Source organism: Panthera pardus, unplaced genomic scaffold (genome assembly GCF_024362965.1).
Source record: "Panthera pardus isolate Hobbes unplaced genomic scaffold, ASM2436296v1 HiC_scaffold_3, whole genome shotgun sequence".
In the NCBI taxonomy this organism is placed as follows: Eukaryota; Metazoa; Chordata; class Mammalia; order Carnivora; family Felidae; genus Panthera; species Panthera pardus.
The window spans coordinates 50,535,687-50,607,553 of NW_026526876.1; the positions used below are offsets into that span (position 1 = coordinate 50,535,687).

Here is a 71,867-nt window from a genome sequence, read left to right on the forward strand (position 1 = left end):
TCAGAGCCAGACTTTCTATTGTTTCTGCATCAGAATCAGTTCTAACCCTTTACTGTTTGTGAGGCTTCCTTTCACGATGGCAGCTTTCCTGAGGCACCAGCGCAGGGCATGTGGGAGCCCCTGCCCTTGGGGTATACCCACAGTGCTACGGCAAGGAGAGAACCAGCATCCCATCCAGACAGAAGCTGTACCCCGGGCTCCTGGAGTTTCTAGAAGTGCTTACCCTTCGGCTTTCCCTGCATATGAGCACACTGACATCTGTTTTCAGAGACAAGGAAACCTGTACAGAAGTGAAAGTTTCTTCAAAAAATGAAGTTTTATTCAAGATAAACAAAGGATAAGAGCAAATCATCAAATCAGACCACTCAAAGTCATTTCACAAATATTTTTATCAAGAAGGTCACCAGTGAAAGCCCCCCAAACAGTGGGTATCTATGCCACATTTTTACTTTTAGGACAGGGACAAGTAAACAAGCTGCTGCTCAGAACATATTCCTTAAAGAGATGGAAGTTCCAAGATTCATCATTAGGATCAGTACAGGTTCAACTCAGTCCCTAGGCCTCTGTAATAATTCATGTCCAGAGTCATCTCCAAAGAAAAGCAACTTTAAAGAATGTTCTACATGGGTGTTTTTACTGTACCATAGTCTAATTGTTTGGAAACTGGTTGGCATTCTACCAATGGAAAAGTGGGCCTTCAGTTACCGGACTAATCTGTTCCCCGGTCTGCTTGGATAGTATTTCCTGAACAATCAACAACATAGTAGAGGGAAAAGAGCAACTCAGGGGCAAATGAGAAATGCTGAGGACATATGTATGCCCTAAAATATGAATTTTAAGCTAAATAACAACAGTTAAATAATGTATTGCCAAAATCCATTCTATGTATCTTGATTTTTATTTATCCCAGATCAAATATAAGTATGGAGTAATTTTAGTTGGTTCTTTTGTGGATTGAAGTTCCTACCTGAAATCAATTCTCCTTAAACTGTTGGTGGTTAATAGAGGAATGCAAAATTTAAATGTAAATAATTCTTCAGGGAGAAATCACTTTTATAACGGCTTAAACATTATCAAAATATAGTTTAAAAAGCTTTATAACCATCTAAATTAAATTAGAGAATTCTTTTTCTAAGGCACAGATGCAAAGGTGGTGAAACAACCATACCTTTAGTGTACGGACCACACTCTCCTCGGGGACTTTAGAAGCTGAGACGGAAGTGGGTGGTGCGGTTACGGCGAACTGGACGCGGGCCCAGGGTGGCAGCCAGGTGCCAGGAGGCAGCTCTTTAGCTAGCGGCTCGTGGGGAGGCACACGGAGGGCTTCCAGGGTGCGTACCTGGGAAGCTCAGTGCAGTAGCTGTTTAGCAGCCTGTGAGGAACTTCTCAGTATTTTAGCAACTGAAGCAGCTACACCAGTGCAGACTGGCCAAACATCAGCTCTGCCTGAGGCTTTCTATAAACACAACTTGATCTAAAAACAGAGAAGGTTATGGGCACGCTAGTTTTCATTAGTTTATTACAAAAAGAAAAACAATTCCAAGACACAATATATAACATAACGGTTCCTAAATTCATTCGTTTTTTTGTCTTTATCTTCGTGTCTGAGGCCAAACACCCTTCGCAACCGTCCAGTCTGCTCAGCCCGCCCTACGACCGTATTTCCCGGCTCCCGGCTGCACAGGTCAGAGGTTCCAACAACCTGGACCGTGGCCAACGCAGCGGAACCACTCCCTAAAGTGGTTGAGCCCTTTGGGAAAAATTTAAATAGATGTGAGCCCGTTCCGAATAAAATTGAATGGGTTGTTTCTGCCCCTAAAATTGAATCCTGCATATCTGATTCTCAAGCTTGGGTCTTTCCATTACCACGACACCTGGAAGGTATGGCAGACCATTCACCGATCTGTCAGTCCCAGGAGTGCTACCTGTGATCCAGAGGAGTCAAAATAAATGGTGAGGGTATCTTCTAGAAAGTCCATGATGGCCCTTTTGGCTGAGTCGCCAGCCAGTGCCTGGATGCTGCTTATGTGCTCCAGGGCCGTTCTGACCATCTGGTCTCTTTCGTGCAAGCTGTGGGGTGCTCCGGTATCATCTCCCTCTGCTCCTGATTTTAAAAACTGTAGGATAAAGGACTGCACCATGTCCCCATTCGATTCGAGGGTTTCTCTGATGCAGGGCAGGTCTGAGGCACTGGCCAAACTCAAGAGGTGGATCAGTGCCTGGCAGATTTGGGTCCGTAGGCTGGCACAGTACTTGAATTCCAAAAAGTCTGTGGTGTCTTCGCTCTTTTGTAAGGCAGTGACCAATGCGTTCCAGATCTGAACGTACTGCTCAGCTGACCCATACTGCTCTCTCTTGCTCGGGATGGAAAGGGCAGTGGCAGATCTGATGCGCACTTTGAAGTTCTTGCATGATGTCACAACTGACGTCAGGGCGTTGTAGGCCTGGGAGGTCCACGGGGCTGTTCCTAGAAAGAACCCACCGGCATTACAACAGATGAAGGCTTAGAAACAAGCAGGGGAGTGGAGAGGGTGGAAGAAATACACACTTATGCTCCAGCTGACACTAGGTTTTCATTCAATTCTCACGCTAACCCTATAGGATCAGGGTGACCGGTACTCACTGTGGGATTCTAGGGAAGGGGCTGAGTACGGATTCCCAAACTTCCCATTTCCTTAAACAGTCTGCCGCACACATGGGGGCCTCTGCTACTCTAAATGGGGACTTTGGCGACAGTGAAAGAGGCGGCTTCTCTGGGAAGAGGCTGTCCTACGGGGGTAAGGCTTGAGGAGCTCGGACTAAACTGTAGTGCCACTTGTGCTCAGTTGCCTGCTTCTGAGCAGTGCACACACTGCACAACCGTATGCCCAGCCTTGTTCATGATGACAAAAAAATATCTCATCACCCAGATTAGCATCCAGACACTGCTCTGGACATAGCAAGTCATGTGTTTTATTGCAAAGAAAAAGAAGGTGCTATCTAGGCAGTGACTAAGGAACAGAGGACTCAGATTAACCAAAGGTGCAATTCTCTAATTTTGAGAAGATGATGTCCCAGTTTCTGTCTTCTTTCCCTTCCTGTTGGTCAGTCCCAGGAAATCAGCCTGCTTTCTTCCTCATCAGAACTACCACTCCCCACTCAATTTTGGGGTGGCTCTTATTCCTCAAGATGGACAGTAGAATAGAATTCAGCTTCCCTGGGGTGCCTGGGTGGCTCAGTCTGTTTAAACATCTGACTTCAGCTCGCTCATGATCTCACAATTCATGAGTTTGAACCCCGCTTCGGGCTCTGTGCTGACAATGCAGAGCCTGTGTGGGATTCTCTCTCTTTCTCTCTCTGTGCCCCTCACTCACTCATGCCCTCTCTCAAAAGCAAATTAATTAAAAAAAAATTTTTTTAGGAGCGCCTTGATGGCTCAGTCGGTTAGGTGTCTGACTTCAGCTCAGGTCTTATCATGGTTTGTGGGTTTGAGCCCCGCATCAGGCTCTGTGCTAACAACTCAGAGCCTGGAGCCTGCTTTAGATTGTGTCCTGCTCTCTCTCTGTCCCACCCTGACTCCTGCTCTGTGTCTCTTTCTTTTTCTCTCTCAAAAATGAATAAACATTAAAAAAAATTTTTTTTTTTTTAAAGAATTCAGCTTCCCGCTTTCAGCCCTTCCGAACTTCTTTGCTGTCTTTGAAGGCAGGCAGGCAGACATCCACCTTAATGAGCTCCAACTCCAAAGGTCACTTTGGGTTATTTCCTCTGTAGAAAACGCCATGAAGCTACTTCTCCATTAGCCCTCGGTTGGGAGCATTTTTTTTTTTAAATTGAATTTATTTATTTATTTAAGCAATCTCTACCCCCAGCGTGGGACTCAAACTCATGACCCTGAGATTAAGAGTCACGTGCTCTTCCAACTGAGCCAGCCAGGCACCCCCTGGCTGGAAGATTGTGGCAATAAAGGGGAGCAGAGCCAGATCTCCCTAACCTGATGCATGCTCTGCTGGCCCAGAATGGTTTTACCTCTCCAGGAACATAACTTGTTTCAAATCTTGTCACAGAGACAAATGTATAAGGCAAATGCTGGTAAGGAGAGGGAATGGGGATTTGGAGGCTTTGACCTGTATGCCTAAGCAGCTATAAGCCACTGATGCTCTATCAAGGTGCATGGCACGTCATTACTGAGATGCCCTCCTACACAGCAGCCCACTTCAGTACCAAGGGCTCATTTGGGATTTCCAATCTGTACCTCTTCTTCCATGCCAGCTTTTCTCCTTCATTGCCCTCCCCCCCCCCCCCCCCCCCCCGGTTGTTAGAACAACATTTTCTTATAGAAAATGAAAGCAGACAAAAGTCCTACTCATCATCCCCTCCAGAGGCAACCACCGTTAATGATTAGGCTAATTTCCTTTCACTCTTTTTTCCACCCATTTATTGAGATCATGTCGTAGAAACAACTGCATATCCTGTTTTAATTTGATTAACATCAGAAGTACTTTCCCAGATTATCAAAAACTTTTTGTACACATAATTCTAAAGGATCCCTTTGAATATATATACTATGATATATACTATGATTCCCCTAAAGTTGGGCATTCGAAACATTTCCATTTTTTCTAATATGTGATAAGTAAAACTATGAGGAACATCTTGAATACTACTGTAGGCTGGAGTGTGCTGTCCTGAGGCCCTGCACCAGAGAGACACCTTCTTACCTAATGGAAGAGCAGGATTTTTAAATACATTCCCCACTGCGTAGCAAGCATTCCATCGGACTTTCATGGCAGCCTCATTCAGCACAGTAGAGATGAGGGCCTGGATAGACTCCTCAATGATTTCAGCAAACCTGGGCTTTTCTATATGAGACGGTTGCAAAAAATGAAGCAAATTTCCAAGGGCCCGCACTGCGTTGCTTTTTACCTATAATAAAATGTAAAAAAAAGCATTCGAAATCTGCTTTGCCAAAGATATGTTACAGAAAGTATCATTTCAGCTTTAAAAAACCCAGGAGGTCTTGGACAGCTTAAAGTCAGAAAGCCAATGAAAACAGCAGCCTGTAAAAGTGTGGCTTCTTGAAACTCTGCAAGGTCTTATGTGCTGAACAGCCTATGCCATCAGAGAGGTGAGGTCTTCCACAGCTCCTCACTGGTATTTTTGGATTAGACTCCAGAGAGGTCTGTCTTCCTCGTTTTACAGAGACCGTGTGGAAGACCCAGAGGCTACAGGGCAAAGCTGGCTTGCAGCAAGGTGACGAGGAGAGGCGAGGTTTCAAAATTCCAGTCCAGTACTTTTCCGTTAGAAAGTCTCTCTCAACCTTCGCAGCACAGTAGAATCATCCGAGGAGCTTTCTTTCTCCAAAACCAATTCCCATGCCCTAGTCCCAGAAATTCTGAACAGATTAGTCCACATAGGGCTTCCCAGGTTTTCAGAGTCACTGTACTAAATTAAGCACTCGGTATGGGTCAGGTATCATGCTAGGTACTTTAACACAAGGCATCTCCGAGGCCACTGAGGTAGATGTAATGACTTCCAGGTTCCAGATGAGGAAACAGACTTTCAGAGAAGTTAATGATATACCAAACGTCACCCGGCTACTAAAGGGTAAGCCAGGATTTGAACCATGTCTACCTGACCCTAAAACCCATTTCTATGCTTTTAACTTATTAGTCTAATGGGAGCTATACAAAGCCAAGGGCTGTTGATTTTTCTGACTTGTCACTTCTACTTAAAGATTTTTTAGAAAAAACCAAAAAAACCAAAAGCAGACTAATATTAAAACAAACACGGACAGATCATGGAGCAGTATGACAAAGAGCATTGATATTTTTCATGACACAGGAGACAGGAAGGAAACTGTACAAGTGTGGAGTAGGCCACATTATACCTGAGTACTCTCTTGATCTCCTTTCAACAGGGATACATTTGGGGGATACAACTATAATACACTAAGTATCTAATGGAGAAATACCAGGCTTTGCTGTGGGTCTACCTTGTCTTTATCCCTGGACGCTTCTATAGCTGATCGCAACATCTTCAAGAGCAGGAGACCAGAGAACTCTTCCTGGAAACTTGGGTCTGGGGTTTCCCTGTTCCATCCAAAGCAGACAAAACACGTTAAAAGTTAAAACTCAGTTAAATATATACATATACACAGGCATTCACTTAGTAGAACTATAAAAATGTGGGAAAACAGCTCAACAAATCTGTTCCGATTATATCAAGAACTTAAAAGTTTATACCTTTTGACCCAGTAGGCCCACATCTAGGAATGTGACCAAAAGGTGTATCTTGAAATAAAGATTTTATGTACAAAAATGTTCATTGGTTAGAAAAGCCTAAGATAATGCACGTGTTTGGTAACGGAGTGGTTAAATAATCACTTCACAGTGGTGATTATGTAATAGTAATGAACAATTTATAAAAAGCCAGCAGAAGTTGGGAGGATGCTTAGACATGCTGTATGGGAGAACTAAGCAATGATAAGCAGGGCACTAGTACATGAGGGACAATAGCTGCCTCTAGGGAGGGAGGTTTTATACTGATGACCCCTTTTGTATTGTTTCAATTTTTTTTTTATTACTCTGAAAAATTACAAATTTGATATTTAAAGAATAGTGCGACCTGTATTATGGTTTTGAATTTCTACTTTAGTATTTTCCACATTTTCTATAATGTGGATACGTTACTTATATCAGCATACAGTATTAAATACACACACACAAACACATACATGTATATATAAAGAACAACTTACTAATCTCATTACTTGAAGGAGAATAAAACACAACAAAGCATGAAGACTGACTACACGATATGGGAGAATTACTGTTCTTTTATAGTAGAGATCAAAGATACCCTCCTGGGACCTCAACCTCAGAAGTCACCCAGGGGAAATGAGCTGGGTCACCTACATGTTGACAATCAGAGTGTCTGTCAAGTTGCCCAGGGACCAGGCTGCTTTGGCCCGGACATTCAGAGATTTGTCTTGAAGTGACATCAATATTGCATTCGCTGTGTCTGCAACAAATATGACATCCTGTAAGAGAAAATAAAACACTGTAGTTACTTTGGGAGCTCACACAGCTGCCTTAGAAATTCTGAAATTTATTTTCAGACAATGATATAAGCCTTTACCACAATTTCTATTTGAAAATCAAAATTTATTTACTCAATTTACTATTCTACTTATTATAATGTGGACACTCATTAAAACCCCACGGGAAGGTCTTCTGGGATTCTGGTATGTGCCACGCACACCTGTGGGGCCTATGGATTTTGCTCTTGTTGAACATCTTATAACCTGGTCTGCGACAGTGATCTATGAAATCTGTGCTTAGACCGATTTCCACCTTGGGAAATGACACTGCCAATGAAATGCATTTCTAAAACACATCCTATTCATTACACACTTCACAGTGAGATGTCACAACTAAGAGTGAAAAAGAAATTTATTCGCTTCTTAGCAAAAATTCTACATCAGCTTTCTAAATTATTATTATCCCATGGCAATATCCCACTTCCTTTTTTTTCAATTATTCATTAATGTAAATCTAGGGTCCTGGGCAGTGTGCTAAATAATTAGAAATAAATGAACTTACAGGCATTACCGTATTTTAGTAGCAATTAAAGAAACTAAGAGCAATTTGGTGTCCCTTACTGTCCAACTCAGAAGCTCTGTATGCACCCAAATCAACACTGCCCTGGCCTATCACAGAGGCAGAGAAGGGCTGTGCAGGCTCGCTCTGACCTGTCTGAGACAGGGGAAAAGCACATAGACTCCAAGGGCCCGTGAGGTCGCCGCTTTCACTAGACGGTTCTTGCTGTCGTTCAGCCCAAGCAGCATGGTGATGCACAGGATCTGCCTGTCGCTCTGTAGTGAGAAAGGTGGGTGGAGGGAAAGTGAGAAAGAAAGAACCATGAGCCACTGTCCTCAACACACGACTGGGACGTGTCTGCATCTGAACACAAGGGAGACCTTGAGGCTACCTTAGCAGAGAGCAGAGGGGCAACACGGATCCAGGTATTGGGTGAGTGCCTGCTTGGTGCTGGGCACACACAGCACCTGTGACCATTAACCTTTCCCACTGTGTGAGTTAGGTGAGTTATGCTTCCTGAAAGCAGCCTCTTTATAAAAGCTAATTCATGCAAATGCCACTGAGGACTAAAGAAGGGGAGCAGCCTGAATATACATGTGGTGGGCACTGGCCAAGTACTGCTCACACTTCGTATTATTCCTCACATCGTGCCCCTTTTATAGATGAGAACACTCAGGTTAGAGATGTTAAGAAAATCAGGGAGTGGAGTGGAAGAGATAAACCCAGGTCCTCCTAACTCTTGGTTTTGAAGTCTTTCTGAAACGTCTCTTCCAAGCCTCCTCCCTCACCTGCCCTCCGAGGACAGGGAGGAAAGGCTCCCCTGAGACATTAAGACTTGAAGTGTTTCCACCGCCCTCACCCCACACTCAAGCCAGGGATGACGCTGAATACTGGCTCAAGATGACAACGAATCTGAATCAAACTCAAGCTCTGCTGCTCGGGGGCACCATGTAAGGTGAGAAAACACTCCTGGAGTTACCGGCAGGCTGCTGAAGGCTTCGGGCAGGATGGAAGACAGGGCGTCACAGGTGCTCGCCTGCAGGGTCGGGTGCTCTGAGTTCTGCAGGGCTCTGGGCAGAGGGCCGTTTAGCATCATCGTCCAGAACATCACCACCTGGATCAGGGGCACAGTTACAGCTGTGGCCCCAGACACTACAGCAGAACCAACTTGCCGCTAAGACTACCTCAGGTGGCCCTAGTAATGCAACGTTCTTTAAAGCAGTAGCCTTCGGGGTGCCTGGGTGGCTCAGTTGGTTAAGCGTCCGACTTCAACTCAGGTCACGATCTCGTGGTCTGTGAGTTCAAGCCCCGCATCGGGCTCTGGGCTGATGGCTCAGAGCCTGGAGCCGGCTTCGGATTCTGTGTCTCCCTCTCTCTCTCTCTGCCCCTCCCCCGTTCATGCTCTGTCTCTGTCTCAAAAATAAATAAATGTTAAAAAAAAAATTTAAAGCAGTAGCCTTTTGTCAATGCTTCCGCTAGTCCTTGCACAGCAGGGGAAGGAGCTTTAGAAAACAATTGCAGGGGCGCCTGGGTGGCTCAGTCGGTTAAGCCTCCAACTTTGCCTCAGGTCACGATCTTGTCTTTCCCGAGTTCAAGCCCCACATCGGGCTCTGGGCTGACAGCTCAGAGCCTGGAGACTGCTTTGGATTTTGTGTCTCCCTCTCTCTCTGCCCTCCCCTGCTTGTGCTCTGTCTCTCTCCTTCTCTCAAAAATAAGTAAACATTAAAAAAATTAAAAGAAAAAAAAGAAAACAATGACTGCATCCTTCCACTTTATGAACTAGGAAACAGCTAGCTACAGCTAGGTGGCCGGAGTGATGGGAGTGATGATGATCATGAGGAAGGGCAGGGGGTGATGGTGGTAACGGCGGCCATGGCTCGTGTTTTCCAGAAAGCCTCTCACACGCCAGGCACTGCTCTAAGCTTTACACATATCTACCCATTTCAATCCTCAGTACAACTAAATGAAGTACGTGTCATTATCTCCATTTTCACACAAGGAAACTGAGGCACAAACATATGGTGTAACTTGCTAGTGGGCATTAGGGCCCTGCACAGCCCAGAGGCCATGTGCCAGAGTCTAAAGAGCACCGGATCCAGAGGCAGAGCTGGGGCTGAATCCTTCAGTGGCTGTTTCCCATCTCTGCAACCTTGGGCAAGTCCCTGAACCTAAGTATTGATTCCTCTTCAGTAACACAGGGTGAAGATGTCTACTTGGCAGAGTCTTGGTGACAGTAAAATGTAACACTGTGTGTCAAGTTCCTTGCACAGTGTCAGGTGCACAGTGGAGACTCTTAAATTGAGCACTGGGCTCTCTTGTGGGTACTATGAAGATTTACCTTTTTTTTTTTTAATCTTTATTTATTTTTGAGAGAGAGACAGAGTGTGAGCAGGGGAGGAGCAGAGAGAGAGGGAGACACAGAATCCGAGGCAGGCTCCAGGCTCTGAGCTGTCAGCACAGAACCCGATGTGGGGCTCGAACTCACAAACTGTGAGATCATGACCTGAGCTGAAGTCGGACGCTCAACCGACTGGGCCAGCCAGGCGCCCCTACCTCACTTTTATTAAAGCTCTCAAGGCAGGCATCTGAAGAGTACCTTGAACCGTTTCTTTCCCATGCTTTCTAAAAATCTTAGGATTTCAGGTGCATTTGCAACTGTCTGTGGTTTTGGAGTCTCTACTTTCTGCCCCACGGATTTAGTCCCAAGTTTTGCCATGTGTCCCACACATCAATTCTGTCCTCCCCTAAATCCTAGTTTCTAGAAACCCAATCTGGGCCTTCCCCACCCCAAACCAGAAGACTTTAGACAGGTATGCTTGCCAGCCTCCAACATGGCCCATACGGATTCTTGTCTCCTAATGTTAAGGAGGTGGCCCCCCACCTAGCCCCTGTCCAGGCTGACCTGTGTAACCAGTAGGGTGCTATGGAAATAACAGTGTGAAACTTCCAAAGCAAGGGTGGGATGCCTGGGTGGCTCAGTTGGTTAAGTGTTCAATTCTTGATTTCAGTTCAGGTCATGATCTCACAATTCATGAGTTCGCGCCCCAAGTCAGGCTCCGCGTTGATAATGAGGAGCTTGCCTAAGATTCTCTCTCCCCCTCTCTCTGCCCCTCCCCTGCTTATGTGTTCTCTCTCTCAAAATAAATAAATAAACTTAAAAAAAAAAACAAACCCAAAACAAGGTTATAAGAACACAGGGGTGGGGCGCCTGGGTGGCTCAGTCGGTTGGGCGACCGACTTTGGCTCAGGTCATGATCTCGCGGTCCGTGAGTTCGAGCCCCACGTCGGGCTCTGTGCTGACAGCTCAGAGCCTGGAGCCTGTTTCGGATTCTGTGTCTCCCTCTCTCTCTGACCTTCCCCCATTCATGCTCTGTCTCTCTCTGTCTCTAAAATGAATAAACGTTAAAAAAAAAAAAATTAAAAAACAAACAAACAAAAAAAACCACAGGGGTGCCTTGGGTGGCTCAGTCGGTTAAGCGTCTGATTTCAGCTTAGGTCATGATCTCACAGTTTGTGGGTTTGAGCCCCGCATCAGGTTCTGTGCTGACAGCTCAGAGCCAGGAGCCTGCTTTGGATTCTGTGTCTCCCTCTCTCTCGGCCCCTCCCCTCCCTCACACTGTGTCTCTCTCTCTCTCTCAAAAATAAATAAACATTTAAAAACAAAAAAAAAGAACACCACAGCTTCTGTCTTGCTCTGTCTTGATTCTCTTGCTATGGGGGAAGCCAGCTGCCATATCCACAGGACACTCAAGCAGCCCTCTGGAGAGTTCCTTGTGGGAAGGAAGTAAGAGAGGCCTGCTGCCAAAAGCCAGCACTAACTTGCTAGGTATGTGAGTGAGCTGTGTTGGAAGAAGATCCTCAAACCCCTGTCAAGTTCAGTTGACTGCAGCCCCTGCCAGCATCTTGACTGCAAGCTCAGAAGGACAAAGCTAAGCTACTCCCAATTCCTGAGCCACAGAAACTATGTGAGAGAATATATATTGTTGTAAGATGCTAAGTGTTTTGGCTAATTTACTGCTCAGCAACTGACAAGTAATATAGAAAGTATATCTCTTTTTTACAAATGAAAAAACCTGAACGTGATGCCTACAGTCATTTGACCAGCAGGGGGAGAAGTCCAGGTGCAAACCCAGGTCTGTCTGAGCAAAGTTCAACTCCTCTCCCTGTGAACGGTGACGTTTCAGCTTGAGTGGCAGTCTCAGGAAAGGACTAGGGCTAGATATTCTTAATTGCTTGCAGGGATGATGGAAATTGCAAAGGGAAAAGAATGGGCAGGATGAGGAGGGCAGAAGGTAAAAAACACCACTAATGTTGAGTTGACTTTGCTTTTGGCACCAAGTAGAAGCCCTTTTTGGTAGGGTCACGTGTTCCTCCTCCAAAGAACTGGCGCAGTATGGAGACAACAGAAACAACCTAAGGTCACAGGAATTTTCTAGGAATCCTGGAGCGGGGTGGTGAGGGAGTTAAGGGAATCAACATCTATCAAGCACCTACTATTTGCCAGCAGCTTTACATTTTATTTAATCTAGTTACAGATTATTATTCCTCTTTATGAGGAAACTGTGCTCACACATCCATTAATGTGCTCCCTACATTTGCTCTCATGTCTTCGGATCCCAAATCCTTGGCTCTTCCCACCATTCTAGTCTACCTCTTGGGCAGGATGAGGAACCACACGAGGTTTTATGCGAAAGAAATACTGGTTTTTCAATTGCTGGCTGTACGTTGCACATAATCCGACCACATACTGAACTGCAAATAAACAGAAATGCAAATAAATCTTATTCATGCTAGTCTCCTGTCATCACATATCATTAGCTGTAGTTTTTGACACTGGAAGAAACTACACAGTTTATTTCACTTCATCACTGAGCCTCACAACTGACTGCAGCACTAGGAGAGCACTGAACAACGTGTACTTACCACAGTGACTGGCACTCTCTGGTCAGGAGCTATGGTAGAATCTGGTTTATACTGCTGTATTAAGCCTGTCCCCAGTTCTTCCAGAAGCTGCCAAGGCAAAAGAAATATAGATTATCAAAGCAGATTTGATAATCCGAATTACGGAGGCAGAAGACCTCACTTGTTTGGAGACGACCTCAAATCAAAGGGAAAAATAGTTTCCAACCGAATTTTCTTTCTTCTTTCAGTAATTCTGACATCAGAGGCATTCTTTCAGGAGCAAAACCACCAGAAACATATTGTTTATTTATTATCAAATGAATTCTTTGGGTTTCTCTGGCGAGCTGAAAATGAAGGAATGTATGACTTTCCCTACCTGATACCCCTTTAAGAAACCTCAGAACTGGGGCGCCTGGGTGGCGCAGTCGGTTGGGCGTCCGACTTCAGCCAGGTCACGATCTCGCGGTCCGTGAGTTCGAGCCCCGCGTCAGGCTCTGGGCTGATGGCTCAGAGCCTGGAGCCTGTTTCCGATTCTGTGTCTCCCTCTCTCTCTGCCCCTCCCCCGTTCATGCTCTGTCTCTCTCTGTCCCAAAAATAAATAAAAAACGTTGAAAAAAAAAAAAAAAAAAAGAAAAAAGAAACCTCAGAACTGACAGACATAGAACAGAGGGAAGAACATAAAGGAAGAGAAGAAAATAGCAGGTGGCTTTTCATCAAAGTTACCTTTGCTCCATGAAGCTGAATAGACGGATCTGCTTCCCCCATGCACTTGCAAATCACCTCTCCAAGCTCCATTAAGTACACTTGAGCCATTGAAAAGTAGCCCTTGGCCAGATGAGCTAACACCTGCAAAGAGAACAGAGGAATAACCTCAAGACCTAAATGCAGGGCTGCAATATCCAGAAAAGTGTTTTAATATTTCAGAAATCACTCACATTTAACAAGGGGTAGGCAGGAATCTGATGTTGAATGAAATGAACAACCATAATCTTTATTTTATGACTGAAATCAGTTAACTCTATCATGTAACTTCATGGTGCTTTATAATTTTTGAAATGTGTTTCATTAAGGTTGTCAATACTATTCAAGCCTGGGAACAATTTTCTGAGGCTGACTGAATATTTCAGCTAAAGAAGCTAAGACTAAAAAAGTTAAAGGTTCAAGGACATGTTTAATATCAATCGCACAATCAGCAGCAGAGCCCAGAACCAAACCCATGTCTCAGATCACAGCTGAGTACCAAAGAAGCAAATAAATTAATCTAGGGTTGTTTTCTTCCTGTTGTCTCTAAGCAGACAGAAGATGGAAGAGAAGTTATGGAGAATTAAATATTGAAAGTCTCAGAAATCAAAGCTTAACTGTACAACGTCTTTCAGAATTACTATATAATCCAGCATACCCAACCTGTCACATAAAAACTATGGTCACTAAAGTGACTTGCAACAAAAAGGAATAAATGTGACATTTACAACCAAGTCTTCTCCTAACCGCTGCCAAAACCAAAACAACAAAGCACTCACACCTAAAGCACAGCTCTCTAACACCACTGACCTGCGGCTCAGTTATATGTTATTTTCATAGACTCACTCCTCACAATCAATCAATACTTTGAAAGAAGAGTGATTACTTCCATTCTAAAAATGAGGAAACCTCCTACCTGTAAGGCCTCCAATCGCATGGGGGATGGTTCATAGATGCTCCCCGTTGCACAGCCAGCATCGCTACTGGAACAGGACTCCTCCTTGGGCAGTACAACAGTGGAAATGCAAAGTCGGATGAGCCAGCAAGGCTCTGAAGACCCCTTAGGGGAGCTAACTGAAGCCTCTTCCAAAAAGGGTCCCGAGGGGGCTTTCTTCCACCAATCAGGAGCGCTGAGGTGAGGAGTTGCCGAATTGCTATTGCTGAGTCCAGAAGAGCAGGGCTGTTGTAAAAGGAGCTGGACTTCAGGTAGAGGCGCGTGAGTGGACACTATGGCTCCCAAGAGAGTGAGGCTTGACACTCGAACATTCACATCTGTCAAAGTTGATGGGAATCACTATCACTGTGGGAACAGCTATCGCAAGGATCACAATTATTCCCGCAGACAATGAAGAATGATGGCGTCCTTGTGTAACCTGAATCCAATGAAACCTCCAGACCCAACTTCCAGTTTATAGAAATACATGGGACAGAAACAGAATTTAAACAACACTGTAGGGGTGCCTGGGTGGCTCAGTCGGTTAAGCGGCTGACTTCGGCTCAGGTCATGATCTCGCGGTCCGTGAGTTCGAGCCCCGCGTCGGGCTCTGTGCTGACAGCTCAGAGCCTGGAGCCTGTTTCAGATTCTGTGTCTCCCTCTCTCTGACCCTCCCCCGTTCATGCTTTGTCTCTCTCTGTCTCAAAAATAAACGTTAAAAAAAAATTAAAAAAAAAAATAAACAACACTGTAAAGAACCTATCTGGCAAACTGAGAAGGTAAAACAGGCTTTAAGACAACGGTCTTGGACTTTTCCCCAAATCAGCGTGGTGAAAGAACAAAAGGGTGATGGGACTACTCTAGATTAGAAGAGACTAAACTGACATAATGACATGAAATGCATGAACCAGGAATGAACCCAAGTCCTCACAAAAAGGGAGGGAAGACTTTTTGAGACATATGGTGGAATGTGAATGTGGAGTAGATATGAAACAATATTATGGAATTGATGTGGATTTCTTAGGTGTGAGAATGGGGATGTGTTTTTTAGGAAATTGTCTTTGTTCTTGTAAGATGCATGCTGAGGTATTCATGATGAAATATCATGTCTGGAGTTTACTTTCTTTTTTAAAATTTTTTTATTAAAATAAAAAAAATTTCTTTAACATTTATTTATTTTTGAGAGACAGAGACAGAGCACAAGCAGGAGAGGGGCAGAGAGAGAGGGAGACAGAGAATCCGAAGCAGGCTCCAGGCTCTGAGCTGTCAGCCCGGAGCCCGACGTGGGGCTCGAATTCACAAACAGCGAGATCGTGACCTGAGCCGAAGTCTGACACTTAACCGACTGAGCCACCCAGGCGCCCCAGAAGTTTACTTTCAAATGGTTCAAAAATATACCTATTTATACACACATATGTATACACACGTACACAGATACATACATGCAGAGACAAAGCAAATATGACAAATGTTAATAACTGTTAAGTCTAGGTAGAGATATGCACATGTTCACTGTACTATTCTTTCAAGTTTCTGAGGTTTGACCATTTTATTCATGAAAATGCTGAAAGACAAAGCCAGACACTTGGGAGGGACGTGAGACATGGTCCGCTCCTCTCAGTTTATAGATGAAGAAAAGCTGGTGCAGCGGAATGAGCAGGGGACTGAGCCCAAAGACTTGAGTTGTTTCAATCTTACTTCTGCCACTGACATGAGAGATGTCAAAGGCAAGATTTATCTTTCTGGGTCCCTTTTACACATTGGTGAAACAAGTGAACTGGACCGTGATGTCCAGTGATACATGTGTATACATCATCATCTCCTTTAAGCCTTATAAAAATCTTCCGAGGTAGGTCAACGTCTTCCTGTTAGGAGGAAATGACGGTTCTGACAGAGCCACAGTTATGAGATGGAGGAAATGGGAATGGGCTGCAGACCCTCAGCCTGACTCCAGGTCTAGTACCCCTCCCATGACGTCACAGAAACATCACTGCCTCCTTCAAGAACTCTGACTGAAAAACTTATTAGAATGTGGTCTGGTAACAGACCACATAGTACTTTCACTGCCTGCTTGCTAGCAAAAGAAAAACAAATGTTCTCTAGGCAAATGTTTATAGCACAGATATATCACGTGTGGGAGTAAGTCAGGAAATAACAAGAAATAAGACTCTGCAGTAAGTGGGGGAGTTGAGGTTCTGGAATTTTATCTAAACTGCAGAGGAGATAATCTTACAGCAGTTATGTTTTACATTCGTTTTTCTTTCCAAAAAGAGGATGATGTCTATGTGATTGTCCACCCATCCTTACTTCTGCCTTAAGGATAGAAACTACGTATTGTGTACCAGAGCACTGCCCCCCCATCCACCCCCCCGCCCCCCCAGCGCCGGCCCCCTGCACTTGGCTCAACCAGAACTCTAAAGTCACTACACTGCAGCAGCAAAGAACCACTAATCTTTACAATTAATTCTCCAGCTCACTTCTTCCAGGTGTCCACTGGGGCTTCTGGGGTCAAAAGCAGGCTTCTAGCAATAGCTGCTTTCCCCGAAAACTTGAGAATGAGTAGAGATATCTTAGAGCTGTAAAAATGCTCTCAATATTTTTAAAACTAATAATCTAGATTTGATTGATACAAAAAAGCAATCGATTTTAAACTACCACCAACCTTTGTGGCGGATATAAGGCTTTATCTGGTTCCAGACTTTGGTCAACAGGCTGAGTTTCAGACGGTTGTAAGGTGAATTTGATACTAAATTTGCAAGGCACTGCAAAAGACAAGAATAGCCCATCAATAGGCCTGATTAAGCCACAGCACAGACACAAAATGTTATAGCATTTAATTAAAAAAGAAAAGTCTATGAAGACTCATTTGAAAATCAGTTTTTTTCTTTTTTGTCCTTTTTTTAGGGGACTTGCACTTGTGTTCTCATTGGTACAACTTAATACTAAAAATATGGGAGAATTTTTAGTAAATCATTTATTTGGATATACAAAGAGTGTAGGTAAGATCAAGCGAGGAGGCACAATAGGCTAGCTTTTTTTTTTTTAATAGAATAGCTTTAAATAAAACAAATAGGATAACTTTAAATAAAATTGTTACTTCTATTCTTAAGTCAAATTACTTTTGGACAATGTAAAACATTATACAAGATCGAAACAGAGAAAACCCATCCAGAACCCGTTGATAACTTGACATGCTTACCTTAATTATCTGAGTGAGGGTCTGTGAGGATGACTCCGCCACCAAAGCTAACAAAAGACATCTGTGTAACTCTCTAATGCTGGATGCGATCATCACGGAGAAGGGAGTAAAAGCCCTTCTGTGGTCACTGGTGTCTTCAGCAACAGAAAGAAACTGCTTTGAGCCTTCCAAGATGGCGGATAAAACTTGCAGAGCACATGCACGTGTCTGAAATTTCAGAATGATTCACCTTGATTAGTTAATAATCAGGAGCCAAATCCTCTTCTTCCTATTTTTGTTTTTAATTTTTGAAGTATTTAGGATCATTTTAATTAGAAAATTAGAGGCATTAAGATTATCTATCAGGTCCTAAAAGTAGCCATGAACTAGGCCACTTAGTGCACCCTCACTTTAAAAAAACTTCTAACACATTGCTGTTAGGTTTTCTTACAGGAAGGAGTAAGTCTAAGCTACATGATAATATAAAACCCTGAAATCATGAACATGAGAATAACTTAAAAGATTAGAAGTCTAGTTTATTCAAGCATAAGGCCAAGTAAAAAGAGAGAACTAAATAGCTCGTGGGGTAGGAAAAAAAATACCCAAGTCTAGAGTCTGTTTCATACTAAACATGCGACACTGAAGCATCCATGAGTGCTTGAAGTTAATTAAACAGTATATTAGGAACTTTGTACACATTCAAGTTGGCAGGCATCATTAGTGATCCAACTTTTCAGAAATAGTCTTAGGTACAGAAAATAATACTGCCTGTAGTGAGAGTCTTTGATAATCAAAGAAAGGAAAACTATTAACTATAACCTTATGGAAGGAAAGGAAAATATGTGCACCTTTGTCAATGGTCTGCTGTACTTGTCAGGAAAAGTGTCAATGAAGCAAAATTTTGTTTATAAGATTAAAGGATTACTTTCAATTGGTACTCTGATGATTCCGTGGTATTAAAAATCAGGAAAGAGGGGAGCCTGGGTGGCTCAGTCAGTTAAGCATCCGAATCTTGGTTTCGGCTCAGGTCATGATTTTGCAGTTGTGGGACTGAGTCCCACATCTCTCTCCCTCTCTCTCTGCCCCTGTCCTGCTTGTACACACTCTCTCTCAAAATGATTAAATAAACATTAAAAGCAAGCAAACAAAAAATCAGGTAAGAAAAAAATAAAAAGAAAGCCAATTTAACCATAATGGAATGCAGGTGATAAATGTAGGACCAGTTATATAATACTGTACCCTCTTTGGCCAGCCCCCCAAAATACCAACTAAATACTTCCAGATATTTTAAAAGTGGGGAATCAACATTATAATTCTAATCTAAATATTTGCTCACCATGAAGCATATCTGAGTTTGGTGTGAAAAAGGTTCTCCAGAAAATCTTCAACTATATCATCTCCAAGTAACTAAGGAATAAATCATTTCTGCGCATCTTTTGTAGAGTGGGCTCACAAACAAAAAACTAAAGATTTACCGCTCTGAGAATAAATTTGTAGTATGACAATATAAGTCTTCAGAATCAAGCATAATCATTTAAGTTAGGAAGCTGACAATGTATTAGGAAATTCTGTGTATGTGTGTGTGTGTGTGTATAGGTGAGAGAGAGAGAGAGAGAGAGAGAGAGAGAGAGAGAGAGAGAGAGAGAAACAGCAAGCGAGAAAGAACTCAAGTCACAAGTCAGCTGACCCAACAAAAACTTAGATAAGGGGCTGCCAAACTTTTTCTGCAAAGGACCAGTAGCACCTACTTTGTATTTTAGACTTTGTAGGCCACAGTCTCTGTTGCAACCACTCAGCCATGACAAGACAGATGCTAAATAAAGAATAAATATGATTATGTTCCAATAAAATTTTACTTATGGACAATGAAATCTGAATTTCATATAATTTTCACACAGCATGAAATACCATTTTAAAAAGTTTTTTTTAACAACAATTTAAAAGTATAAAAGTATTCTTAGCTCATGGGTCATACAGAAACATAGTTTGCCAACCCCTGATTAGATGGCGGGTCTGAAAAAAGGTATGCTATGCTGAACCTCCATTTCTTTACAAGGCAGTTAAAAAATCATGATTCCCACAGGTGACAAAGCAATTACAATTTAAAACCAACTTGTGGAAAGAAATGAACTGATACTCAAAAGCCAAAAGTTTTTAGCCTCATTAACTTTGGTACCCTAAGAGGTAAAAGTATCCATGACTATCACAAATGAAAACAAAAGGAAAGGTCACTGAAATATATCACCGAGGTAGGAAATCTATGAAAAATATAATACTATATCACATGATATTTCTCAAAGGTCTGATTTAATTTCCTTTAAACCTTGTTTAATAGATCTCTGTTGCTAAAAAAAAAAAAAAAAAAAGCTACTTATGACACTGAATTGTTCAAGTTCTGCTTCACTGATTCTTACATCAATATTTAATATACTGTTTACCAGTTCTGATCAGCACTTTCAGCAGAAATTACTGATGTGCAAGCAAATCTTAAGAGGGGCAGCTCTCCAGAGAACTCATTTTGTTAAGTTTTTATTGTCTGAATATTTACAATGATGGATGAAGACTTTTCAATCTGATAAACATCAGTGTGCTCTGTTTCACCAGGGGGTAGTTTCACTTCCTTGCACATGAAGACTTGTTCAAAGGTAATGAAATAGGAAAACACTTTCCCCTTTTTTCTACTTATGGATGTGGCAGAAATGTTTGCAGAGGTAGCTCAGTTAGTCCTTAGTTTTTCCTTTTTTATGTTTGGTCTCAATCTTTCTGGGAGGATGATAAAGAAGTCATGGCTGGGAGTGGGTAGCAGTGAGGTTTCAATGTACTTGGTTGTTCCCTTCTTTAGCTTTGTCCCAGGACTGATTATTCTGCACACATGTTCAAGGTTAACTTTATTTGATCACACTCCTAAAGTTGGTTGCCTTTAGGGTGGGGGCATTTGAACACTGTGTCGGGGTCTCTGGATTTGGAGATATCCAAGCTAAGGCCATCTGTTCTTGGTCAGCCATATAAGGGAAAACCCGATTACCTACCAGTCCATGATAGTTACAAACCTGCTTTATTCTCTTTCCTTATAGGGCATTACTCTAGATTTTGATTTGTTTCCACATTTCATAGCTCTCCAAAAGAGAAATAAAAAATCATGAAATTTGAAAATCGGGATAGTTCTCAAGGTACCAAGAAAGTTTGTCCCATAGTTTGTTCCCTAGATCAAGTCTTGCTATAGCCACATAATCTACCTTTTTAACACCCAAAGAAATCCTATAGAAGAAATTCATAAATTAGTCATGGTATTTTTATTGATAATTTGCTCTGTGCCATCAGGAAACATACAGGATGTGCTTTCTGAAGCACATTTCCAACATGTAAAAATATGACCATTTCCCAAGTACTGCCCACTGCCAAATCCTAAAGGAAATTTCTAAGTTTTCTCCTTTGGAATTAATCATTCTAGCATTTCATACTGCAATTTCCTGAAAGTAATCTATTGCCAGTGTTCTGAATGAAGAGTCCAGTCCCCTTCCTTCTGTCCGTTTTTCTTTGGAAAGTTTCTCAGCATATCAGTAAAAACTGTGCTTCCAGTTGAATCTACCCTAGGTCATACCAGAGCTGCCATGAACTTGAAACTGTCATCACTGTGCACTTCAGCAAGATGCACTACTGTCATGTTTCATCCTAAGAGAAACTTCAGGCATCCAACTCTATACTTACAACGAGACTTTGAGCAGATGACCACTCAGCTTTTACACATGACTGTACCTTTTAATCTAGCTCTGATCAACGACTGCTGCTCCATTGCATTTATGTGAACTTTTAAGTTTTGCACACAACTTTCTAGGAGTCTTTGTAAAAAGTCTCTCTCATTGACATCACCGACCACAACACTTGCTTCTAGCACGTGTCTTGGTGCACAGGGACAGTTTGCAGAGGTGTGTACTAAGGCTCACTGTGGACCATGATCACACTTCTTTACACCTTTCTAACCTAAAACCTGTGACAAAGCTTCTGGCTACAATCATTTCACTTGCCATTACATGGAACTGACAAGTTCTACTCATTACTTTGATCTTTCTAAATCCTACAAATGATGACTGCTTTTCCATTTCTCCAGGACCTTCATGTCCTGGAGCTAGGACATCTCCAGAAGGAAGTTCTATACGTTTCCTTTTCATCACATTTCTTGCATTGCATTCATCAAAGTTAAAGAGCAAGACCATATCTAAAAGGTACCCAAGGCTCCATAGCTCAGGGGTTAGAGCACTGGTCTTGTAAAAGGTACCCAAATCAAGGAGGACCACTTTGCAGCATGTAAAATTTCTCATGGCACTCTAAGGCAAATGTAAACATTAAAAACTATAAAGACATAAACACCATGACACAGATTTCAATCCACTTTCATGAAATCCAACTCCATAACCTCTCTGTACTCATATCCCAAACTCATACGTTCGCTGTCCCCTTGGCTGGGCAGCTGCAGTGCGGGTGGTTTACCTAGCCTGCCACCTGCTCCATAGGACGATCTCCTCAGCTCCTGCCGGCAGCTCCCCGCAGCAGAAAAGCAGAGGCTTTTCTTTTCTTTTTTTAATTTTTTATTATTTATTTATTTATTTATTTATTTATTTATTTATTTATTTATTTTTTTTGGGGGGGGAGGCTTTTCAAATGTATGTATTTTTTAACCTTTATAGTATTTTTCCTTTCACTTACAAGAATGGCTTCAGTACTGACTTATTTGTTACCCCTTATTTTCCATTTTTCTTGCAGGTTCTCATTTGCTACTGATTCAGTTAATCTGAAAATTTCCTGCTGGTATAACTACTCAGGATATTGGATGTTTGAAATTTTTGTGCTTAACTGAGGCCTGTTTATTTTTTTCACCCTGTAAGAACTTTTGAAGGGTCACCCACAAGTTTTCTTATGTGTTCTTATCATAGACATTTTTCTAAGCTTTATGTATTCTTCGTAACCATTATGGACCAAGATATTCCGCTGAGTGTTTAAACTGCTTTTGATTTTTTCCTATTATAAATCCCATGGCAATCAACATTCCCATAAAAGGGAAAGAACCACAGCTGTCTCAGTGCAGCTCCAAAGGGATACAGAGGCTACAAGTCAGTGCACTCAGGCTCCAAGCAAGCCCTAGGCAGCAGGGCCCCTAGTGTGAGCGTTCTCAGCCTGCTACTCACATACGCCCGTGTTCTGTCCTCCTGCCTGTCCTGTGGTTCTCGAGTCAGGAGTTGGATTGTTAGTAATGAGAGCTGTGTTCAGATGAGAACAGATAAGGCAGGGAAAACAACAAAGACTTTCCTGGTATTATGCTCAGAATTTAAGTGCTCTTACCTTTGGAGAAGGGTCTTTTAACGTAAGAGTCATCAGGGACACTGACTGAGGGCTTCCAAGCTCGGGTGTATCAGGAACAAAGGCTGACCAGTAGCCATAAAGAACTTTTTTTTCTATTGATTTTATAGTAGAAAGAAAACAAGCTAATGCTCCTTGGCGAACTTTGGCTTGGTAAGACCTATCCAAGAGAAGGAAGAAAAAAAGTCTTTAAAAAATACAAACATGAAATTCTATTTATTCCAGCCAACTCACATGATGCACTGAGAAACTCAACATTCTGAATAAACCCAAAAGTAAATATGCCAACGTGATAGTTGAAAAAATAGTTTTCAAAATGCAATCAAAACATGCTAAAGCAATTTGTTTACATAACAAGTTAATACAGTAAACAATATAAAACACAACTAGACAGAAAATAAGAGGGCAACAGCTTGGCATCAGGAATAGTGAGTATGTGCCAGGCACTGTGCTGAGGCTGGCAGACATAAAGCCCGCCCTGCCCCCAAGGAGCCTGCGAGGGGCAGAGACAGACGGACAGTTAAAGAGATAACTGCAGGGCATTTTGATCGATGCTAAGATGGAGATACATCAAAGGGTCACAAAGAAGGCACCAAAGCCAGAATTGGGGAGCAGGGGTGCTAGTAAGAAAAGGCTTCTCAGAGGACATGATTGCTGAGCTCGTACCAAAGTGGAGTAGTGGTTAATAAGAAGGCACACAAAGTGGAAGAAAATTCCAGGCAGAGGAACAACATGTACAAAGGCAGATGAAGGGGACAAGGCAGATGTAGAGTGACACAAAGCCCAGCATAAATGAATCTTCAAATTAAATCTTGTGTAGCAGTCAGGTTTTTAAGCAAAGTTATTAACTTATGTACACCTGAGATTATAAGGCGTAACAACATAACAAAATACTACTACCTCATTTTACTCTGCATGCCTCCTTCAGCATCCGAATAGTCAGACTCACTACTGCTGACCTTTTTCCAACTGGCAGAACGGAAGGGGGTGGAGACTCGGTCTCTTCCTGCCATGCTGCTTCCCTCTACAGGCAAACTTCGGACTCCCAGGGAGGAGGAGCAGGGAGTGCTCCCCTCACACAGGTTCTCTTTGCCTGAGCCAGTGATGGGGGCTGCTTCTCTTTCACCACTGGATTCTTCCTCTTCCTCTTCTTGATGGATTTTCCTTGATTTTACTTTTGATTTCTTCTTTTTATTCTGATTTTAGGAGCAAATGAAAACATACATATGAGAGCTATTGGTACTTTCTCATTTGATAATTACTAAATATGTCCCCAACATGTAGTCTGAAGAAAGAAGAAAAGAGGAGAGGAGAAAAAAATGGCACTTACTTAATACTCTGTGTGTCAGGTGCTGTGCTAAGTGCTTACACACACCCTACTGGACTACAGGAAACAAGGCATTACGTATGTACAACAGAGCCATACTGGTAGCCTGGGTTTAAATTCTACCTCTGTGACTGTGGGCAAATCATTTCACCTTCCACTTAGCTTGAAGTTCCTGATCTGTGAGTATAAGGCTAATGCCACTTTCCTTGCACAGTTGTGAAAGCATTCAGCAGCAACAGATTTCAAGTCTATAGAAAATGACTAGAGTGACAATTTTCTCAGTTCTTCCAGATAAGACCCATAGCTAGCACCACTCTAGATGTAGAAGAGAGATGTTAATCCACTATATACAATGCACGGTTTAGGTCACTGAGGCTTTGTAGATAGTAAGTAAGAGCCAGTTTCTTTCTTTTCTCCTGCTTCCTTTCTGACATCCAAATATCTTTGGAATCTAGGCCTCCCTCTGCATTCTCAAGGTCCCCTGAATTTAAGAAAGGAAGGTCCTCATCACTTCTATTTTGTATTATTAACATGGCCCCAGACTCACACCTTTTACTTGCTACCACAGTGATGTTTCCTAGATGTGTATCTGATCATATCACTCCCCTATATAAGAGTCTTCATCTCTGCCACCTGTAAGATAAAAACTAACTCCTTAGCATACTATAAAAGACCCTTATGATTTGGCCTCTGCTACCTACTTGTCCCAGCCTTCTCCTGCACGCACCTGACACTCTAGACTACTGGTTAACAAATAGGCTGCACACATGCTCATCCTCTATGCCTAGGCACCTTCTGTTTCCTCTGGCGGAAAAAAATAACCAATACTTTCCTTCCTTTTTGTACTCTACTCATTCTTTTAAAAAAAAAAAAAAGTTTATTTATTTATTTTGAGACAGAGAGACAGAGAGAGCAAGCGGGGGAGGGACAAAGACAGAGGGAGAGAGAAAATCCCAAGTAGGCTCTGAGTTTCTCCCCTAAACTCCTAAAAACAGAATCTATATCCTTAATGTTTAGCATAATGTCTGGGATGTAGCAAGTATTCAGTAAATGTTGAGTAACTCAATGAGTAGAAGAATTTCAAACTATAAACATTTTATAAGTAATACCGGATACACGTCCAGATATAATACAGTGGCCCATATATCTGTATGCTCTAGGTTCTCCAATGGAAACATGAGGGAGATGGCAACTATATGGACAGGCTGGGAAACCTGGCAGTTGTAACAGAGACCTACAATATTTACCAATTAGCCTTTTGTAGAAAAAGTGGGTTGACCTGTGGTCTCGAGCATTTGGGGAACGAGGATGTGCGGCTTCAGGCGTAAAGTGAATGTCCGCTGCTATAGCTCTTACACTGCCTAGACCTCTTAGAAATATAAGATGCTCTAACCAGTGTTTTCAGCAGTCTGATGAATTTACATTTACTATGCTAAAAACCCAAAACTGAAATCAAATTTAAGGTCAGCCTTTGGCGTAAGTAGGGATGCAAATCACAGAAAATATATATAACAGGCAATTAAAAACAATCCACAACTTCGTGCTAAGTAAACACAAGCATACCACAGTTGGTCGAGAAGTGTTGGATTCGGATTGCTGCGGTTTGACAGGTGGCCGCCCGTCATACTGAGGAAGCGGAGTGGGGTATAACACCGTGGGCAACTCTATGTTTAGTCCCGGGAGTCCATGAAACATAGATTTCTGATGATGATGATGATGATGAAGGAAGCGCACACACAAAAACAAATCATAAAACAGAATCATTTGCCATGTTCTGAATCACATCGATGAACCAATTAATGTCTAGAATCTTATTGAAGAAATTCAAAGGGACAGAAAATTGGTATCTTGAAGGTTTAGGGCTTACAGAAGAGTTTAATCCCATTTGGGTGGATCTGGTCTGGTCAGATGAGTTTAAGTTTGATTTTACTTTATTTACTTACCATTTTTATTAAGTTTAAAAATTTATCCAACCTGTTTTATCCGATTATTTTATCTATGATTTTTTTAAACAATCTATCATTTTTATTTCACTTATCCATGTCCACATCTAGCTGTCTATATGGGAGATGGGACAGGGAAAGATTTAAAGTTTTAGTCACGATCAAGGTAAGTTAAAAATGGCTTTGACCCGAGGCCACTTCCTGGCTGACCTGAAAGGTGGGTCCCCAGAGAGGAACCTTCCCACCGACCAGCAGGCTCAGAAACGAAAGGAGGCAGCCTACTAATTGCCATCTGACTGGCCTGTCTACTTATGTGGGCCAAGAGCCAAAGAGAAGCCCTGGTTCCTCTTTCAAGTACAAACAGGTTTAAGAGAATCTACAATTAAATTGTCTACAGATCATAAGCTATTCCCTTCCTAAGTGAAGATTCATACGTCAAGTTTTAGAATTTTGATGAATTTACTTAAAGCACAGCTTACTGTTTTCAGTTCTTAATTTGACATATCCGTACATATGAACATTTGAACGATCTCCTAATATATACTGCCCAAAAGCTAGCTTTAGAGAAATGACATAAAGTGGTCCCTATGCCTGGGGTCTGAGCAGGAAAGACACTCATCGCGATGAGCACTTACCTTTAGCACAGCCAGAAGAGCTCCAAGTTCCTCGGTCTGTGTCAGTTTCATCTTACCCCCATTGAGAAGAGACTGTATACCTTTCAATGCATTTTGTAACAACTGGGGGTGAAAAGAGGCCAAGTTAAAAGGTACAGAAAATTTGGTTATCCAGGGGTCGGCCTCCTAGCACCACCTAGGATGAAGAAGTCTTTCAATGATGAAAAAAATCATGCAACAGGGGAAAAGAAAGAAGATCTAGAGGAGAGATGTGATGAACTACTAATTATTTTCCAGAAGAACAGAGTGTTCTCACTGAAAAGAGTGGTCTTACTGTACATGTTTATAAGCTAGCATGTACAAATGGTGAGCAAGGAGGAAAAAAAAAACAGGAGGTGTGTAGTGGGAAGGAGGTGACAGGGATGGAAAAGTGGCAGCAGAGATTGGAAGCGGGGAATCTCTATGATACAGCAGCCTCACTAGTTATTAAAGTCAAAGGAATGTATGTGGGAACAGGTTTCTAGAGGGCAATTCTGATCAAGATCGATCTTTTGACTCAGCATTCTCATTAAGAAATAGTCCTTGGGTGCCTGGCTGGCTTAGTTGGTAGAGCATCCAACTCTTGATCTCAGGATTGTGAGTTCAAGCCTCATGTTGGCTGTAGAGATCACGTAAATAAATAAAACTTTAAAAAAAAAGATACTGTCCTTAAAAAACACTCCCCACACAGAGAGGATGTGGAACATAGCCTTTTTCTGAAATAGTGGAAACACTGAAGAAACTTCAATGTCCATCTGTTATGACAATCATTATGTAAGAAGCTAGCCCTCTGCTACATGGCAAACTCAATCATAATAACAGGAAGCATCTGCCAAGCACTTTAAATGATATATTTCATATACCGCTCATGTAACTGTATCATTCGTCCCATTTGAGAGAAAAAGTACATGGAGACTCAAGAAGTTAAGTAACTTGCCCAATGTCTCCCAGCTACAGCAGTTAGAAATGCATGAGGTACATTAATAGGTACTGAAAAGATGCCCAAGAAATATTAACTTTAAAAAGGAGATACAGTGGTAAAAAACAGTATATTTAATATGATCCCACTGAAAAATTATAAAATATAGTCATTTATATACAGAAAAAAATGTCTAGGGGCATGTAGAACAAATTGTTCCAGGTGGTTATATCTGAGCAGGGAACTATAGGGAACTTTCACTACCTCAGATCTGTAAGTTTTGAAATGTGTCACTCTGAATTTAAAGCATGTTAACAAATTGCCATATCTGCATCAGAGTTTTTAAAAAGAAGTAATACTGCAGATATTGTTGAAATCTACTCCTTTCCCTTCCATCTAAAAGACTGTTACTAGTCTGAAACTGTATTGCTTTTATAGTCAGGAGAGGAAAAAATACTTTTCTTCAAAAATCTAGAACCACAAAACAAACAGAAACTGTTTTGTAATTTAAACCTGAAAGATATGATTTCCATCTTTGCAGGTTATAAATATCTCACTTATGCCTTTATCTCCAGACAAAACTGATTCAGCAACCAAATTATATTCTTTAGTCACAACTTCTGTTCGACTACTGCTTCTAGACACATCTGTAACATTCACAAGATTAGTGGTAGCCCCACCTACCATGCAAAACGTGATATCATCCATATCAGATGATTTTGGAGACTGTAAAGTGGTCAAGAAAGCCTGGAAGCAGATATTTGGGTAGGGTTCCTCCAAGTATGGCTGTCCTGGTACACTAAAACACATACAGAGAAAGTAACTCAAACTCAGTCTCCTTTGAAATGGGGCTTGCAAAAGAATAAGAATTAAAAATAGCAGTAATACAGACTAGTGGAGTTGGAATGTACCTTCAGATGAAACTGTATTAAGGAAGACTGTGCACTTCGGTAAGTAACTACGGCTGTGGAACAGCACATGGCTGGAATGAATACCAAGAAGGAAGAGGGGTTTCCACAGGGAAAAGTTACAGAAGTTTGTAGTGGAAGAAGTATGGAGAAAGAAATCTTTTTTTAGCTCTACTTTTCAATGTGTAGAGGGAAACAATGCACACAGGTCTTGTCTGGCTAGAATCACACAGCTGAGCCCGACTCCTCCCCACTGGACAACACCACAATGGGGAGATAAGATACATCGGTTCAAGTCTGTGCTCCTCAGTTTCCATTGCACAAATCTACAATTTGGTGGATGGGATTGGTTCCATTTTATTAGAAGAAATTGGCTTCGATAGAGGCCTCAACAAAGCTTAAATTCATGACTATATCCTTCTAGAAGACTTAATATGGTTAGAATTTGTATCAACAGAAAACAAAACCTTGACATATTGCGTATGTACTGCTCTTTCCCTATTTTAGGGAGAAGATCCTAGTCTATTTTTTCCTTTACTTTACCTTTTTAAACAAATACCACTAAAATAAACAATATACGATGATCTTATTAGCAAGGAACATGGGAAACACAAAGTAGGTTATTTTTCTAAGTTGGCTCTGGCTTCAGACACGAAAGGCCCTGTCTCATCACAGCCAGGAGATGTGGCCGGACTCACATACCTGAGACACAAGTTTGCCATGCAGTGCACTGCAGCTCTCCTAGCTTCAGGGTCAGGCTGAGCCGAGTCACTCAACTTCATCAAAATCCCGTTCTTGCCGAGCAAGTCTGGGAGGTACTAGAACAAAATAACAGCTAACATGCATCAGAAAAGGCTTCTTGGAAAATTATTACTCTTTAGGTGGGTGTCATTTTTTTTAACTAATGGGCGGTTAAGTCCCAAAAGACTAGCTGCTAGCTAAATCTTTTAGCAGCTAAATCTTTCAGATGGGCATGCAAAGATGTGCCCTGAAACACCAGTAGCGATCATCACTCTCAGCCCAGGTAGCTGCTGAAGCTCTTCAGTCTTGGGTGCACACTGAAGGATGACGATAACAATAGCGGTTCATGTTTAGCGAGTGCCAAGCACTTTACAAGGACTGTCTCACCTCATCCTCAAAGGATCTACCGTATACATGAAGAAATGAGATTCAGGGTGGTTGAGTAAGGGTCGACCAAGGTCACACATCTCATTAATGACAGGATGGAAACCTGAGCACGAGTCTATTGGTTCAGAGCCTGTGTTCCTAACCTTTGGAAGGAAAGGCAGAACACAGTTTAAACTACCTTTTGACATTTTGAGCCATTGCAGTAAACCAGAGCTGCCAGGGCTTGGAGAATCTCCATGTGTGTCCAGGAACTACACTGCTGAATAGCAGAAATAGTATATGCCAACAGGAAATCCAGGTTTTGTTCATCAACAATCACCTATGAATACAGGAAAAAATATGCATCATCTAACTTGTAAGAAAAAATACTTTTATCTTTTTCAGACATGTATGCTCATCTGAACCAGGCTATGAAAGAAAGGGCACATGTGTCCATCTTTTTGGTGTCAGAAAGATCAGCTTTAAAGGCCTTGAACGTCTGATCAAGACAGGGCCTTCTCCTTGTCCCAGGGCCTTGCTCACTTCCTCCCCTTTACTCCCTCCACTCAAAATAGAGCCTGGCAAAGTCCCTGCAGCTTTTCCTGGAGCCAACCAGATACTGGTAGCTGTAAATACACAGATACGTAAGACTCAAGCCACTGAAATGGCCTTCTCTACATCATAAATGCTCAACAAACACACTATGAATATAAATGCCTGCTAAATAGCTACTATGTCTCACTATGATGTGGAGCATACAATGGGAAGAGACTGCATATACTTGTCATCAAGTTTATAATCGTGTTGGGACAAAGGAGGCTAATCGAAGTATCAATTAATGAATAACTGAGATAAACTGTCATCAAAAGCTAGAAAGTTGATTAAGGGCTGTAGGTACCATCTGTGATCAGGAACTTTTCCAATTGCCAGTGCTACAAAGGTAATACATCTGAGAACAGTAAACCTTCAGAAGCTATGGTACCAGTGTGAAAAATTCTGAACTTGAAAACAGCCTCATTTCATTTAGGACGTCACAGGTAGCAGACACTGCTTACCTATCAGCACTCATCTCCTCTCTCCTGCTGGCAGAGTATTGATTTTATTTGGGTACTCACCTCTTGCACATGGGACCTGAGGGTAAATCCTAATTAGCTAAGATACTGGTTCTTTACCAGGGGAAATCTTATTTCCCAAGGAAATGGGAATGTCTGTAGACAGTTTTGACTGTCACAATCAGAGGGATGCTATTGCCTTCTAAGGTAGAAGCCAAGGATGCTGCTAAAATCCTACAATGCACAGGAGAGCCGCCCTACAACTAAGAATCATCCAATCCAAAATGTCAGTAAGTGTCGAGATTGGGAAACCCTGATATAAAAGTTGAGCTGCACAGTGTAATCATCTAGGGACCTTAAGCCCTGCAGTTGATTCTAATGTGCAGTCAAGGTTAACCCCTGGTTTCAGTCACCCATGGTAATACTATTCCCTTGATCAGACCTAGGTCTCCCCAGCCAGATATGAGGGGAGGTCTGATGGAGAGTGAGGGGACAACATGCTTCATTCTTTTTTTTTTAATTTTTTTTAATGTTTATTTATTTTTGACAGAGATAGAGACAGAGCATGAAGGCAGAGGGGCAGAGAGAGAGGGAGACACAGAATCTGAAGCAGGCTCCAGGCTCCGAGCTGTCAGCACAAAGCCTGACGCGGGGCTCGAACTCACGGACCGTGAGATCATGACCTGAGCTGAAGTCGGACACTCAACCGACTGAGCCACCCAGGCGCCCCAACATGCCTCATTCTTTTTTATTTTTTTATTTTTTTTTAACATTTATTTTTGAGATAGAGAGAGACAGAGCATGAATCGGGGAGGGTCAGAGAGAGAGGGAGGCACAGAATCTGAAGCAGGCCCTGGGCTCTGAGCTGTCAGCACAGAGCCCGACGCGGGGCCTGAACTCACAGACTGTGAGATCATGACCCGAGCTGAAATCGGACGCTCAACCGACTGAGCCACCCAGGCGCCCCGACAACATGCCTCATTCTTACAGAGACACAAAATAAATCATTTTTTTGCTTCTGCTGGGGGTTATTTATTTATTTCACATGGAATGCCTGGAATTGAGGCAGCCATCTTGACTAGGAGAGATGCTAGCTGAGGACAGCCCATACACCGATAGCAGAATGGAAAAATGTCAGGAAGTTTCTCATAAAGTGCCCCTGGAGTGCCTCTCTTGGGGGTTGTGGTATGATATAATTTAAAAAAAAATTTGTTTTTAAGCTGTTCTAGGTTGACTTTTCTGTTTCTTGCAGCCAAAAGCAGCCAAAAGGTTACATAGTGCTAATTGTAAATTTTGTGCTAACTACATTCACATCCTCATGTGGCATCTTATGGTAACAGCCTCAATGTCTGAACTGTTCCTAAAAAGATATGAGATTTATTTAGCAAACTGAAAACATTCTGGAGAAAGGAGAGCTACAGCACGGACCTTGTTATAAATAACAAGGGTCTTTCTATCTTTTTTAAAAAAAAAATTTTTTTTTTAATGTTTATTTATTTTTGAGACAGGGAGAGACAGAGCATGAACAGGGGAGGGTCAGAGAGAGAGGGAGACACAGAATCTGAAACAGGCTCCAGGCTCTGAGCTGTCAGCACAGAGCCCGACGCGGGGCTTGAACTCATGGACCGTGAGATTATGACCTGAGCCGAAGCCGGATGCCTAACCGACTGAGCCACCCAGGCGCCCCAAGGGTCTTTCTATCTAGTGTCCTCTTGCTCCCAAGCTACTTATGTTTATAAAGATCAAAAGCGGACCACAAAAATGGGAAAGGGGAAAACATATTGGTAGGAAAGGAGTAGTAGATTGTTTCAACTTATTCTTAAATATATCTTGGTCAAATACATCTTCCATGAAAAATTCTAAGACTCAATGATATTGCTTTCTTGAACCAAACAGAAAGGGGTAACTCTAATGGACAAATTTCTAGAATTGCGCAGAATAATTTTTTTGGTCAGAATTATATTTAATATCATCCCTAGTAAGGAAGTGCTTCTTCTAATTTCTCAAAAGATCAGCCCATCACACCTAGCACAGATGTAGCATTTCAAAGGTACTTATTTAGTTCATGATAAATTCTAAAGTTATGCACATGATTACCTGTAATCTGTTAAGTAAATGGTGGATAAGTTGAGACACTTTGCTGACAAGATGATTCTGATTAAGAGGAACCAGTCGGCAAGCCTGGACAAGAAGAGCACTGACATCCTACCAAAAAAAACAAAAAAACAAAAAACAATGAAAGGTGATATGCCTATTTATTAGTCAAGTAAAGAAGCAACCCCTGCCCCCCAAACACAGCCAAACAGAAAAATGAAAGGCAATGTTCACACTCAAAATGAGGAAAGATGAAATGTGAGGCAGGAAGTAGGAAGAAAATTAAATGATAGCACAGAAGTGGGATGTGCTAAAAAGAAGGAAAAGACACAATATGGTTTTTGTCAGTCTAAAAACTCCAGAGTCTCTACATATGTAGAGAGTGCAATGAAATAGCCAAAGAGAGGCTTCCAGAATATAAAAACACACACCGAAGTTAAAAATACCAAAAAGTAAGCAAACAGACACATGAAAAGATGCTCAACAACACTTACCATCAGGGAAATGCAAACCAAAACTACAATGAGATATCACGTCACACCTGTCAGAATGGTTAAAATAAAAAACACCAGAAACAACAGGTGTTGGCAAGGATATGAAGGAAAAGGAACCCTCGTGCACTGTTGGTGGGAATGCAAACTGGTGCAGCCACTGTGGAAAACAGTATGGAGGCTCTTCAGAAAGTTAAAAATAGAACTACCCTAAGATCCAGCAACTGCACTACTGGGTATTTACCCAAAGGATACAAAAACACTAATTCAAAGGGATACATGCACCCCTATGTTTACAGCAGCGTTATTTACAATAGCCAAAGTATGAAAGCAGTCCATGTCCATCAACAGATGAATGGATGAAGAAGATGTGGTGTATACACACACACACACACACACACACACACACACAGTGGAATATTACTCAGCCATAAAAAAGAATGAAATCTTGCCATTTGCAATGACCTGGATGGATGGAGCTACAGAGTATAATGCTAAGCAAAATAATAGAAAGACAAATATCATATGATTTCACTCATCTGTGGAATTGAAGAAACAAAACAAACAAGCAAAGGGGGAAAAAAAGAGAGAGACAAACCAAGAAACAGATTCTTAACTATAGAGAACAGACTAATGGTTACCAGAAGGGAGGTGGGTAGGGAGGGATGGGTGAAACAGGTGATGGGGATTAAGGAGGGTACTTGTTATGATGAGCACTGGGTGATGTACGGAATTGTTGAATCACTATATTGTACACCTGAAACTAATACAACACTGTATATTAACATACTGGAATTAATTTTTTTAATTAAAAAATAAAACTCATTCATTCCCATCTTGAAAAAGAAAACAGAAAGCAAGCAAACCATATTTTCAAGGCCACTGGGAAAATCAGCAGTGACACGTGTATAAGTTTAATGTAAAATTAGGTAATTCTAAAAAAAAAAAAGCGGGTAATTCTAAAAAAAAAAAAAAGTCATACCCAGTGGTATGACTGGGTCAAGAGTTCTAGGAGTTCATTAAGTAGTCTCCAAGGCCCGATGTGTGTGAATATTATTATTATTCAGAGTCAAAGTACTTCTAAAGAGGAGGCAAAGAGGGAAAAGCTAGCACGGAGGAACAGAAAATGGCAGGGACCATGTGACAGACTTAGGCTCCAATTCTAGCGCTGCCGTTCGCCAGCAATATGACACTGGACCTTTATGTGCCTCCGATTTTTTGTAATCTATTTGCAAATCACACCATTCATTCCTCTATAGACATTTACTGAATTAAAAGTCTGGAGCACCTATTATGTGTTAGATCTTTGGAATCCAAAGGTGAACAAACATATTCCTGAACTTCAAAGAGCTCATTATCTAGAAATACTCACAAAACATTAAAGTGAATTAAATGTTGAAAGAATTAAGTACAAACTCTATGGGGAAATGGTAATTAAGGAGGTCTTACAGAGGTGATTTTTAAGCATAACCTGGAATGATCTGAAGGATGACTTAAAAATCTGCCAGACATACAAAGCAACGAAAGACGCCGCAAGCAAAGGGAATGGAGTGTGCAAAACCTGGAACATCAGTAGGTGTGAAACACTAGTAGAAGCTTGTGGAAGAGCAGGTTTTAAATGACTGCACACAGGGCACAAAAGAAGGGATGGGAGACTGGAAAAGCACATATTTTTGACGTAAAAATATCAAATTATACCAATAGAGCAAAAGTTCCCGAGTCCTCCCCGAATTCCACTCCACTCCCTAGTGATACACACTATTCTGTTGTTGTCAACTCTTCCATTTGTTGTTGTGAACGCTTTACATCTATAAATATACACAGCCTGTTAAACAGGCTCCTCACCCTATACTGGTGTCACACTGCATGCATGAACTGTTCTGTAACTTGCTCTGATCACTTACAGTATGTAGTGAAGATCATCCCAAATCAGAGCTTTGCTTTCTAGTCAGATTTTTTTCCCACAAAAGAAAAGAGCACTCTAGCAGCAAAGCAAAGAATGGTATGGAGAAGGGCTGGACTGGAGGCAGAAGTTTAAGGAGAGTTCAGGAAAAAGTCATCTTGCCTGAAGGCTTAAGGCACTGGCAATGGAACACAGAAAAGGAGATGAGAAACATTTATGAAATAGAGTCTGAAGAATCCAGAGTGGATAGATCCGGGAGAAGGGAAAGGGAAAGCACCAGTGTTTGTGCCAGTGCGATTTGGCAGACTGTTCATGTTTCCCTGAGTGGGGGGAGGGGACGGGTTGGGGATACAGTGGTCTCTGCCGAGATAATGTAACTCATTTTTAGGAACTGTCAGGTTTGAGGTGCCTCTGAACACCGTAGGCAGTGGTATGACTGGGTCAAGAGTTCTAGGAGTTCATTAAGTAGTCTCCAAGGCCCGATGTGTGTGAATATTATTATTATTATTCAGAGTCAAAGTACTTCTAAAGAGGAGGCAAAGAGGGAAAAGCTAGCACGGAGGAACAGAAAATGGCAGGGACCATGTGAGACTTAGGCTCCAATTCTAGCGCTGCCGTTCGCCAGCAATATGACACTGGACCTTTATGTGCCTCCGTATTTTTAACAGTAAAACAGACCTAATATTACCGACGTTGTAAGATTCCTAGAACCGTGCGCGGTATATAGTACGTGACGGTCCGAGTTCCATTACTTAGTAAATGGTAACAGTGAATTTTATATACAAAGTGTTTTTGTATGCAGAGAGTGGAGCGGAGGCGAGGGGCGGACCAAATGACACCTGCGGTGTTACCAGAGCAGAAGTCATCAGTGGCGTTTTGAAAGATGCCGAGTTTGCCAAGCACTGCGGGGTCTTCCAGACAGAGGAGGGCAGAGACTGCCACAGTCGGAGGGAGCAAGCATGCCTGGAACTAAGTAATGCGAAGCGGTGCCGAGAGAAGCCAGGAGAGGCCAGGAGAGGCCGGCGGGAGCTGCCAGCCCGGGTCTCTGAGGGTGGGGCCGGGGCGAGCAGGCGTGGCCCGAGTCCTCCCGACCCAGCAGGCCGCCTACCTCCGGGGCCACGCCGCCGACCTCGCCGTAGTTCTCAGAGATGAGCTGGTCGAAGAGCAAGTGGATCTCGGTGCGGGCGGAGCTGCTGTCGTCAGGACGGAGGGCGCAGAGCCTGGCCGATAAGCAGCGGAACCCACTGCCCTGCTCGGGCGGTGGCTCTCGTGGAACGTCTCGCGCCTGCCCGCCCGGCAGCGACTCGGCCACTTGCATCGCCGCCATCTTTCCCACGTAGGACCACAGGGAAATACTTCCGGGGCATTCCCGGCTCCGGGCGCCAGCTCCGGAAATAACTTCTTTAGACCAGAGCTGGCGTTCCTAGACGTTGGGATCTGCTTGCACTGCTGTGCGAATGGGTTTCAGAAACGGCTTGGAGGCTTTACTTGCCGCCTACTTCGCTTAGAGCCCTGACTGAAGTTGAGACTTTATTTGTCCTCCTAGAAAGTTTGTTCCTGGGCATGGCTGACATGCCTATTTAGTACTAGCGTTTCAAATTCGGACTGGAGTTGGGGAGGGGCCGTTGTAGATGGCAATGGCAGAAACTGCTAGGTCTGCGACATCTTGGACTCTTCCCTTTTTTCCCAGGCACAAAACCACCCTGCATAAAGGATATAGTAACCAGTATTCCTTGCAGCTAGCTGTGCATCCTTTTGTGAATCTTGAGGCACTTCACCACACGAGAAAAGTAATTTGGAAGTTCAAACTCAAGCCATGTGAAATATAACCTGCCCGAGGGTGACCTAGTTGAGATTGGACACCCCAAGATTTCCTGTAACCTTAAAAGCAAGAAACTGGAAAAGAAAATAGCGATTTTAAATGCTATAAACAGTTTTTAGCCACCCAAGAAGTGAAGGCATGAAATTTACATTTGGTCATCTCAAGCCTTTTGAGTTATGCAAATGTAAAACAAATTATCATCAATGGTTCTTAGGGAAAACCTTGAAGGCACCTGAATATACATGTTTTATCTTGAGACAAACACTTCTGTTTAGCAATGGCAGTTGGGGGCATGCTTTAGAAGAGCTAGTTTTCTAAAGACTTTGGGCTTTTGGGGGAGGAATATTTTTTGTTTGACTTTAGATTTCATTATGCTTGTATATTATTGTTTATTCTTGAGATGTGTGTATGTGTATGTTATGTATGTGTATTTGTGATGTTCAAGCACTTGCTCAGAGAAGATCAGGAGCTGAGGCCGAGTCACAGATGTCTTAGTCTGAGTTCTTCCAAAACAGAGCCTTAGATGAGGTTGTTATATGAGTGATTTATTCAGGAATGAACAGGGAAGAAAGGGGAATCAATATGCATATGGGCTATTGAATTAACCATTGCAAGGGGTGGTATTTGCTCAATCCTCAAGATTTTCTGAGAAGCTTTATGGAATGCTGTCAGAACCCCCTTCCTGAGGAATGGAAGATGGAAGCATATATCTGCCAGCCTTTGAATTCTGTTGTCAAGCATTGCCCCACCAAGCATCAGTTCTCCAGTGCTTTTCATTTGAGCATGCATCAGTGGGTGGTGGCTCTTGTGGGAGTTTCTAGATGCACAGAGAAGCCCTGAGGCAAAAGTGAGAGGTGGAGGGTACTGGGGTACAGTCCAAGACAAGGCTCTGACAAGAGCCTTAACTTGTGCTAAGCTAGTAGATGCTTGATAGAAGCTGGTTGCTATAGCAATGATTAGACTAAGAATAAGAGTGTAAGGCCAAGAGTATTCAAAGCAGTGCACAAGAGATATCCAATATACTGGGCTAGAAGGATGTGAGACCTGATCATCATCACAGTGGAAGTGGTGTGATAGAGACTGTGGAAAGGATCAGGGTTTGGTGTGGCTCATCTTAGGTTGCAACCTGAGTGGCCCACGCATACTGTTATTCAAGACTGAATGACCCAGATATTGTAAAGTATACTGATACCAGTCTGTTGAGTTCTGATGGAATGTACCCTAGCAGATGGCAATGTGGTTTCTCCAAAGAAATGAACATTCCTACCTTTTGCTGATCACCAACTGAAGAAACATATATCAAGCTTTCAGGAAGGACTTGAAAGCCCACTTCATTGGCTTGTGTTTAGATGATAACCCCCAAACTGTGGAATTCATAGCTTGGCAAAAATCTCTCCCAAGAAAACCTCCTCACATATCCTTATTCCTCCTCACTCTCAATCTTTTTTAATCCTACAGTGGCACTGGGACTTTAAGGGATGCCTAGCATATTCATAGCTATTTCCTTTTGTAAGTTCTGCATAAAGTGGTCTGGAGCCTTACTCTGGAATATCACCTCTTTCATATTTTGGAACTCTGTCAAGACTTCATTTTTATTACTTCATTAGAGTGTGGATCATCCTAACTAAAGTAGGCTTTACCTTGCCCTCTTCTCCTTGTAATTCACATCCTTGTTTATTTCCTTCAAACCCTTTACCATAATGTGTAGTTATTTGTTTACTTGGTTTTATCTGTTTCCTCTTCTAGAATGTGAGCTTTGTGAAAGCACACATCCCATCTGTCTGGTTCACTATTGTTCACTGTCTGCATCATCTATCGCTGTTCATCAATGCTAGCACAGCAACTGCATCAGGGAAGACACTCACCAATACTTGCTGACAGAATTAGTGGATTCACTATTTATTCGGAGCCCCCAATTTGCCATTTGTTACTTGTTGTGAAAATCAAATGGGATCTTTGTGAAAATACTTTGTAAACTATAAAGTTCTATAAATCTTAGCATCCAAATGAGGGAGACACTGTTACTTCCCCCTTTTTACAGATAAGAAAAGTTTAAATGGCTTAAAAAAAGAAAGTATAAAGAGTTTAAATGATTTGTCAAGGGCCACACAGGCAGTAAGTTGTCCAAAATCAGACTACAACCCAGGCCAGTTGTGATTGTGAAGACCAGAGACAAGAAACTATAAGTCTGTTTTTACCCATGTTTTGTAATGGGGAAAACCAGAAGAGAGAGGCTGGTCCTAAGAATTGAGATCAACTAGGATAGGCTAGGAAGGAGGATTGGCCTTGGCTTCTCTTCTAGAATCTTAGAAAATTAGGACTAAGGGCCATCATCCCATCTATTTGGTAATAATCATAACAATCATAGTCAACATTTATTGAATGTTTTCTGTGTCAGGCACTATGCCAAGCATGCCAAGCACTTTACATGAACTAACTTCTTTTATCCTTGTAGCTCTAGGAAGTATATATTGATAATCAGATCAGAAAACTAAAGCACAGAAAGGTTAGGACACTTGCTGAAGGTCACACAGTTGTGTGGTGGAACTGGGTTTGGAATTCAGAATCAGAGCTCCTAACTACAATGCTATAATGCATAGGCCCTGGAGCTTGAAATGAGATTAGCGATAAGGTCCTGACACTTATCTGCTATATGAGTTTGAGTAAATTACTTAATCTCTCCAAACCTCAGCCCCCTTATATGTAAAATGGTAGTGGTAATAAGCAGTCACAAGGTGGTTGTAAGGATAAATTAGATGATTCTTGTGGAGACTATAACACAGTGGCATATCAAGTCCTGAGCAAATGTTTCCCCCACCTAATCATCACCCCTAACCAAATAACTCAAGCAGTGTGGGTACTTTTAACAATGATGATTTATTGAAAGAAGTGACTCTTTTTCCTTCCCCACCACATGTAATCTCCATCCACAGGTCCCCATTTTCATCTGTCTTCCAGGGCAAGGAGTTCCAGTCACATCTTTGAAGATAGGAAGTGATGAGAAATTATTAGAGAAGGATGACCCTTAAGATAAATCTTCATCTGAAAAATGGACAAAAAAAATTATGCATGAGACCTGCTGTTTTTGTGACCTAGGGTCGCAGACTGCAATTGAGAGGTGACAGTTCCCAGTTCTGGGAATCAACAAGCACCTGAAAAGAGCGAGCAAGGCTAAAAGCATCCCAAGGATTGTGGGTGGATTGGACAAATAGTAACTTCTGAACACAAATGGCTTACTTCTGAAGTTTATGTTGATTCTGTTGTGTTAGTTATTACGTTAGTTAATAAATACAACCTAATTTATAATCAAGACTGAATCATGATAGCTTTCCATTATGCATTTTTTTTTCATTTGATGGCTACTAAAAATATCACATGAGGACCCTGAAATTTTTCCACAGGAAAGGGGTTCTCATGGGCTAATCTGGCAATGTGCATCAGAGGTTTAAAATGAACATACTCTCAGTCAGCGTGGCCAAAATGAACAAATCAGGAGACTATAGATGCTGGTGAGGATGTGGAGAAACGGGAAGCCTCTTGCACTGTTGGTGGGAATGCAAATTGGTGCAGCCACTCTGGAAAACAGTGTGGAGGTTCCTCAAAAAATTAAAAATCGACCTACCCTATGACCCAGCAATAGCACTGCTAGGAATTTACCCAAGGGATACAGGAGTACTGATGCATAGGGGCACTTGTATCCCAATGTTTATAGCAGCACTCTCAACAATAGCCAAATTATGGAAAGAGCCTAAATGTCCTTCAACTGATGAATGGATAAAGAAATTGTGGTTTATATACACAATGGAGTACTATGTGGCAATGAGAAAGAATGAAATATGGCCCTCTGTAGCAACATGGATGGAACTGGAGAGTGTGATGCTAAGTGAAATAAGCCATACAGAGAAAGACAGATATTATATGGTTTCACTCTTATGTGGATCCCAAGAAACTTAACAGAAACCCATGGGGGAGGGGAAGGAAAAAAAAAAAGAGGTTAGAGTGGAAGAGAGCCAAAGCATAAGAGACTGTTAAAAACTGAGAACAAACTGAGGGTTGATGGGGGGTGGGAGGGAGGGGAGGGTGGGTGATGGGTATTGAGGAGGGCACCTTTTGGGATGAGCACTGGGTGTTGTATGGAAACCAATTTGACAATAAACTTCATATATTGAAAAATAAATAAATAAAATGAACATACTCTTGGGCCATAAATTATAATTCTTAGAATTTATCCCAAGGAAGTTAATAAGGGCATGTATACCAATTTAGTATTCATTACAACTGTATTAATAAATAATAAACATATCAAGTGTGTATTAATGAACTTTTTTATAAGGCTGTTAAAGGTATAACAGCCTTATGCCTGTTGATGATGGTATAGAAACATTGGTATTATTAAAAGTTGTATTAGAAAATAGCTATTTTCTAAGTGAAATAATTAAGAAATCAAAATAGACACAAATTATCTCATTTCTATATATATATAATATATACATATATTAATATATATAACATGCACATATATATATAATATATATGTATGTATATTATGTATTTGCATGTGTGTGTTTAAAATATGCACCAAAGTATTAAGCAGATATCATTTGGGGATGGGGCATAATGTGACTGATTTTAATGTTCTTTTTGTTCAAATAAATAGTTTGATTTCTCTTCTGGATATATTGGGTAATGAAATTATTTTAAAGGTTTGGAAGCTACCATCCTGTGATGGATGCTTCTTTTTCTTGAGAAGGGTGTAAAGAGGGAGAGGCCACAGAATGATAGTCTTCTGTTCCACCCAGCTCTGGAAAGTCCCACCAGAGCCAGCCTCCTTAGGTTGGGCAAGGTTTGAGGAAGCAGGGAAGGGCCTGATGTTTTCACCTGTCCTTAGGCTGGAACACAGACGTGGCCACATCCATTGCTGGCACAGCGTTCATCTGGATCACAATCCCAGTCACCACTGCATTCCTCAATGCAGCTACCTATGTTAGAACAGACCACCTTGTTTTAAGCCCAGGTATCAGAGAGGACAGCCCTTGACTGAAGCGGCTAGTTCCACTTTCTTCTTTCAATTCAATAAATATGGAATTTTTAAATAATTACAGAATAATACTCTTTAACATCTTATATATTTCAGTTAAAGACAATACATTCACATAATCACAATAAAGTAAGGCCTACTTTAAAGAAGAGAATCATTGTATTTGCAGAAGGGAAGTGCAAAGAAGCCCACTCAAATGTCCTCACTTCCCTACTTTGCAGGGAAAAGGGCAGAAAAGAGGAGACTCACATTAAGCAAATGCCATCCAGGGTGCCTTGCTGTCACCCTGCGCAGTGAATCTGATTAACCTCATTTAATAAGTGTGGTGACTGGTGTGCACAGAGGTGAATTGCCCACCTCTGTAGGTACAGAAATGGAATTGAACCTAGACCAGCCTGGCCCCTAGGCAAAGCTCCCTCGTCCGTCCCACATGGTGAAACAGACTCTGAGATGAAGTGCACATTGCCAAATGTCAAGGAGTCACTCCTGACCTGAGTGGAGGCCCCCTAGGTTCCCAGAGCCTCACAGTCAGTCTTTGAGAACCAATGAAATAGGTCCAAGAAGCCAGTTAAGACCCCACAGGAACTTCTAGCTAAATGTACGCAGAGCTCTGGACGAATGTGTGCTGTGCTTTTGCTTCTACTCAGGGGTTTCTCTACCTGATTCTGTGTCTGGACTTCTCTGGGCTCTTGTTTCCTCATATGTAAAATGGAGCTCTTAGATCTAGCAGGGGAAATGAAGTTCATTCTCCAGTGTCAAGTCTGATCAACAGAGATGACTACCTAATGCTGCGTTGAGAAGGCTGGGGCATCTTGTCCAGGCTCAACAGGAAAAGAATCCTGTGATGACTAGCAATGTTTAAGAGTATAAGAAGGGAGCCTGGTGGGATGTCTATAATATACTTGCAGACCTCAGAGAAAGTCAGTACGATCCCTCCCTGCTTCTGTTTGCTGTTGTTGATATATGGTGAGATGGTTGAAGACTTTGCCCCACTCCTTAAATCTGTTGATCTTTGCTATGTATGAAGCATAGAGCTAAGTTATTCAGAAAATATAAAGATTTAAGGGGTGCCTGGGTGGCTCAGTGGGTTGGTTGAGCATCCAACTCTGGCTCAGGTCATGATCTCGTGGTTTGAGTTTGGGCCCTGCGTTGGGCTCTGTGCTGACAGCTCAGAGCCTGGAACCTGTTTCAGATTCTGTGTCTCCCTCTTTCTCTGCTTCTCCCCACCTCATGCTCCCTCTCTTTCTCTCTCTCTCTCTCTCTCTCTCTCTCTCTCTCTGTCTCTCTCTCAAAAATAAACATTAAAAAAAAACAGTTAAAAGAAAAGATGTCAGGTAGAGTCACTATCTTAAAGCAGCTTAGAATCTAACAACAGAGATAAGACTTGTGTTTAAAGTACTAACAACAGGGTGCCTGGGTGGCTCAGTCAGTTAAGTGTCCAACTTTGGTTCATGGGTTCGAGCCCCACATTGGGCTGTGCTGTCAGCACAGAGCCTACTTTGGATCCCCTGTCCCTCTCTCTCTCTGCCCCTCCCCACTCTCTTTCTCTCAAAAATAAGCAAACATTAAAATATTTTTAAAAAACGAAGTACTAAAAACAAAGCAGTATGTGACAGGTGTCCTGGGAGAGGTATATCCAAAGGAAAAGGGGCTCAGAGGAGGGAGAACATTATTTCCAGTTAGATTAGCCACAAAAGGTGAGTCTTGAAGTACAGGAATCTTTTTAAGGCAGACTTGATGGGGCGGGGGTGGGGGGGGCGGTGGTGGTGTTAGAGTCTTGTGAGAAGAGAAAAGAATTACTAGCAAAAGTTCACAAGGGGAAATGCAGGCATGTGAGGCATCCAGGGCACAAAGTTTAAGGAACCACTTGCACAACCTGAGAGTGAACGTCTCCTTCAATATTGCACTCTAGGCGTCTCCTCTCCTCACTGCTCGGCCTGGAATGCAAGGAATACAGGAGGACTGGCAAATGTGAGGCTGGAGAAGTACACGGGAGCAGCTGGGAGTCAAGCAGGACAAACAGCCAGGGGATAAAGTTGCTGGGGTCAGATCTTGAGGACCTGATGAGTTTGGATTCCATTTGGTAGGCCAAGGGAGGGATATGACTGCAGTTTGCTTACAAAGATTATTCTGGTGTGAGGGCATAGAATGGACCAGGATTCAGTGAGCAAACAAACCTCAGAGGGGAAAGAGGGTCAGGGGGTGCGGTCAGGAAACTTGGGCACTGGCCCAAGCATGGGGTAGTCAGGGCTGGAAGTGCTGTGTGGCAATGGGGAGGGGAAAGGAAGGAACACATGCAAGAAACAATTTCAAAGAATGGACAGTATTTGGCAACTGGTTTAATGGAGCAGGGAGGAGGACAGCAAAGAAGAGAGGGGAGTAAGCGAGAACCCAGGAATATTTAGGGAGAAGCAGGAGCTACAGTGAAGAGAATCCAAGAGAGAAGAAAGTTTGTGGATTGGCAGGGCAGCAAACCATGTCAGATGCAGAGGTTACAGGCTTTTACTGCCGAGGAGCGTCAAGAGATTTGCCAGCAGATCCTGGGAGCAAAGTTTCTGGAGACTGATGAGGACAGAAAGGGTGACAGTCAGTCTTCAGGGTGTGAAGGAATGAGTTGTGGGGAAGTAGGGGCAGAGAGTTAAGATGGCTCCTTTGAGAATGTTGGTGGTAAAGGGAAAAGTAGAGATCGAGATGATTTGTATGTAATGTGACTAAGACAATGTGTTCTCTAGTGATCTGATTTATTTGTTGCAAAAGGCCAAGAAACCCATGGGGAGAGAGATGCTAGGGGAGATGGAAGAGATGATGGGGCAGCAAAAAGGGAAGAGTGGAGAGTCCGGATGAAGGGATGACCTGAGGAAAGGAGGGGGAAGGGTGGAAGCAGAGGGAGAGAGGTTTATGTGGTCAAGATGGCTCCTTGACTAGAACATCTTTCCTTTTCTCCTTTCTTCCCTCCTCCCCCTGCACACACTGGTCCCTGCTGGCCCACTTTCCAGCTCCCTCATTCAGAGAACAGGGCTGTCTTCTGCCTGGACTCACCCAACAATTTCAGTGGCCTCACCGCAGCCTGGAGCTCCTGCACCTCCAAGCTGAGGGTGATGAGCATCACCAGGAGGAGGAAGCCCCCCACCTTCATGTTGCTGTAGAAAGTCTTTGGCAGAAAGGCAGCGAGGCAGAGAATGGCTGAAATTTATACTCTTCCACCCCCACCCCCGAATTAGAATGCAAGGTCAGGGGTGGGACTAGGGAGGTGAGAGCCTTAAGCCCTGCCCAGAAACTACTTCTGAAGAACTCACACCAGTAGGTATCCTGGGTAACTCCTCCTTGTTGCCTAGGCAAGTCTCTGACCCAAAGGAACACCCTCCTCTGGCAGACAAGAGTCTCCTGAAGCAGGTAAGCTATGAGTGACAGAGAAAGGGGTGAGGTGGGATGGGGGGTGGGCCCTGGCCTCTATTATGTACTTTATCACTCATTCCTTTTTTTTTTTTAAACACAAAGAAACATCTCCTCTGGGCCAGACACATGCCAGGCATGGAATACATCCCTGTAGAAATCACAATCTAGGAACTGGGTGTTAGCAAGGGAGCAACCCCTTCTTTGACATCTCCCCTGTCTGCTCTGGGCCTAGGGCCTTTGGTATTGAGGACAGGGAGAGTCAGAAGAACCAGCAGGGGTGCTCCTAGGTCACCTGCCAGTGGGAAGGAGGCCACCTTAGTCTCTTGGCTTGGTCTGATTTAGGCACTTGTGGTGGTCTTTGCTGACACGATATATGTCGTTCTCTTGGTGTAGAGTTTCACTTCATCTTGTCCACTTTCTTTTCCGAGAACCCTAGCTCTCAATATATGTGTTAGGCTCTTCCAGGATGTCTCTCATCAGACAGCACTGCGGTGGGATTGGGGGATGCCAGGTAGCTGCAGTAACCAACCAGGTGGGGAGTGAGAGTTCATTTTCCCCTTCTTGTAAGCACTCCTCAACTAGATAAGTGATTTTCTGAAATCTGTACTCCCCTCGGCTTTTTGGAGGAATATGTCCTCCTTCCCTCCCCAGTGGCAGTAGGCGAAGGCAGAGGTGTGTGTAACTTCTGGCCATGAACATCGTGTCCCATAAGATGTCTTACTTAACATGGGATAAGGATGACTCAGCTGCTTGGGTATGGCAGGACCAGTTTGCAGATTCTTATGACTTTAGCAATATGGGTGACTTCTCTTTAGAGAGTAGTAGAGTCCTTGTCATTTCACCAGGGGCCTGGGTTCTAATTCTAGGGCTACAGGAAGAGACCCTCCCTACCTTGCTTTCATTTCTCACAGTTTCTGAAATGCCACCAGGGAGAGGTCCTTTGGACAAACAACTGACCTCATAAATTGCTAGTACTCCTGGGTAGGTTAGGGGGTGCATGAATAACTATAGGTTATTCATGAAACAATTCTGCAAAACTGCCTCAACACAACCCTGCCTATCCCAAAGCTGAGGCTGGTTGGTGTCCAATTTCTGAAACAGAGTCAGAGCCAGAAAGAAACCTTAAAGAGGCCCTAAACACTGAACAAATGATAGAGATGTTCTCTATATGTAACCGCAAATTTTAAGAAAGTGCTTAACCATGAAATAAAAACATATTTTGAAATAATTTTGAAATTTCAATAAACCTCAAAGGTGTGTTGAAATTAAACTTGTTTCTTTTTAGATGTCCTCTTTTCTGATTTTATTTTGGGTGCCCTGTTTTGCTGGTGCTCCAAGAACCTGCTTTGTTTGTCCTTTGGGCTACTCCAAACTGAGTGGGGCCTTCAGAGCCTTGGCAGTGGGGCCCTAGCCTGCCTCCCTGCCTCCTGTCTTCCTCCTCACCCTCAGGCACTATGGGATGCTCTGGCTGCTGCTCCTTGCCAGGTACTTCATGCTCAGTTCAAGCTGTTCCTTGAACTTGGAACACCATTTCCCTTTCTTTCTCTACCACATCTCACAAGGCTTAGCACAAATGTCACCGCCAAAACTTTCCTCAATCCCCACCCTTGGGAGAGGTAACGTTGTCTGTATACTTGTCTGGTCATAGCACTTAGCACACTGTGTTGCAATTATTATTATTTTTACATTTCTCTCCTGTGAATATCCTGATGGCTAGGGTGGGAGAGTGTTCTTCTTTATCTCTTGTCTTCTGTGCTTCAATGATAAGTATTTATTGTGCTCAATAACTATTAAGTGAACCCACAGTAGAGACAGTGATAAATGAATGGGAGTTTTGGCTAATGGGTGGGGACAGAGAGAAGGGCAGGAGAGTGGGGACATGGGGTTGAGATTGGGTGTGAACAGGACCCATAGGGTGTCCTTTATTTGCCAAATTGGAAGCCCCATAAGGGCACTAATGACAGGAAGGACACGGCTTTGGAGCTGGATAAACTTCTGTTTGAATCCTTCCATATGGTCACTTCCTGGGGATGTGAGTGGGCCAGTACTAACATTAGTATATTAAAAAATCTCATTCAGGTTTTAGGAAAATCCTTGTTGATCTCTGACTATGTACCACACCCTGTGCTAAATGCTGGGGATGTGGCATGAACAAGGTGGGCTTGCCCTTAGAAAGGAGGAAGTAAACATTCTATGGCACCCCTGCTGGTCTGAGACAAAGAAAATATTCCGTTCATACAAACAAACTTTAAGCAAATGTCATCTGCCCCCCCCCCCATCACCCTGGGCCCACCAAGGGGAGTTCCATTTGCATTTAAACTTGATTGTACTCCTAATCTGCCCCCCCGCCCAAATCGGCAACCTTCAAAGTGTTCCCAGTTGTAGATCTTGCTGTTTCTCAAACCATATGTTGGAGGGAATGTGACCATTCTGGAACCCTAAATTTAAGTTCAATCCAGAAAGTATTAGATTTTCTCAATCTCAAATTTGGAATGCTGCAGGAGAGAATTTGATTGTCAAATGCTCCCTGCCCCCCACCCTATAATACAAAGCTGCTGAGGTGTGTGTGTGTGTGTGTGTGTGTGTGTGTGTGTGTCAGAGAGAGAGAGAGAGAGAGAGAGAGAGGTGGGGGTGGCATTTAGGGGGCGATTGTAATTAGGAAGACATCCCATATGGTTTCCAATACAGACAGGCATTATTATTGCCATTTTACAGACGAGAAAACAAAATCACAGAGAGGTTTAGTAACAAACCCAAAATAATATGGCAGAACTAGGATCAAACCTCAAAGGCTGCTCTTAACTGGTGCACATTCCTGTCAGGCTAGGTCCAAGTTCTTGACTTCTCTCTGAGACACAGGTAAATGGGCTTTTAAGGACACAGCAACAGGCATGGTGTTACCATTTCATCAGCAGAACACAATTGCTTTGTGCTAAGCTGCTTGCTATGGAGGACTCTGATGCCCAACCAGGTTAAAGGTAGGGCTCATCCACCTAAAACTGTAACTTTGGCTTTAAAAGAGCTGAGGAAGAGCAATATGGCCCTTATTTCTGGCTGTTCACAAAGGCCAACGCGAGTATAGCCCAGTGCATGAGAGTGAGGACTCTGGGGTGCAACAGATCTGGTTTGTATCTGGCTCCACTACTTGGTAGCTGTGTAAACTTGGGGAAATTAATTTCCCTTTCTGAGCCTCACTTCCTCATCTGCAAAGCAGGCATTATAATTCCTACCTCAATGGCCTGTTGGGCAGATTAAATGAACATATATGTACACACATCTATTCCTGGCAGAGTCCTCAAAACTGGCAGCTACTATCATTATTAATTTCTATGAAAGGAAATGTATGCCTTTCTATTCCCTAGAACAGGGCACTTATACACAGTCCATGCAAAAATGTATCAGTTCATTAAGGAAATATCACAAAAGAAAGGGAAATCAGAATCTGCCCATATTCTACTCTGCTGCAAAATATAAGCTGAACCATGAAGAGACTTCTAGGGCTTAAGTAGGTATTACTGTTGGCTCAACAACTGTATGTGGGTTCATGATGCCCATCTAGAGGTCAGGAAACTTAGCATGTGACCAAGTTTTGCCTAAACAGACATTTGCCAGAGGAGGATCAACGAAGTCACAATCTTACATCATTTCTCTACAAGGTAGTAAAGAGGATAGCCATTGTCTACAAGGGGCTATCCCCATCCTAAGAGTCCCCCCTCCAAATGAGAGCCTTTGCTTACAAAGAGCCCATGATCAGCAATGAAGAGTGAACACTCAGCTGCTCCAAATACCAGCTCTGCTGCTCCCTATGCTCTGAAATTAGAGCGTGGGACCAAGGTTGCGGATAACATCTGGTCTCCAGGAGAATGTTAAGCATGTCCCTTCCCACATAGACCTCTCTGTGCTGTGCCAAATCTAGATCATGCAACAGGCAAGAGTCTGAGTTCAGGAGCCGGATCACCTGGGTCAGATCCTGACTCCCACTCAGTAGCGGTGTGACCATGGACAAGTTACCAAACCCCTGTGAGGCTCGGTTTCCTCCCCTGTAAAATGAGCATGAGAATAGTACCTGCCCCCATGGTGTCAGGTGAGAATTTGGTGAGATAATTATGTCCATAATTCAGCACAATGTCTGGAAGACAGCAAGCACCCAATAAAGGTTGCTGTTTTCAGGATCAGTGATGGTATTATTTAAAAAGGAATTCTTGGGACGTCTGGGTGGCTCAGTCAGTCGAGCGTTTGACTTGGGCTCAGGTCATGATCTCATGATTCGTGGGTTCCAGCCCCTCATCGGGCTCTGTGCTGACAGCTCAGAGCCTGGAGCCTGCTTGGGATTCTGTGTCTCCCTCTCTCTCTGCTCCTCCCCCACTCATAAGCTGTCTCTCTCTCTCTCTCTCTCTCTCTCTCTCTCTCTCTCTCTCAAAAATAAAAATAAACATTAAGAAAAATTTTTAAAGGAATTCTTGGAGCACCTGGGTGGCTCAGTTGGTTAAGTGTCAGACTCTTGGTTTCAGCTCCAGTCATTGTCTCATGTTTTTGTAACTTTGAGCCCCACTTTGGGCTCCATGCTGTCAGTACAGAGCCTGCACGGGATTTTCTGTTTCCCTCTCTCTCTGCTCCTCTCCTGCTCACTGCTGTCTCTGTCTCAAAATATATAAATAAACGTAAAAGAAAATAAAAAGGAATTATTGCTCACAACTAAGTGCACCCAGGTTTAAGCCTCAGAGTCATGACTGTGTGATGTTGGATAAGTCATGCTGTCTTTACAGGACACTGGTTTCCTCATCTCTAATGATTGCTGCTAGGGTGGGAAGCCCACAAGTCCCCCCTCCTCCACCTTTTTTGAAACCCCACGGATGCGAGCACTTCTCCTTTACACAGACATGGGCTCATGCTTCTCCTTTACATGAAGTGAATTCTGTATCACTGAGCGCCAGTGATACAGCAGTGAATGCAGGAATAGAGGAGGACCATGGGAAGGGAGGGGAGTGCAGGTGGAGGGCTGAGCACAGGCAGAGATGGCATGAGATGCCACCCTATGCTTCCTCTTCAGATGCAACGTCTTATGCCCCTGCTTCCCCATTCTCTCTCCTTCCTCCTCATCTTTGCACACACATCCTTCTACCTAGTTCCTTACACTGACTCTAGCAAGCAGCAGCTGACTGGACTTGCCAATCTCCTCGAGAGTCTGAGAGTGAGAGTCTGCACTCTGTGCTGAGAGTGGGGGGGGGCAGCAAGGAGGAGGACACCCCCATGCCACGCTGCTGTGTGGAGTCTCCTGTGATGACCAGGCAGATGGGCAGAGATGAGCCAAGGTTTACACCCTTCCTCCCACTGAGCTGGGCTGGGGTGTGGAACCTGGTCAAGTCACAAGTATTTGGAAGCTTAAGCCCTGATGGGCAGTTGACCTTTCTGGATTAGAGAGATCCGTGTTTAATATTGAGTAATGGTGTATCTTCACATAAGCTCTCCAAGCCCAAGTGAAATAGTTTCTTCCGTCTAATAATCAAGACTGCCTAAAGAACAGAGGGCACTTTGAATGGCAGAGGGAAATGGGGTGGGGCAAAAGGGAATCAGCATTTATTAAGCACCTCTACTACCAGATTTTACCTCTACTACATAGAAAAATTGGATATTTTACATATATATATATATATATATATATATATATACACACACACTTTAAATAGTATATATAATTGAGGTTTTTTTAATTAAAAAATTTAATTAATATTTTTTTACAGAAAGAGAGAGTGTGAGGGAGGAGGGTCAGAGAGAGAGAGAGAGAGAGAGAGAGAGAGAGAGAATCCCAAGCAGACTCCATTTCCAGTGCAGAGCCCAGCATGGGTCTTGATCCCATGAACGGTGAGATCATGACCTGAGCTGAAATCAAGAGTTGGACACTTAATGGACTGAGCCACCCAGGTGTCCCATAAATTGATCTTTAAAATAACATATATATATATATATATATATATATATATATATATATATACACTATCTCCACCCCCTTTAAAAATAAAAAGTACTCTCAAACGTTATCTCCATTACACACATGAAAAGAAGTTACTCCCCAGTAACTTCCTGCTCAGGTTCTTCTGATCCAAATCCGAAGCTCTCTACTCTGCACACACAGTCTATGCCTTTTCCTTACATACTCCCATTCACCAGATTTTATATCCAAGTTACAGGGCTCAGGGTCTGGTCTAGAAATGGGGACTGGCATCTTCTCGACTTCTCCCCCCAGTCTCCACAGAACTACCTAGAATTCCTCATCCAGTCACATTACCTGAAATACTAACAGGTAGAGATTTCCTTGGGTAAATAAGCCTCTTGCCATGTTCAGGCACAGGAAAAAAACAAAAAACCCATATCTGAGCATTACAACTTTTTTCCTCCTTCCACCTAATCTTCCAGCCTTCTTTTATTATAGGTTCTCAGAAATGTTGATCCAGTTTTTATGTATAAGTTTTAATGTTTCCTTTTGCAAAGCTGTTTGGAAGAACATGCATCTTGCAAGCATGGCTCTGTGGAATGTCTGACTGCTGGTATGGACCTATGTAACCTTGGCCACAATCGAGAAGGCCAGCCTTCATGTAAGCAGCAGGTGGACTTCTTGAGAACAGTACATTGCAGTTTCCAGCCTCTCCTGCAGTTACCTATGGCCATGTGATGGAGTTCTAGGCAATGGAATGTGAACAGAAGTGATATGCTCCACTTCTGGGGTGAGGCCCCTAATCACCCCCTCCCCACCTCATACAACCCTCCAATTGCCAGCCTAAAGCACATAGATAAATGATCCTGGAAGCCAAGTATTGAAAATGGTGACTCAAGATGGGAGGCGCCTGATCCCCAAATTACTACTTAGAGGAAAGCTGTCTGTTGTTCAAGAATACCCATTTTAGGAGGGCGGGGGTACTTGAGTGTCTCAGTTGGTTGAGCGTCCAACTTCAGTTCAGGTCATGATCTCATGGTTTGTGGGTTCAAGCCCCGCATCAGGCTTATTGCTTTCAGCACAGAGCCAGCTTTGGATCCTCCATCCCCCCCTCTCTCTGCCCCTCCCCCTGCTTTCTCTCACTCTCCCCCACCTCTCAAAAATAAATAAACATTGAAAAAAAAGAATACCAATTTTGGATTTCACACTGGATTGGAATAGACCTCAAGTGAGTTAAGCCAGTAAGATCTGGGGATTAATTTGTTGCAGCAGCTAATTAATTGCAGGCTGGTGGGACTTGAGGACTTTGGGGCTATAATATTGTGCATTGCATTGGTGTAACAGAGGGAATATTTGTGAGCCCTGGGATTTCATGAGACTGAGAAAGTGAAGCTCAGTGAAGAAGAGAGGAAGGGTAGGGTGACAAATATTTTGGAGTTGGAGCAGCTTGAAATACGCACGGATTTCTGGGCCATCAGCAATTTTCTATAGCACAGATCCCAGTGTACCAGTCAGGAATAGCTGCTTCCCTGGACAGCATCATGTGGCATTTAGACCTCAGGGACATTGCAAGCTGCTGTCAGGTGAGATGGTACTATTCTCACAACCGAAACTTAGAGTCCCCTTTTCATCTCTCAAAGTGTCAGGAAGACCCAAGACCCATAGCCTCTCTTTTAGGGACTGTTTAATCAACTTGGCACAGAAAGAGACGGCATAATTGATCCATGTCTTTCAAGCTCTTGGCCTCCCAAATGTTAATCAAGATCCTGTAACAAGTCACTAACCAAGTGTTAGGAAATCCGCCAGGGTTTGTTCCCAAGGCTCCGATTCTGTAAGTGCTTCCCTCTATGGGAGCGTGGATGGCACACGTGATTTCAAAGTGGTTGACTGGAATTAAATTGCCAGATAATACACATGCTAATTTTTATTTTTGGAGGGAGTACAGTAGAGGGCAAAAAAGGGGGTTTTAAAGCCACAAAGATCTGGCTCTAAAAGCAGGCTCTACCAAGGTGCTGTGACCTTGACAGTTTAAGCTGAGTAGGTTTCTTCATCAAGAATTAGAGGCTCAGAATACTCCACTCATGAGGCTATTGTAAGGATAAGGAAATAATGTAGAGAAAATATCGAACATCTAATAATATATTATAGAAAATGTTTTCCTTCTCTTCTAAATGTATTTCTTATCCTCAGTTGGGTTTTAAACTCCCAAAGCTAGGAGGCTATTCATTTTTTTTAAATTTTTAATGTTTATTTATTTATTTTGAGAGAGACAGAGACAGTGCAAGTGGGGGGGGGGCAGAGAGAGAGGGAGAGAGAGAGAATCCCAAGCAGGCTCTGGGCATCCAGCGCAGAGCCCAATGTGGGGCTTGGATTCATGAAACTGCGAGATCATGACCTGAGCCAAAACCAAGAGTCAAACACTTAACTGACTGGGCCATCCAGGTGCCCCACTAAGAGGCTATTCTTTACAGTCTCTGTGGAGCTCCAGTATGGTGAATAGAACCACAATCCATTTGTCAGTACCTCGGGCATTATCCTCCAGACTACTACTCCCTCAGCCTCTCTACTAGCTCCTGAGATCATTCGTGTTGGGGTGTGCTAGCTTTTTTTCCCTGTGACCTGCTCAGAGGTCTCCAGGGTGAGGCAATGTTCAGGCCACACACATGGCCTGGAGGTTCTGTGGTAAAATTGCAACTTTCAGCAACTGCTGGCAAGAATCAGGTGGGCAGGTGTAAAGATTGGTGGAGGGGCACCTGGGTGGCTCAATTGGTTAAGCATCCGACTTAGTTTTGGCTCAGGTCACGATCGCATGGTTTGTGAGATCAAGCCCTGTGTCGTTGGGATTCTCTACCTTCCCCTCAAATTAAAGATCAATTTTTTTTAACATTTATTCATTTTTGAGAGTCAGAGAGAGACAGAGCACAAGTGGGGGTGGGGCAGAGAGAGAAGGAGACACAGAATCCAAAGCAGGCTCCAGGCTCTGAGCTGTTAGCATAGAGCCCCACGTGGGGCTCGAACTTTCCGACCGTGAGATCATGAGCTGAGCCAAAGTCAGACCTTAACTGACTGAACCACCCAGGTGCCCCACAAATTAAAAATTAAAAAAAAAAAGGTTTTGTGGAGTGAATGAACAGACCTGTGTGTTTCATACCAGTGTGGACATGTGTTTGGGTGTGAGATATAAGCTAACTCGTTCATACTTATGTTCTTTCCAGCCCTTGCTGAGGAATAATTTGGTAGCTTAAGGATTTTTAATTTTTATTTTAAGACTGTTTTCAGCTTTTTATTTTTTTTAAAGTTTTTAATTTATTTTGAAAGAGAGGGTGTGAGCAGGGGAGGGGCAGAGAGACAGGGAGAGAGATAATACCAAGCAGGCTCTGTGCTGTCAGTGCAGAGCCCAACATGGGACTGGATCTCATGGACCGTGAGATTATGACCTGAGGTGAAATCAAGAGTCAGACACTTAACAACTGAGCCACCCAGGTGCCCCTATTTCCAGCTTTTTCAAGTTTTACAAATCCTTCTGAAACAAGATACTATTTTTCTGTTTCTTCATAGTCTCCTGGACCTGGGAGGTGGGGCATCTTTTCTAATTTTAGCAGAGACTAACACTGGCCCCATCTGTACTTGCCTTCTCTCTCTCTCTCTCTCTCTCTCTCTCTCTCTCTCTCTCTGTGAGGTGAGCCTGACAGCCATTGTCTGGGCGGGCTAAACCTCAGTTGGTCTAGGATTCGCAAGGCAGGACTTGCGCTCTTACCTTGGTCTTGGGCCGGCAAGCAGATGTGGTTGCATATACCACTGGCACTCAGCGTCCTACACCACAGACCCAGTGTCCCTGGCACTGTTCCACCCAGAGACCTGCCACCAGAGAAAGAAAACTGTCAAGCCTGGCAAGAGAGCAGGGAAGAGCTGTGAGGAGGCTTATTTGTTTTAAACTCTTGTTCAATTCAAAATATATAGATATCTACATAGTTTGCACTATTGTAAAAGTAATACGTTTCATTCTTTTAAAAAAAGACAAAAACACTCAGCTATATAAAGTAAGAAGTCAAACTCTTTCTCCCCCAACCCATCAAGCTCATTTCCCAGGAACTACCTACTATTTCCTGTGGTTCCTTACAGACTTTTCTCTTTGTTTTTACAAATATAAACACAAGCACATCAATAACCCACATGTATACACACATAAAATGTTAGCACACATTTGTCTACTAAATTACAAATATGTGGGGTGAGCCTACATTTTTTTTTCAGTGTTGAAGGATGTCTTCATTAGACACTTAAAATATACATCAAAAGCTTTCAAATGTGCATTTGGCCATGCTGCTTTTAGGAATTTATCTTAAAGAAATATGATTTCACTCTAGGACATTTATCTTGTACTGACTCGGGACTTGAGCCCATGAACTGTGAGATCATGACCTGAGCTGAAATCAAGAGTCAGATGCTTGACCAGCTAAGCCACACAGACGCCCATGAGCATGCATTGCTTGTACATTAAAATAAGAGAAGAGAGTTCTGTGCTCAAAAAGTAGAGCTACACGGCACCATGTCATGCTTTTCCCTTGGGAATGAGAAACCTGAAATCAGAGACCAGGGGGATTAACCACCCAAGGAAGAGAAGAGAAAGTCTGGGCAGAGCTAAGCAAGTCTCCCTGAGTTATGTGTGGTCTGGGGATTCGGGCAGGGCTCAGGGCTTTTACCTGGTTCCTGGGCTGGAGAGCAGATTTGACCACATCCCGTCCTGATACACTGTTCTCTGGCCCTCCCAGTCCTGGTTTCCTTGGCAGTGATCCATACAGACGCCTGACGTTAGAAAAGACCCAGTGAACACAAAGAAGGCTCATGTAAGGATATCTGGAAGCTTCTACATGGTACATAATACATAATGTGAATATGAAACAGGACATAATGTGAAAATAAGTTTAAATTGGCATATTCATAGAAGAAACTGAAATAATGTTTACCCAAGTAGTAATGGTGATTATTTCAAGAGGGTAGGACTGTAGGCAAATTTATCCCTTTTTGTTTAGTTCTATGACATTTTAGCTTCTGCAAGAAAAGTGTAACTTTAATAAAGAAAAACAAAAATTTAAAAATGAAGAAAATTCAGAGAAATAAGCTTTAGCTTTTTGGCCGATGCTGTTGACCAGCAGAAAAACAGGAGAAGAAGGATTTCGTGCTCACCAAGCCATTCCTGTGTGTGCCAGTTGCACAAAAACAGAGGTGTTGAGAGGCATAAAATTCTCACTTAAGAAACAAGGACACAGGGACCCGGAGAACATAAATTGACTTGCCCACAGTCAGGGCTTGTGAGTAGTGGTGCTGGGGTTGGAACCCAGATGGCCCTGGCCCTGAAGTCCATATCAAATACAGACATTCTCTGTGATTCCCCAACACACACACATACCCATGTGGATTTAAGTACACTCTTGGACTGGTTCTGCTGGGGCCTTATATGTCTGAGGGTCCAGTGTGTCTTCTGGGAGGCACAATGACAGGGAATTTTTGCAGGAAGTCTAAGAGTGAGACTTCAGGGCAGAAACTCATAAGCATGTGAGGAATCATTCCATCCTTGATCTCCCAGGCATCTGTTGCATTTCATGATTCCCACCACTGCACCTCCAAAGATGGCTTCCTCCCTCCTGGGTGCATAGGGTGGCTTTCTACCTGGTGTGGTTCCCAGTTAGGGACTCTATCACCAGGAAAACAGTGCTGCTGCTCAGCCTTCTGAGCCCTGGTGCCTCCTGAGATCTCTTGCTGACAGCATCCCAGATGTATTGGCATCAGCCAACACCAGAGTTTTCCAGGGGCTGAAGTCCAACACATGGTGAACTTCATTGTCTCTTCCTCCATTCCTTGAGGTCGATGGGAAATGTGCCACCTACTTAGAATGGCAGAGGAGTACTTGCTCAAAGGCTAATTTGAGAAAAACCACTCTTTTTGTTGTTTTGAAAAAGTGCTTTCCAAATTTACTGTACAGTTTTTAACAGTTTGTTTCTATGTTGGCTTCTGCATGCTCTTACATCTGTGTAAAACATTTATACATATTCTTTACAATTTGTACATATATTAAATGGCTGTATCATAAACATTGTTCTGTGAGACTTTATGAAAGAAAAATCAAATGGGGAAAATTACTTATAAAACATTAACAAAACTCATGATATTAAAGAACAAGAAATTCTTGAAGCTGTAAAATCAAGTACTGTGACAGAGCTGTTAAAATCACCAGACATAGGATGAGGTCTCTCTCTGATCCTAGCCGCAGCAGGAGCACAGCCTCATCCCTTCCCTAACAGTGAGGCCAAGGGTATGCTCGAGAGGCCCTAGTGGCCACTGTAACCAGAGTCCTTTGGGTTCAGGGGAATGTCTCCTCCTGTTTAAGTGACTTGGCTGAGTTGGCTATTTGTGCTTTTAGAGTCACATATCAGGATCAAGACCTTAATTATTACCAGCTTACAGATTAACAACCAAATTGAACAGGAAAGAAAATCATTCAGAGGAAGCAAAGTTTTGGTCTTGGAGCACTGGTAGAGGGCAAGGTTGGGGGACAGCATGGGGTGGAGCTTGTCAAGGGACTTCTCAAGTGTTGTGCAGATCATGGTGCAGAAAGGTGGCTAAGGAAATGGGGTAGAGTGCCCCCCAAAGAGCAAGCCAAACCAAAGAGAATGTGCAACCAAAGGGTAGTGGGGCCACCCTGCTTTGCACCCCAATAGAAAAGTTCGAGAGGGAAGCTGCATCAAACCCGGCATCCTGCAGGGGGAGCCAACACCCCCGACTCTGTCCACCAGCTGTCAGAGGGGCATCCAGAGGCTTTGGGAAATGGGGCTAATGTGGGTACAAGCTTACCCCCAGTGAGCCTGGATGTAAGGCCTCCGGCTGGGGTCAGAACAAACGGGAGGGGCATTCAGGCCCTAGGTTTTCTGCTCCAGGCTCATGGCTAGAGGATGGTATAATGCTGCACGACTTATTCTCTGGTCTGTGAGAATGTTCCGTGAATGAGCTCATCTCCTGTACGATTTCCAGAGAGAAAGAATCATCGCGACAATTCTGCCAGCTGAGCCGGTAGACAAACACTGGCTTCTGGAAGTGTCTGTTTCTGCTCCAGGGTAGTTTCCTTGTTTGACATGTGGAGTTTCTTACACAAATAAGGTACAGTAATTTGAGAGTCAAGGCTGAGCCATATCAAACAAACACCATGTCACCTGAGAGTCTGATCAGCTCCTTTCCAATTTTTGTTCCATTTAATTCTCTTGGGTGATGTGAATTAAATGTGCCTTGTTTGGGAGGAAAAGAGGGGGAGGAGGAGAGGACCCTAAGACCCTTCCTTCTCACCCCAGGCCCCCTGAGTTCCACCACAGGGCAGCCCATGCCATGTCAGTCACTGGTTTCCTGAGTATTTACACATTGCTAGATGCTTCTTCCATACACATTCATACATTTAATTTATTCCTCATAAAATTCAGTCACAGAGGGATCATTTTCTGGGTTTCACTGATGAGGAAACAAAGGATTCAGAAGTCAGAACAACATTTTGAAATCAAGTCAAAATCCCCCTGTGATGTTACAAGCGTTTCCTGCCACCTCATTCTTTTTCCTATTGTTCATTTTCCTTCCAAATTTTGTGCTGGGGTCAGGGCCAAACACATTACTACATTAGGTCATGTAGTCATCCCCACACCCCTGTGAGATAGGTGTGACCCCATCTTGCAGATGAGGGACCCGAGGTGAAGTGACTTGCCCTCAACCCCACATCAGGGAGCTGCGGGGGCGGGACTGGAAGACCCTGGAGCCCAGTACCTCCCACCCTGTGAAGCGCAGACCTGGGATAGAGCCTGACTCAGCCACGAGCAATTCGTGTGTCCCTTAAATCTGAGGAGCCACAGTTTCTTCGTGTGGGAGTAATAAGGAAGTCTACAAAATTTAGCAAGAATTACCATTGAGGCTTTGCTTAATATAGCAGCAATTAACGAGATAAGAGAATACCACACCTGGAATGTCCACCAGAAGGTGATTTGTTGAGGTGATGTGGTGTATTCTGTATTATTAAATTAAGTCAATTAAATAAACCAGTGTATTCATTTTAATAATTAAATATATTAAATTAAATGTATTAAATAAGTGTTGACAGCAGAGATGCTCACAACAAACTGAAGTTACAAAAAACTACTTACTGGATGGTTTTTGGGTTAAATATAATACTAATATTATTAATACTTATGTAGATATAAATAATACATATAATTCTGTGGAAATGTTCATTTCTGGGCAGCCAAAATGTGGGGCAATCTGAAAATATAAATCAAAACAACTCAAGGTGTGCAGGGCTATGGGTTTGAATGGAGGCTTGTCAAAGGGTCTTCAAACAGAGACCACGGTAATAACGGGAGAGAGCCATGGCTGGACAGGGACTCAGATTGAGATTTGTAGGACTCCAGACATTCTGGTTTCCCACCATCTCATGAGGGTGATGTTTCCTCTTCATGAAGGGTGTCTTCATAAATGGGGCATATCTGGCTCCCAAGCTCCCAGGGATTTTTCTCCTATCATTTAGTGAGGACTTGTCATTGTGCCTGTGATCTCATTTATGTCTCACAAGATTCCTAGTAGGTAGGTGTTCTTAATCCCAATTTACATTACACGAAGCTCTGGGAGCTTGAGCAATTGTCATGAGACCACAGAGCTAGGAAAAGGTAGACACAGAATCCGAACTAAGTCTGATTCCCAAAGAAAGACTTGCAAAGAAGCCTCTTCGCTACTGCTGCCAAGTCTCTGTGGAGCTAACAATCATGTTCACCCACAAGCCAGAACGATGTAGGCAGCCCCAGGAAGAGATGCCCCCCTAGTCAGAGCCCCCATGGCCTTCTCAGGATGGTGTTGTGTGTGTCCCAACAAAGGAAGGGAAGGGAGTTGTGGAGGAAGTCTGGCCAGCCAGCCAGAGGGGAAATCTTACGGGTTCACAGTTTGCTTGCTGTAGTTGGGCTTTTCAGAAAAAAGAACAGAACACACCATATGCAAAGATGATGTGTTGTTTGTTCTTGAACTTCCTGTATCTTGAGAAAATGAAGGAAGGAAGATGCAGAAGTGGGCAAATGGTGGCTTTTTAAAGGTTTCATGCAAAGAGGTGGTATACTGTGGTAGAAAGTGATCTGTTTTTCAAGTTAAAGAGATGAGCCTTGCTGTTTTTTTTAAACAGATAACGTTACCTTTCTGAGCCCCAATTCTCATGTTTATGATGAGCATGACACTATGACTCCAAAAAGATGTAATGAGGAATGAAGGCACCCGTACTTCCATCTCATCCACTCTAACCAAGGCTGCCATGTATGGTTTTAAAGGTTGTGCACTGCACAATCACATCTGATAACAAGATGAATGGGTCTGTAACCCATCCATGACTTCATTCCTGAGGTCCTACACCCAGGCACACTCCACCATGGAAAGAGGGATACTCTTTCCATATAGGATAAAGATGTTTGTTTGCCAAATTAAGTACCCACTGGATGTGCTGGAAGGGGCCTTTTTCTGATTCTCACAAAAGTGTCACTTGAGCTAGTTGTGGTCTCCATCCAGCCTGTCATGATTTTTTGAATTCCAACACAGGCTAGGCTGTTCCCACATAAATTTCCCACCCTCTGTAGATTTGATACTATGGTTTTCCTGTCTGGAACCAGGTTATCCCTTTGTACAAACTGGGGGACAATTGTAGGCATGAGAGTCTAATGAGACCCTGTTTATTCTGGGAATAGAGTAGACACAAACCCTGGCAAGAACAAGATAAAGGAAAAAAGCCTTTGATTCATCCCTTTAAGAGAAGGGCCTTTGACAACCTGGGGTCTTGGTCTTTTCTGAGTCCCTGGCTGTAACTGAGATTTTAAAGTACAACAGAATTTGGGAGGTCCAAGACCCAGACTGACTGTCAAACTCCAGCTCCATCACAAGCACCCAGGAAAGCCAGAGCTGGGACCCAGAGCCAGGGAGAGAGATGACAGCCCAAGCTCTTGGGGGCCAGTTTCCTAAGCTTTGTATATGTCATGCAGAACCAGGCAATGGAGGAATGCGTGGGATTGGCAAACCCAAAAGAAACCCATATTTTGTCCATAAAGTGAATAAATATTATGCTCCTCTGTTCAAATAGAAGTATAGACTGCTGTAAATATTAACATAAACTTGCATTTAGTGACATTCCTGAATCTATTAGTCATGATTGTCATTAGGCATGTTGGATACTAAAAGTTCAGCAATCTTATGAGTGTCTTAACATTTCTGGCATTTTATTTTTTTATTTTTTTATTATTATTTTTTTAATATATGAAATTTATTGTCAAATTGGTTTCCATACAACACCCAGTGCTTATCCCAAAAGGTGCCCTCCTCAATACCCATCACCCACCCTCCCCTCCCTCCCACCCCCCATCAACCCTCAGTTTGTTCTCAGTTTTTAACAGTCTCTTATGCTTTGGCTCTCTCCCACTCTAACCTCTTTTTTTTTTCCTTCCCCTCCCCCATGGGTTTCTGTTAAGTTTCTCAGGATCCACATAAGAGTGAAACCATATGGTATCTGTCTTTCTCTGTATGGTTTATTTCACTTAGCATCACACTCTCCAGTTCCATCCACGTTGCTACAAAAGGCCATATTTCATTCTTTCTCATTGCCACGTAGTACTCCATTGTGTATATAAACCACAATTTCTTTATCCATTCATCAGTTGATGGACATTTAGGCTCTTTCCATAATTTGGCTATTGTTGAGAGTGCTGCTATAAACATTGGGGTACAAGTGCCCCTATGCATCAGTACTCCTGTATCCCTTGGGTAAATTCCTAGCAGTGCTATTGCTGGGTCATAGGGTAGGTCTATTTTTAATTTTCTGAGGAACCTCCACACTGCTTTCCAGAGTGGCTGCACCAATTTGCATTCCCACCAACAGTGCAAGAGGGTTCCCATTTCTCCACACCCTCTCCAGCATCTATAGTCTCCTGATTTGTTCATTTTGGCCACTCTGACTGGTGTGAGGTGATATCTGAGTGTGGTTTTGATTTGTATTTCCCTGATAAGGAGCGACGTTGAACATCTTTTCATATGCCTGTTGGCCATCCGGATGTCTTCTTTAGAGAAGTGTCTATTCATGTTTTCTGCCCATTTCTTCACTGGGTTATTTGTTTTTCGGGTGTGGAGTTTGGTGAGCTCTTTATAGATTTTGGATACTAGCCCTTTGTCCGATATGTCATTTGCAAATATCTTTTCCCATTCCGTTGGTTGCCTTTTAGTTTTGTTGGTTGTTTCCTTTGCTGTGCAGAAGCTTTTTATCTTCATAAGGTTCCAGTAATTCAGCTTTGCTTTTAATTCCCTTGCCTTGGGGGATGTGTCGAGTAAGAGATTGCTACGGCTGAGGTCAGAGAGGTCTTTTCCTGCTTTCTCCTCTAAGGTTTTGATGGTTTCCTCTCTCACATTCAGGTCCTTTATCCATTTTGAGTTTATTTTTGTGAATGGTGTGAGAAAGTGGTCTAGTTTCAACCTTCCGCATGTTGCTGTCCAGTTCTCCCAGCACCATTTGTTAAAGAGACTGTCTTTGTTCCATTGGATGTTCTTTCCTGCTTTGTCAAAGATGCGTTGGCCAAACGTTTGTGGGTCTAGTTCTGGGGTTTCTATTCTATTCCATTGGTCTATTTGTCTGTTTTTGTGCCAATACCATGCTGTCTTGATGATGACAGCTTTGTAGTAGAGGCTAAAGTCTGGGATTGTGATGCCTCCTGCTTTGGTCTTCTTCTTCAAAATTACTTTGGCTCTTCGGGGCCTTTTGTGGTTCCATATGAATTTTAGGATTGCTTGTTCTAGTTTCAAGAAGAATGCTGGTGCAATTTTGATTGGGATTGCATTGAATGTGTAGATAGCTTTGGGTAGTATTGACATTTTGACAATATTTATTCTTCCAATCCATGAGCAGGGAATGTCTTTCCATTTATTTATATCTTCTTCAATTACCTTCATAAGTTTTCTATAGTTTTCAGCATACAGATCTTTTACATCTTTGGTTAGATTTATTCCTAGGTATTTTATGCTTCTTGGTGCAATTGTGAATGGGATCAGTTTCTTTATTTGTCTTTCTGTTGCTTCATTGTTAGTGTATAAGAATGCAACTGATTTCTGTACATTGATTTTGTATCCTGCAACTTTGCTGAATTCATGTATCAGTTCTAGCAGACTTTTGGTGGAGTCTATCAGATTTTCCATGTATAATATCATGTCATCTGCAAAAAGCGAAAGCTTGACTTCATCTTTGCCAATTTGGATGCCTTTGATTTCCTTTTGTTGTCTGATTGCTGATGCTAGGACTTCCAGCACTATGTTAAACAACAGCGGTGAGAGTGGGCATCCCTGTCGTGTTCCTGATCTCAGGGAAAAAGCTCTCAGTTTTTCCCCATTGAGGATGATGTTAGCTGTGGGCTTTTCATAAACGGCTTTTATGATCTTTAAGTATGTTCCTTCAATCCCGACTTTCTCGAGGGTTTTTATTAAGAAAGGATGCTGACTTTTGTCAAATGCTTTTTCTGCATTGATTGACAGGATCCTATGGTTCTTATCTTTTCTTTTATTAATGTGATGTATTACGTTGATTGATTTGCGAATGTTGAGCCAGCCCTGCATCCCAGGAATGAATCCCACTTGATCATGGTGAATAATTCTTTTTATATGCTGTTGAATTCGATTTGCTTGTATCTTATTGAGAATTTTTGCATCCATATTCATCAGGGATATTGGCCTGTAGTTCTCTTTTTTTACTAGGTCTCTGTCTGGTTTAGGAATCAAAGTAATACTGGCTTCATAGAATGAGTCTGGAAGTTTTCCTTCCCTTTCTATTTTTTGGAATAGCTTGAGAAGAATAGGTATTATCTCTGCTTTAAACATCTGGTAGACCTCCCCTGGGAAGCCATCTGGTCCTGGACTCTTATTTGTTGGGAGATTTTTGATAACCGATTCATTTTCTTTGCTGGTTATGGGTCTGTTCAAGCTTTCTATTTCCTCCTGATTGAGTTTTGGAAGTGTGTGGGTGTTTAGGAATTTGTCCATTTCTTCCAGGTTGTCCAATTTGTTGGCATATAATTTTTCATAGTATTCCCTGATAATTGTTTGTATCTCTGAGGGATTGGTTGTAATAATTCCATTTTCATTCATGATTTTATCTATTTGGGTCATCTCCCTTTTCTTTTTGAGAAGCCTGGTTAGAGGTTTGTCAATTTGGTTTATTTTTTCAAAAAACCAACTCTTGGTTTCGTTGATCTGCTCTACAGTTTTTTTAGATTCTATATTGTTTATTTCTGCTCTGATCTTTATTATTTCTCTTCTTCTGCTGGGTTTAGGCTGCCTTTGCTGTTCTGCTTCTATTTCCTTTAGGTGTGCTGTTAGATTTTGTATTTGGGATTTTTCTTGTTTCTTGAGATAGGCCTGGATTGCAATGTATTTTCCTCTCAGGACTGCCTTCGCTGCGTCCCAAAGCATTTGGATTGTTGTATTTTCATTTTCGTTTGTTCCTATATATTTTTTAATTTCTTCTCTAATTGCCTGGTTGACCCACTCATTCGTTAGTAGGGTGTTCTTTAACCTCCATGCTTTTGGAGGTTTTCCAGACTTTTTCCTGTGGTTGATTTCAAGCTTCATAGCATTGTGGTCTGAAAGTATGCATGGCATAATTTCAATTCTTGTAAACTTATGAAGGGCTGCTTTGGGACCCAGTATATGATCTATCTTGGAGAATGTTCCATGTGCACTCGAGAAGAAAGTATATTCTGTTGCTTTGGGATGCAGAGTTCTAAATATATCTGTCAAGTCCATCTGATCCAATGTATCATTCAGGGCCCTTGTTTCTTTATTGACCGTGTGTCTAGATGATCTATCCATTTCAGTAAGTGGGGTGTTAAAGTCCCCTGCAATTACCACATTCTTACCAATAAGGTTGCTTATGTTTATGAGTAATTGTTTTATATATTTGGGGGCTCTGGTATTCGGCGCATAGACATTTATAATTGTTAGCTCTTCCTGGTGGATAGACCCTGTAATTATTATATAATGCCCTTCTTCATCTCTTGTTACAGCCTTTAATTTAAAGTCTAGTTTGTCTGATATAAGTATGGCTACTCCAGCTTTCTTTTGGCTTCCAGTAGCATGATAAATAGTTCTCCATCCCCTCACTCTCAATCTAAAGGTGTCCTCAGATCTAAAATGAGTCTCTTGTAGACAGCAAATAGATGGGGTTGCTTTTTTTTATCCATTCTGATACCCTATGTCTTTTGGTTGGCGCATTTAATCCATTTACATTCAGTGTTATTGTAGAAAGATACAGGTTTAGAGTCATTGTGATGTCTGTATGTTTTATGCTTGTAGCGATGTCTCTGGTACTTTGTCTCACAGGATCCCCCTTAGGCTCTCTTGTAGGGCTGGTTTAGTGGTGACAAATTCCTTCAGTTTTTGTTTGTTTGGGAAGACCTTTATCTCTCCTTCTATTCTAAATGACAGACTTGCTGGATAAAGGATTCTCGGCTGCATATTTTTTCTGTTTAGCACACTGACGATATCGTGCCAATCTTTTCTGGCCTGCCAAGTTTCAAAAGAGAGATCAGTCACGAGTCTTATAGGTCTCCCTTTATATGTGAGGGCACGTTTATCCCTTGCTGCTTTCAGAATTTTCTCTTTATCCTTGTATTTTGCCAGTTTCACTATGATATGTCGTGCAGAAGATCGACTCAAGTTATGTCTGAAGGGAGTTCTCTGTGCCTCTTGGATTTCAATGCCTTTTTCCTTCCCCAGTTCAGGGAAGTTCTCAGCTATAATTTCTTCAAGTACCCCTTCAGCACCTTTCCCTCTCTCTTCCTCCTCTGGGATACCAATTATGCGTATATTATTTCTTTTTAGTGTATCACTTAGTTCTCTAATTTTCCCCTCATACTCCTGGATTTTTTTATCTCTCTTTCTCTCAGCTTCCTCTTTTTCCATAACTTTATCTTCTAGTTCACCTATTCTCTCCTCTGCTTCTTCAATCCGAGCTGTCGTTGTTTCCATTTTGTTTTGCATTTCGTTTAAAGCGCTTTTCATCTCCTCATGACTGTTCCTTAGTCCCTTGATCTCTGTAGCAAGAGATTCTCTGCTGTCCTCTATACTGTTTTCAAGCCCAGCGATTAATTTTATGACTATTATTCTAAATTCACTTTCTGTTATATTATTTAAATACTTTTTGATCAGTTCATTGGCTGTTGTTATTTCCTGGAGATTCTTCTGAGGGGAATTCTTCCGTTTGGTCATTTTGGATAGTCCCTGGAGTGGTGAGGACCTGCAGGGCACTTCCCCTGTGCTGTGGTGTATAACTGGAGTTGGTGGGTGGGGCCGCAGTCTGACCTGATGTCTGTCCCCAGCCCACCGCTGGGGCCACAGTCAGACTGGTGTGTGCCTTCTATTCCCCTCTCCTAGGGGTGGGATTCACTGTGGGGTGGCGTGGCCGTCTGGGCTACTTGCACACTGCCAGGCTTGTGGTGCCGGGGATCTGGCGTATTAGCTGGAGTGGGTAGGCAAGGTGCACGGGAGCAGGAGGGGAAGGTTTAGCTCGCTTCTCCTTAGGTGATCCACTTCAGGAGGGGCCCTGTGGCAGCGGGAGGGAGTCAGATCCGCTGCCGGAGGTTTGGCTCCGCAGAAGCACGGAGTTGGGTGTTTGCGCGGAGCGAGCAAGTTCCCTGGCAGGAACTGGTTCCCTTTGGGATTTTGATTGGGGGATGGGCAGGGGAGATGGCGCTGGCGAGTGCCTTTGTTCCCCACCAAACTGAGCTCTGTCATCCGGGGGCTCAGCAGCTCTCCCTCCCTTTGTCCTCCAGCCTTCCCGCTTTCTGAGCAGAGCTGTTAACTTATGACCTCCCAGACGCTAAGTCGCGTTTGCTGTCGGAACACAGTCCATCAGGCCCCTCCGCTTTTGCCAGCCAGACTCTGGGGCTCTGCTTGGCCGGCGAGCCCCCCCTCTGCCCTGGCTCCCTCCCGCCAGTCCGTGGAGCGCGCACCGCCTCGCCGCCCTTCCTACCCTCTTCCGTGGGTCTCTTGTCTGCGCTTGGCTCCGGAGACTCCGTTCTGCTAATCCTCTGGCGGTTTTCTGGGTTATTTAGGCAGGTGTAGGTGGAATCTAAGTGATCAGCAGGACTCGCGGTGAGCCCAGCGTCCTCCTATTCCGCCATCTTCCCTCTCCCATTTCTGGCATTTTAAAAGGCTCCTTATGTGCAATTTGGAAATATGTGCCTAAAGCCTTAAAAATAGGCATGGCCCTGAGCTTTATTTAATAAAGATTGTCTATGGGCTGAGAGGAGACACAAGGTCACCACATTTGGTGACCCATAGCCAATAAGTGACAGAGCCTAAAGCTGAAAGGATGTCTGTCTGACTCCAGACTTCTGGATCTTTACCTCCACATGATGCTAATGCTCCCTATTGACCAAGAGAGCCTCAGGGAAGGCGCATATTTAGCACCAACTCCCAACCTGTTTCTTACTGAGAACTTGCACGTGCCAGCCACTGGGCTATTTAGTAGCACAATTTTGTTTAATCCTTAGAACAATTCTGTGGGTTATGAACTATTATTCCCATTTTAGGATGAGTAACTTACAGAAAACCACAGAGCTAGGAAAAGGAGGGGCCCAGATTAGAATAGGGTCCATGTGACCTCAAACTTCATTACGCTATACTGCTGCCAGGTCTCTGTAGAGCTAGCAGCTGTGTTCTCCCATGAACCAGAATGACGATGGCAGTCCCAGTAATAGCTGGTTCCCATCTGAAGCTTCCATGCCCTCCTATCTCAGCTCCTTACGATGGGTCTGGATGGGTCTTGTCTAGGGGAAGGGAGAAGATTAGGGGAGGAAGCAGGCAGAGATGGGAAACCCCACCAGACAGAGATTGCTTGCTCTTGTTGGACTTTGCACAGAACAGGAAAAGATGGGTCTGAGCAGGAAGGAGTGGAACTAAGTGGGAGCTTGGCCATGAGAGTGAGTCAGAGTGTGGCCAGCCACTGCAACACCACAACACACACTTGTGGCTACTCTATGCAAAGACACTGGGTACTTTTCCTCATAGTTTTAATGGTTTGGGGGGAAATGCAGAACCATTAGGGTAGTCTCTTCTCATTATTAATCCATTTGGGAGGCAGCATCATGTGTTTTAGATGTGAAGAGACCAGCTTTGTCATCTATTAACTGCCTGATATGAGGTAAAGACATGATCTGAGACCCAGTCTCTAAGCACTTGAAATACAGGGAGTAAGATTGACTTTGGAAAGGTGTTATAAAGATTAAATGCAAACGTGTGAGATTTACAGATATTTCCACTTCATCGGCTCCAGCCAGTCCTGCCATATATGATTGGGTAGGTCATGCACCAGACAGTGAGAGCCGGCAGATGGCACAATGGGGACTGATACCATCCCAGGCTTTGCTCTTGAGCCAGGCACTCAGGCTCTGTCCTCCCTGGAGGGTTTGAAGGACACCAATCATTAGTGCAAATTTGGGATGCTGTGAGGTATGATTGCCTCCTGGTGTCACTGTTTGTAGTGTGATCCAAGTGACTTAAGGAAGAGGGTAGAGAGAAATCATGGCAAGGTAAGCCAAAGAAAAAAGCATTTGGCTCATTGCTCAGTCTCCTCATCTGTGAAGTGGAGGTGAGATGAGTACTTACATCACTCGTACCTAAAGCTTTCAGGATTAAACAAAGTCATGTATTAAAAAGACCTGCCACAAAGAGATTTCCAAACATGTGTTTTTCACTCTTTACCCATGCCAGGGGATGTCAATTCATTGCAAAGGATTATTGAAGCATTCCCTAAAAACAAGTCAATATTTCACAAACATAATTGAAATTGTTTTTAAATTTCATTTGACAAGGGGCGCCTGGGTGGCTCAGTCGGTTAAGCGTCCGACTTCAGCTCAGGTCACGATCTCACGGTCCGTGAGTTTGAGCCCCGCGTCAGGCTCTGGGCTGATGGCCCGGAGCCTGGAGCCTGCTTCCGATTCTGTGTCTCCCTCTCTCTCTGCCGCTCCCCCGTTCATGCTCTGTCTCTCTCTGTCTCAAAAATAAATAAACGTTAAAAAAAATTAAAAAAAATAAATTTTATTTGACTTAAAATAATAAATTCCTATGAAATTATTATTGTTAAGTAGAGAAAATTTAAAATATATCTAGCATTTTGAAGTTTATTGAACTTTAAAAAAATGTGTATTTTATTTTTGAGAGAGAGCACAAGCTGGGGAGGGGCAGAGAAGGGGAGACAAACATATTGAACTTTTTGAAAAAGATAGTACATTCTCACAAAAATCAAATTGGCAATGTATCTATGGATAAAAAAATATATATGGGGCACCTGGGTGGCTCAGATGGTTGAGTGTCCAACTCTTGATTTAGTCTCAAGTCATGAACCTAGGGTCGTGGGATCGAGCCCACTCAGTGTGGATCCTGCTTAAGATTCTCTCTCTCTCTCTCTCTCTCTCTCTCTCTCTCTCTTCTCTTTATCTCCCTCTGCCCCCCCCCCCACTCATGCTCTCTCAAAAAAAAAATGTATACCCTTTGAGCTTACAATAATACTTTAGGAACATTTCCTGAGCCTACAATAATACTTTAGGAACATTGACATATACACAGAAAGGTTTAGTTCCAAGGGAATCCTTTGATAGCAAAATTCAAGCTTACATGTCCATTGGTCAAGAATTAGTAAGCAAAGTGTGCTATATTCACAATGAAAATGCTGTGAAGTCTTTGGGGAAAAAACAAGAGTTGTGCAAATACTTCCACAGTCATGAGAAAATGTTCACTACATGTTATTGAGTGTAAAAACAAAAAACCAAAAAATTTAAAAATGTTTGTGGAGTGTGATGCCATGATCATTGGGCACCACACCCCATGAATGAATATATATATATCTCTATATATGAATATATCTCTCTATTTATCTCTATATATGAATATATAGGTATATATGGAAATATATGAACAAACATGTAATTATGATTATCTCATTATAATGAGATAATGACTCTCTATATATCTATATATAGAAATTTTTTGAGAAAAATAAAATGAAAAAATTTTCTAGATTCTCATATTTGAAAATGTTGGAATGAAGGGCCTCATGACCAACCTTTCCCTCTGAAGGGCAAGAACGCAAGGAGACATCAGCATTCAGGTGTATTTCTCCCACATTTCTGGGTGACCACACAGCAGTGAAAGTTCAGATAGCACCAAATTTCTAGCTCTCCTGGGACAGGCGGGGTGGAGGAAGTTGGGACTTACCTATTTGAATGATGGGGGAGCAGATGTGACCATGGCCTTCCTCATGCACTGTTTTTCCTTCCCATGGTCCCTGACTTCTCTGCACTAATGCTCACAGATGCCTGATGAGAGGAGAGACTCCGTTAAAAACTTTGAAGTCTAGGGGCTCCTGGGTGGCTCAATCAGCTGAGTGTCCAACTCTTGATTTCTGCTCAGATCATGATCCCAGGGTCGTGGGATCAAGCCCTGTGTCCATCTCCACACTGAGTGTAGAACCTGCATAAGATTCTGTCTCTCTCTTTCTCTGCTCCTCTCTCCCACTCATGCTCTCTCTCTCTCTCTCTCTAAAATAAAATAATAATAATAAATAAAATAAAAATATTTGAAATCTTACAATTCCCAAATAATTATTTTAACTGCCTTTACAATATCATGCAAAAACTATCAATCGCCTAGGAATAAATCTAACCAATTATGTGCAGAAAACTACATATTACTAAGAAAAAAGTTTAAATATGTTACTAAGTGGATGGATATGCCATGTTTATGGGTTAGAAGACTCAGTATGGTCAGTATGGTAAAGATGTCCATTTCCCTCAAACTGAAATTTAATACAATCCCAGTCAAAATCTTAGAAGGATTTTTCATAAAAATTCATGAAAAGCTGATTCATGATAAACTGATTCTAAAATCCATATGTACATTCCAAAAATCAAGAGTAATGAAGACAATCCTAAACAGAGCTGTAGGACTTGAACTGCCATTTATCAAGACTTACTATTATGTGTGGCAGTAAATGAGACAGTGTGGCATTGGTGCAAGAGAGAAAAACAGACCAATGTGAAAATGTATACACACAGTCTCCTAATTTATGACAAAGGAGCCACTGTAATACAAAGCAGGGGAAAAAAGTCTTTTCAGTAAATGTAGCTGGATTAACTGGATTATTCACATGGAAAAAAAAGGAACCTTGTCTCCTACCTCATGCCACACACAAATGTCTGTTTCAGTTGGATCATGAGCCTAGGTAAAATGTTAAGCAATAAATCTTCTTGAAGATAACTGTAGTAAATAGCTTCATGATCTTGAGAGAGGCAAATATTTCTTAGATATTATAGAAAGATTATTAACCATAAGAATAGAGAGATAAATGGGATCTTATTAAAATTAGGCACTTTTCTTCATTGAGCGACTCCATTAAGAGAGTGAGAAGGAAAGTCATATTGGGAGAAAATGTTTATAATACATATATACAACAAACAACTTGTATCTAGAATGTCTTACAAATCAATAGAAGAAAAAAAAAAG

General features: G+C 42.7%; 1 protein-coding gene and 2 long non-coding RNA genes across 4 annotated transcripts; 1 reads left to right on the forward strand and 2 right to left on the reverse strand.

Annotated features, from left to right (window-relative positions):
• Positions 1 to 291: 291 nt before the first annotated feature.
• On the reverse strand, positions 292 to 36,414 carry HEATR6 (HEAT repeat containing 6). 2 transcript variants are annotated; one of them, XM_019423989.2, is made up of 21 exons: positions 36,193 to 36,414; positions 32,694 to 32,801; positions 29,744 to 29,884; positions 29,140 to 29,255; positions 28,214 to 28,328; positions 26,593 to 26,694; positions 25,578 to 25,715; positions 23,588 to 23,883; positions 22,670 to 22,847; positions 17,354 to 17,560; positions 16,817 to 16,916; positions 14,137 to 14,492; positions 13,203 to 13,325; positions 12,501 to 12,587; positions 8,557 to 8,691; positions 7,730 to 7,852; positions 6,894 to 7,018; positions 5,972 to 6,068; positions 4,698 to 4,902; positions 1,926 to 2,467; positions 292 to 1,474 (listed from the first exon to the last, which is right to left on the reverse strand). In XM_019423989.2, the coding sequence occupies exons 1-21, from the start codon at positions 36,409 to 36,411 to the stop codon at positions 1,457 to 1,459; spliced, it is 3,531 nt and encodes a 1,176-aa protein (XP_019279534.2). In that variant the 5' UTR covers positions 36,412 to 36,414; the 3' UTR covers positions 292 to 1,456. The 2 variants fall into 2 exon arrangements, with proteins under 2 accessions (XP_019279534.2, XP_019279533.2); XM_019423988.2 differs by having other exon boundaries at positions 292 to 2,467.
• On the forward strand, positions 36,405 to 40,216 carry LOC109251969 (uncharacterized). The gene is made up of 2 exons (XR_002073794.2): positions 36,405 to 38,535; positions 38,653 to 40,216. It is a non-coding gene; the product is annotated as an uncharacterized LOC109251969 (long non-coding RNA).
• LOC109251968 (uncharacterized) lies at positions 39,765 to 45,119 on the reverse strand. The gene is made up of 3 exons (XR_002073792.2): positions 44,984 to 45,119; positions 41,785 to 41,885; positions 39,765 to 39,948 (listed from the first exon to the last, which is right to left on the reverse strand). It is a non-coding gene; the product is annotated as an uncharacterized LOC109251968 (long non-coding RNA).
• Positions 45,120 to 71,867: the final 26,748 nt, after the last annotated feature.

Bases quoted from the DNA above. Each gene is read 5' to 3' on its own strand.
- HEATR6 (XM_019423988.2), bottom strand. From the start codon at position 36,411: ATGGCGGCGATGCAAGTGGCCGAGTCGCTGCCGGGCGGGCAGGCGCGA. The intron at 22,848-23,587 runs GTAGTAGTATTT...TCTCTTGGATAG, and splicing joins GGCATGCAGAGTAAAATGAG to GTCTTACCAAGCCAAAGTTC. The intron at 13,326-14,136 runs GTAGGAGGTTTC...TTCTCTTTGCAG, and splicing joins TGCGATTGGAGGCCTTACAG to GTGTTAGCTCATCTGGCCAA.